Here is a 71,720-nt window from a genome sequence, read left to right on the forward strand (position 1 = left end):
GTATCAGTTTGCCAAAAAATAAAGTTGGTTACTGATATTGACAAGTTCTAAAATTTGTGCTGTAATTGCAAATTAGGGTAAAGTTCGTGATTTAATTTGCAATCAACCCTTTATTTTATTTGTTTTTCTTTTCATGCAGAGACGAAGACATGGACGTCGAACACGACCAGAGTAATTTAGAATGGAAAATGGTGCGACCAATCCGAGATTACCAGAGAATACGTCAAGACTCGAGCCGTGAAGCTTGGCGGCAACATTGCTAGGCACCTTGTCAAACTAGTATGGTCATGCACGCCGACTACCGAACAAACGTTGGCTATATTCGAAAAGATCGACGAAACACTCAAGCTCTATGAAAACACCTATGATGATCAACACTATGAAGTGATTCACCAAATGGCGTCGGCGGTTGAGAGGGCGAAGATTGGAATAAGGAATTCGAGAGTAATGATAAGTGAAGATATATTTAATGTACGTAATCGTGGGGTAGTAAAAAGCTCGTTGATCAGTCGGCTGATTGGGGGTTTCTTGTCTAGGGATGTTAATAGACTCGAAGCGACTTGAAGAAAAGCAGAATTTCAAAATGAAGGTGAGATCAAAAAAAATGAGGAAGGGTTGGTGAAGATGGAATTTGATGTGAATGATTTTAAGGAAAGACTTAAATGTAGAGAAGCTATGCAAAAAAACATAAGAGATAAATGGAATATTTGACTTGAGGAATGTTTAAACCTGCTGGATAGAACTAGTATTACTTTTTATATTAGTTATAGTAGTCGTTTTTCATATATTTTTTTGTTTTGGTCTAATGATATAGAAAATTTTATATTTTTTATAATGTTAAGGGGTTTTAATCAAAACAATAATCTGCAATTGGTTCAAATGGATCACAGCACATTTCATAAAATTTATTTGTATATTGTTTACTTTAAAATTCAATAACTCTATTTTTAATTTGTTAAGAATTAAGCATACATATTTTTTAAGAATTAAGAATACATATATCGAACCAATTATTTGCAAACTGAACCAAACAATGGTTCCAAAAAAGTGAAACTTTTATACTTTTTACAAATTTATCAGAAACTTTGATTCTAGTAGTTACATTAATCTACACCATTCAGGGGCGAAGCTACACCTTGCCCAAGGTGAGCTATTGACCACCTTTTCTTTTAATTTCCTAAGCAAAATTTATATAAATCAACAAAAAAGTTAAATAATTCAGCTTTTTCTTTAATATAGTGCCCACCTTAATCTCTAATTTAATCTAAAAACATGTTAAATTTATAAAAATTGACCCCCTTTAAAGCAATTTCTAGCTTCGCCCCTGACACCATTCATTTTATAATGAATGGTGTACATTAGTGAATATGACGCATCATGTTCATTTGAACATGAGGGAATCTCAATCCTTAAAATTTATCTTATTTTGATAGCTTTTGCAATTTTATGTAGTAATTTCTTTTCAATTAATTTATTTAACTTCAAACTTGGTTCTTTTAAACTTCAACCACTAATAAAATAGAAAATTTAAAATTGAATTTTAATTTTAATTTTAAGTTTTTCTTTTGAATTAAAAAGTAGACACTAAAAAAAATTGCTAACTAATAAACTAGTATAAAAAAATCAATCAAAAATTAAAACAATTAAATTGATTGAAAAAAATAGACTTACAATGTATTTATCTAATTAATATAGATTTGCAAATTTTAGAACTTTTAAAATAGACCTACAAAAATATCAAAAAGATTTACCTTGTTGACACTATTAAATCTTAATTATATCAATTTTTACTTTTTTTATTATAATTGGGGAGAGAAAATGCTTGTGGAAGGAATTGAACCCACAACGAGTGTCTTAGGACCAGACCAGCCGGTCAAACCGGAATCCGACCAGTGGTCCGATCTAAAACAGCAAAAACCGAATCTTTTTGTTCAACCGGTCATTGAACCGGTTGAACCGGGAACCGGTGGCCTCACCGGTTCGGCCACCGATTCGGTTTTTAAAACTTTCCACAACCTTAACAATTTATTACCCGGCACTTGTATCATTTGAGTTATAGCTTGTCAGTTATCAATGTTTACTTAATTCGAAAAATTGCTTATAGCTTAATTACAAAATTTAAGAAAGGTTCGTGGAAACGTCTATTGTATTGGATTTATTTTTTGCATCTATGAGTTAATTGAATTATTATCATATTTTCAAAAAATTAAAAGAATTAAAAAAATAATTATAAAAATAATACATCATTTTAGGCAAAGTGACAATTGCTACTCTTTCTTTCTTTCTTTTTTTAAGAGTTGCTCTTTTATAAATAAATATTATACCAACTAAATGAATGCTCCAAATAAAGATTCACATATCCACAAAAGCAGCATTACATTACCACACATACATACACCACCAAAACAAAAAAGATCAATTCCCTTAATTACAATAAGTTAGGGCAACAACTAATTTTGTTACTTACAATAAGTTAAAGCAAAATTTCCATATTCACAGTGCTGTTCATGTAGCCTCTTCATTCACTAATGCATGAAACTCCAAATCAATGTTTTTAAAACCGGACCGGAAAGCGAACCGGCTTCGTCGAGGGTTCATGGTTCGACCGGTTCAACCGGGTTGGATCGGATTTTTTAATTTTAATAAATATAAATATTAAAAATATGATATAATATAAATTAATATATTTTTTAAATTTTATTTATAAAATATAACTATTAATAAACACATTCCAATAGCATATGAAAAAAAAAATATTTTTTTTAATTTTAAAAGTAATTATTGAATTAAAATTATATAACAAAAGTTTATAAATAAAGAATATAATAATATATTTAAATAAAATTGATAATTAAATATGCAAAATATAATTATAATTGATAAATAAATAATCATCACTATATATTTAAAAAATTTATTTATTTAAAAAGAATAGTATTTGTTGGTGACAAAAAAAAAATGAAAAAGAGGTTGTACTTAAATTTTTGAATTTTATTAATTATTAAATTAAAAATTTATAAATATGATAGGAAATAAAATAATAAAATAAATTATATAAATTATTTAGACATCATGAATGAATAATAAGTAACCATCAATATAATTTAATAAAGAAAATATTAGATTAAAATATTATTATTTGTTGGTTATAGAAAACAAAGGGGAAACCTGTGAATTAGGACAAAGGCATCAATTTGTAAGTTTTAACAAATATAAGGGCAGCTGTTTACTTTTAATCTCAAGAAAGGGACAAAAAGGATTGGAAACAAAAAAAGTGGTCTCTCTGACGATTTTGCAGGTTTTTGCATAATATTTGAAAAACCGGATTTGCACGGTTTTCTCAATTAACCGGATTTGTCTGGTTTAACCCGATTCCGAACCGATTTTTTAACTTACGAATTTTTATGTCTAACCGGACCGGACAGGTAGCCGGTTCCCGGTTAATCCGGTCCGACCGGCCGGTCCGGTCCGGTTTTAAAAACATTGCTCCAAATGCAACTTGTGTCTTGTTTTACAAAACCAACCTGCATTTAGCAAAGGGAACAAATAACAAAATCAATCCACACAAAAAATGAGTCAGTTCGTTTAACAAGATCATGCCACTAACCAACATAAATTATTACATCATACCTTGACCTAAATTCAATTTTACTAAAATCTTAATTCATAACTAATTAATTTGATATCGTTAGCCTAAATGGATGAACTTCCGTAAACTGAAGAATAGTATATCGTAGTTAAACTTCTAAGTACTACATTAATTTGCATGCAGCTTTACTGATGTATCCATTCTTTTTAACACCGGCAAATCATTACAATGACTAATCGAAAATTCTAAAGCATTTAGACAAAATCCATCAGACTTGGACAAGCCATTGACACAGGTGAAACAGCAATAGTAGATTAATACTAAATCATAGATCTTACCTACTAGGAGACAGGTCAGCAGATTGTAAGATAAGCTTTTATGGTTCTCAAATTTCGGCCTTCGACAGTCTAGAAGTCAACTTTAACGTTATGTCGCTATAAGGTTCCTCTTGTTGTACATCAATAAGTCCATAGCTTTTAAGAACCTGCATTGCACCATTAAAATCAGATAAAAATAAGCATGACAAATAATAGCTAGTTAAGTGACCCCGTCAAGTAGCATTTTACAATTGTCATAACTGAAATGAATTTGCATATCCAAGAACCTATGGTAAATGGAACAAACGCAAATGATTGCAAACAGGGAGCTAGATAAGAGGACACTTATGTCTATCTGAATTCCATGTTAAAACACTATGCATTTTCTTACATGCAGAATTGTATGTATCAAATTAAATGTGAAATCAGAACTGTACAAAGCATAATAAGAAAGCACAGCAGGGTTCTGCCAAGAATCTATAACTAGGCAAGTGAGTCTGCAACCAAATTTAAAAAGGAAATTTAAAAAGGAAAATAAATTTACTTCAAGTCTATTGTAACAAAAAAAAAGGGAAGAAAACCATGTAGAAGCTTAGGAAATGATTGTTTTACTTCCTAACGTACTAAGAAGTATTATCTTACATTAAAAGCTTATATTAATATGTAGTTCATTCAGCAAGAAAATATGTCTTCGATGTCCCTATACATATGCCATATTAATGATCACGTATTTTCCTCAACCTGTTACCTTTTATGAAAACATTTATATGAATAGATTAATAGGCAAGCAGTGCCATGCATGAAAACACCATAACACTTACCAATGTTTCAGAAAACATCCGGGCACATACTTTTCTTGTTTTTCCTTCTAAAATCTTGTTGAGACTGAGATCTCCAGATACGTCTTCTGATTCTGGGGTCATAGGAGAATATTTTTTCAAATACTGAGCCACAGCCCTGCAATACCAACATAACAAAGAAGCAACAGGCAATTTAAATTAGAAAAAGGTAAACCTTTGAGAACTGGACTTCCTCTAGTTTGCAACAATAGACAGTAGTACCTTGTTCTTACAGATAGTGAATCAATGCCTTGAGAGCCTTGAGTGCCTTGAGATGCTGCCATAAGAAAAAATGACATTCACAAAATAGAAGAACTAAAAGTGAAATTTCATATAACTTTGACTAAACAAATAAATAGTTTACCAGGTGGGCTGTTGTCTAATTCCAGAAAATAAAGGTCCTACAAAAATAGCGATTGTTGGAGTAAGAAAAAAGAAGGGTGATTCATATAGTTAACTAGCTTGTAAAATAAGGTGAGTGGTGAAACAGTCTTAACCTCAGATATTCTAAAATAAACATCATAAGTAATATAACAAAATTAACATGTCTAAGATAAGCAAGCAATACAGCACAAAACTTTCAGATAGTAAGAGCCTCGGGACATGAAAGGCATCAAAAAGTTGAGACAAAAAGACATTACCATCGCTTCAATGCAAGACTACAAGAAAAGGCAAGCAAAGTAGTATAGCTAATGCCAAAGAAAAGGTTATAAATTACCCCAGTTTCACCAGTCTTAACAGATTCAGGAATATCGGGAAGTCCAGAATATCCTGCATCAAATTGCTCTTCCAAAAATGTCCTGGGTGTTTCCAGATCAGTAGTGTAAGTGGCAGTAGACGCTGCAATATCTGGTGTCGGCAGCGCTTCAGTTCCCATACTTGCTCCATTCTGTGTGTCTGATCCTAAAGTTTTTGCCGAGATAGGAGTGAAGTCATCACTTCTGAAAGGAGTAGGCAGGAATTCAGGTAACAGAGTGTTTTCAGTATGGCCTTCATGTTGTCGAAGATTTTCAATTGCTGGGTCAGCTTCAACTTCAGGTACACAAGGTTGTGTAAGAAAAGGATCTGGAAGGTTTTCAATTGCAGGAACAGGAGAAGTTGCCTCCCTGCGCTCAGAGAACATTTCAGTTACAGGAGCAGGAGAAGTTGCAGATATAGGCTCCAAAATGACTTCTGTTGAACGAGCAGGAGAAGTTGCATCCCTCGAATCTGAGACCACTTCAGTTGGAGGATATGTTGCAGTCATAGGCTCTGGTGTCACATCCCTTTCAAGAACCAGATGAGGTTTTGAAGAAATGTAGTCATTTCTATAGCAATTGGATAAATCAGCACAAGACCCTGATAATAAACAAAACATCAATACATTCTTAAAATTTCAACCATTAACTTTAAACTACCAGGAATTGCCCAATACAAACCCAAAAATAGAGTTCTGATTACACACCAGTTAATGCAGACTCAAAAAAGACTTGCTCCTTTCTTAAAATGTTGCTCGACTTCCAGATATCCAAAGCATTAGAGGGCTTGTTCAACCTTCGTCTTTTTATATCCTCATGATCTTCTAAAGCCTTCTTTATGACCCTATTATAATTCCATTCGTACATCAGATAACCAGAGCCAAATGGTAGAAGTCAAATTAAAAATCAAACAACAAGATGTACCTATTACTTAATACTGTGGTCTTATCAAAGCGCTTTCTCCTTCTTGGCCTTTGTCTTGGCTGCTGAACAGCTGGTGTTGGGTTTAAGGCAAGTTCGGGTAATACATGCCCTGAGACATACACAACGAAAAGCTGGTTTCAAGTAGAAACAACCAAGGCAAAATCATCTTTCCATCCTGCTCACATAAATGTATGAAGTCGTGCACGTACCAAATGAAACTCGTGTGTCAAAACTTTCAGGTGCATTTTGTGATGCAGAAGTAGGGGATTCTGGACACTGCTGAAATGGTAGAGACTGCCCTCCAGATGGTAAGACATCTTCCTCAATTGGAGAAGGAACTTGTTTCTCACTCAAACCTCGGTTTAAAGATCTGCTTGATTCAGATGCATCATGTTGATGATTGGTAAACAGCAGAGGGAAGTTTTCTGAACTAAAAGCGTCAACATTGTCACGCAAAGCTTCAAATTCTGGAGGGGAAGTTTCATCGTTAACAGCTGAATTAAGGACCTCAGTCTGATTGCTTAGACCAGGGCCTTGAATATCAAGAATCTCAGTATGTAATTCTGTTTGGTTGCTAGGACCAGATTCTTGAATAGCAACAATTTCCATAGGCACTCCTGTAGAAGAACTTGGGCCTGGATCTCGAAGATTTGCAGCTTCTACAGATCCTTCTCTAACATTACTAGGAATGGTGGTCAGAGAATCCATATCAAAATCAACTCCTGATGGAGGAATGACACTGTAAATGAAAACAAATGCTAAGTATTGACTCCCGGCAAAAAGAATTGCAAAATAGAAGAAAAAAATCGACAAAAAAATTCCAAATGCAATAGGGCATACTCTTCCTCCATTAGCCTAACACCTGTATTCAGTTCCTTTTCTGGAGGTAACATATCCATCATTATATCCTGCGCATAAAGTTTCTACAGTGAGCATTGCAATTTCGGAACATAAAGCACCAAAGGGGACTTTCCGGAAAAAAATGACAGACCTCGTCAAAAGTTATAACAACATAAGGATTTCGGTCGGTAGGAATTTGATCCGGAAGTGTTATTTCCTCTTGATCCCTCAAATGATTGTCAAGAGACCTAAGACAAGTAGCAATTGTGTCAAAAAAAAAATCCGGGGACAATCATGAAAATTAAGAAATCAAATGAAGAGAAAAGAAAATAAGAAAATTGATTAGATTTATACCCATCCGCATATACATCAAAGTCCACATCCAAAGCATCAAGATCAAACGTTTGAGGCAAAGTGACGGATTCAAATTTTGCTGTTGTGGCATTCTCGGGCAAGTTAACTTCAATGGAAGCAAATGCCTTTCTTAACCCCACAAGAACAATATTGCAATCATGGTAAAGATAATCGACTTTCTTTGAATAGATCCGAACAACACCTAACAGAAGGTGTCCTGACATTCTCAAAGCAATGGGAACTTCCGGACACATAATGCGATCTGAAATATACATCAATATCAAACAATTGTCACTAAATTACCGAAAATAATGTTCTATAAGCAAGCATATAATAACTAATAATACTACACTAAACCTCATAACACAATAATACTAAACTAAACATCACAATGCAATGTCAGAATGTAATGAAATATTAAAATGAAAAATATAAGTTCAAAAGTGAAAGTTTACATCTTTTGCTATATAAAACAAAGAAATAACACTAGAAATCAAAATCTGGTAACACTCATCCACTGACAAAAGATAACAATTTCAATTTTCTTTTTCAAAATTTGAACCCATGAGTGTTTATACCATTCGAGTTATAACTCGTTGTTAAATCGATTTCAATTGAAAAATAAAGATTTAAACTTTGTTCCACAGCAAGAATTAAAACCCAAAAAAGATATGATTTTGTTTACCGACGGTGGAGGGGATATCGGTGGAGGTGTAGTGGGATTTTTTGAGGCGGCTCTGTAAATGAGCGGCGCACCACACTGTTCCGAGCGGGCCTTTCCTCGCAAGAAACGTTTGCGAGTAGAACATCTTTCTTCTTCCACTAAATCTTTGATTACAGACACAGTGAGCGCTGGCATTAGACAACTAAAAGACAAATAAATAATTTAGGGTTTGCGGTTTTTTTTTAGGGTTTTAATTAAATTGATTGATATCAATGGCGCGGGAAACAAGAAAAGGCGCCACTTCGGTTTCTTTGTTTTATTTTGGAAAACAATGCATGAATGGTATTCCAAGTTTTCAAAAAATTCTTTTTCGGTGTGTCTACTTATTTTTGGATCATCTAAGTAGTTGAAACACCTTTTAAAATTGTTTCAAAAATAAATTATGTGTTTGAACTTTTAGACGCCTATTTTTCGGACAGGAAAAAAGTGACAAGAAACTGAAGCGTCCAATGATGATTTTCAGAGAAATCTATCCGGGTGACAAGTTATCGATTTGCTTGCTGGAATCTAAGCAGGCATAATCTATATATGCATAACTGCAAACTTGGAGGATTAATTCTAGTCTAAGTTAAGAAATTGGCTAATTGTAATATTTTAAAAGTTTATGGGCCAATTTACAAATTTTACGGACTAACATTGACCATATACCTAAAAAAATAGGGTCTTGGTAGCCTTTTTGACACTTTTAAGCACCAAAATAAACTTTTAACCCTGTTTTACTTAGCCATCAAAATAAGATACGGATTTAATTTAAAAAAATAGAGTTTTTAGCTAATCCTAATACCTAAAGGTCTATCATTTCACACACTTTCAACCCTAGAAGACTCTAGTAAACCCTAGGTCACACTTCCTCTAAGCCTAACTAAAGGTCGGACCAGAAATACAAAACACTAGAAGCTAGAAAATTCGATCCCCCTGGAGCAAGCCCTGGCCGAATATTACACCCACACACACAAATTTTGTTCAATTCCAGTCTTAAAACACTAAATATGTGTTAATTCTCCAAGAACACAACACTGCACAGACTCGAAGCTGGATTCTGCATCCACTTCTCCAGCAAACGAGCCAAGGACTCAAACCGGTAATTCTAAGGACCCGCTGTATATCTCATGTTAATTTGTATGCCATAATCATCATATTTGCTGAATTTATGTGAATTAGGGTGTATGTTCATCTACTTGTCACTTTTGCCATGAAAATGTCATATTAGCTAAAATTGACATTTTTATCAAATTGTTATGAAATTGATGAAAAAGCATGTTAATGGCTGAATTTATTTATTTTATATGCTTAAATCCATAAACTCGGTAGTTTAGAGCACATAGAATGCATGTTTATGATGTTTTTTAGCTTTTTCGCCATGAAGAGTAAACACCTGAAATTGTTGTAAATCGATGTTTTTAGTGTTTAATTCGCTTTTAAGCACTTTTCAAACCATTATAGTTGTTTTCCTTGTTATTTTTACGCATTTTTGACTATTTTGCATGAAAAACAGACTTAAATCGAGCTGAAACGAGTTGAAAACGACCTATTGTACATGTTGCCCGCAGCGCTACCTCCGCCATTGTAACTGGTGGCGCCGCCACCATGGACTGTCGGCGCCGTGTTCTTCCTCCTCTGCTTCCAAGAACTGATTTCCAAATTCGCCAGAGTTTGATCCAAACTTCCAGACGTTTTCGGGCTCGGAATTAGGCCCAGTTTGAACCCAGACGTAGACTAATTAATGTACTTTAATTTTATGCATTGTAATGGGTCAAACCCAATGTAAATCGGGCCCATGAGCCCATATATATAACATAAAGTATAAACCGAGCAACTTCTAGAGAAGATGTCGGATTCACCAAAACTCGAAATCGACCACAAGTTGAACCGATAAAACCGTATTGACGAGACAGACAACTTCCGTGTTCTGACGAAGAATGGACCATAACGAGGGTCAAACCCGCGCAAGTGCAGGGCACTCAAAAAGTCAACGAGGTTTAAAAGTATTCTTAACCTTGTATGCATACCTACTGCCTGTGAGCATGTTGACATTGTTTACCGCTTTCCAAGAGCATGCCAGATCTATTATTAATAAGCTAAAGGACTAACCACGTTAAAAGTAACAAATCAAATCTAGTCAGTCACTTAGACATCTTAGGACTACCACGAAAAGTAGTAAATGGTTCTATAGGTCATTCAAGATGACTTAATAAAATCAATCAAACTTAGACTTCCGGTTTAGGCTTTATGTATGTAATCAATCTAGACTAGAAAGACTTCCGGTATTTTCTTAGAAACCGTCAGGCTTAGATGTTTGCTTAGGATTACCTGCTACTTGCTTTGCATAACTAGTCCAGATCGAGTCATATGCGAGTCTATCTGTTTACACACTTTCAGACTTGTTTATTTCCAGTATTATTATCTTGTGGACTGCTAATTGTATGTTGAGATGAGAATAAAACAAATATGTTCGGTAAATAAAGCCAGTAACCGATAGGTCAAGCACACGAGTCTCGGGGAGGTCCACGAACCCGATCTTTTGGTCTGATGCAGGATAATCTTACCCATAAGCGAATAGCTAATGGGTTTTTTAATTAATACAAAAATGTAGGCCCAAGATGATGAGGTTTAAATTGAAAGGAAAAAGAGGCCCAAGATGGTGAGCTTCTGATCCAAATATATGTATGTAAAATATTAGAAATGAAGTAATCATTATTTCTTTAAATGGTTGAATCGCCGATTGAACCTTGAACCAGTGGCCATACCGGGTCTATCAACGGTCCGCATTTTAAAACATTGCTTGTACTTATAGAACATAAACCAAAACCTAACATGCTCATATCTATTTTTATCCATCTCACTCTTGTAACGTCGTTTTTCTATACTTAAATTACACATTTCATAACTTGATCAAAACGTTGTACCATTTAGGTAAACCAATAATATAATATACCATTATTCTTTTAGTAATCCGTAGAACCTTTGTTTAAGTTTTAAAGTCCGTTAATATCAAGTTTGAATTTCTTTTCATCAGTCGGGGTAGGGATGTTGTGCCAAGCCTTGGCACATCGTGCCCTAAGCACAAACAAGTGTGGCGCATCGCTCCGGGCCTTGGCGCGTCGTACCAGGCCTTGGCGCGTAGCTCTGGGCCTAGGCGCGTCGTGTGGCACTTCCCCTTTGTCTCGACTCCGATTTCTAACCACATCGATTAAGAAATCCAACACAAACCCATGTCAAAATATAAAGTATAACATCAAATCCACATTTGGAATGCTAAAAACGGTTTGAATTCGATAAACCGATTCGATTAGCTTAATTCAATCAAAAATACATCCATAAACACATAATCAAATTCATATCCTCGGATGCGGAGTATCACGCTAATCATTCGGCATTGGGCGAGTATATTTGTTGAGTTTGCAACCAATCACTACCCACCTGGACGAGTTTTCAAATTTTCCACTTTAAAATTTGGGCGATCTAATTTGTGGATCAACCAAAGTGAAGGTAAGGAAGATCATATGGGCGATTCATGTTGGCTGGATGTATTTTGAGGCGATTCATTGCGGCCAATTAAATGAAAGTGATTCTCGCATGTTTGTCATTATTTATGCTCTACTACTGCATATGAGAAAGTAGCATTAGAAAATGAGTCATGGACTAGTGCTCTTACTTGATTGCCTAATCAATTAGAAACAAGATTTGTGTATTGCATGTCTTCTCTGCAACCTAAGGATTGGCCTCAATTAAGAAGTATCGGCTAAATTGAATGACATGTGCTATAGTGCACATTTAATTTTGATTTTGGCAAAATGGCCGGTTAGTACATGTTGTGAGGGATAAGTTGATGAATCAGAAAATAACTTATAAAAATTTGTTTACACGTACAACATGGATTTGGGTGAGGGAACATCATGATGAAAAAATGGTCAAAATTAAGTTTTGTTGCTACTGAGTTATATCATGAAGCATAATGGACTAAGCAGTGAATTTTGGGCGAGATGAACAAATCAATATATGCACTTAGTTTGTTATGGACCAAATTGAGATGACGAGCATGAGCTTCTAAAGGAAAAAATTATATACGATTAATCGTCCACATGAGACCGATTAATTATATGTCTTGAATCAAGAGAATTGATCGGTGAAAACAAAAGTTACACTAAAATAAATTTCAGATGTTAGATTTAAATTTCCGGACAAAACGGCCGACTATTAATTAGGTGTAATTGTTGTTTTGAAGGAATTCAAGCTATGGAATAAAAAATATAAAGTAGGAGGATTAATTCATGGCCGATCAATTATTGTGTTGCTTTGATAATTAAATTGATCGGCCAAGTCACTATTAATTCATTTGTTGGGCGAATTCAATTGTGCCGATCCAGTGGATAAATGAGATTGTTCATGTATTGCATGATAAATACATGAACTTAATTGGCTTATTTGACACTTGCCACATGTCTTGATCATTTCCAAATCCAATAATGGAGTACATGGATCATCTGTCATGTTGAAGGCGGGACAAAAATGATGAGATAAGCCATGATTCACAAAATAACTTGGCCGAGTAATGTGAAAAATGGCGAGCATGTGCCATGACTGCCATCTTTTAATAGGACTAATCCAATTTTCAGTTGGCAATTAAAGAAGCATGATCGGCTAGAAAGTTTTTTTGTCAAAAAGATCGGCTAGAAAGTGAATGAATATTAAATCCAATTTTCAGTCTCAGTGACCGATTATCGAACAATTTATGACATTAAAAAAAACAACACGTCTCCTTACCTTTTTTAGCATCTAGCTAAAAAGACGTGTGGGGCATTGTTTATACCGGCCCGAAAAGAGCTCATATGAGCTAATTCAGGTTTTTTGAGCCCAAAAGCCATTTGATTATCTTTTGGTTATTATTTATTAGGTGGTCATTATCTTGTTTATTAGTTAGTCATTATCTTATTTATTAGCTTAGTATTTATCGAAATAAGAGATTGTATCTCATTAGGTTAGATTTTTTATTCTAGGGTTTGTCCCCTATAAATAGCTAGCTTTAGGTTTTTATTATGGACAACTCAAATCAATCAACAAAAACAAACTTCAAAACCCTGTGCTTTTCTATCCCCAACCTCCGCGGTTGGTTAACTTACGAGTAGAAGTAGTTTAAAGATTAATCTCGTCTGGATTCCATAACCTCTAAATTAATGTCATAGTTTAATTTAATCAAACTCTGTTCAACTTTTCGGACCGAACCGGTTAAAGCATCGAGCCGTACAATACTCGTCTATTAATTTAAGGATTCGAGTATGGAAATATTTCCACGCGAACAATTACAAATGTCTATAATATTATTTTTGCATTTTCATCATCTATTGTTGTCTATGATTACAAACAACAAGTATACAAACGCTATGCACCTTAGATGTTAAAAAGTATTCCTAATATAGTATGTTTAAATTGTTGTATTGAGTATGTTGATGTTTTCTATTGTTTTGAATGTATGAAAATCTAGAATCAACAAATTAATCAAGATAATCACCTTAATTTAGCTCCATATTAGTAAAACAAATAGAAATCTTAGGAATGCCATGAAAGTTGTAATCGATTCGATAAATATTAATTATCGAATAATAAACCAATAAATACCAAATATAACATCGAGTATGTGATTGATACCTTGTATACTTTCGAAATGTCGAAGAAATTTGAGTTAGAATTGAAAAATCAGACGAATGGTCAAAAGCCTTGAATCGTCGCACCTCTGAACGAAAGGAACGAAAGAAAATGGAAGAAATGAAGCTCCTACTTCATTCTTTCAAATGAAATGAATTTATAAAATTTGTCTAAATGTCAAACTAGTTCTTGTTGACTAACGAGTCACTTTAATCCAAACTCTTAATTATCGTCCGCACTTATTTACGGAAACTAATTCCGTAATTCATAAAACTTTACCAAAAAATCCTTGAAATATAAAACGAATTAAAATATAATTTTTATTCTCACGGAACTTATATTTTATTTTATATAAATTTTAAATATTATCTTGAGTCCCGTTCAGTCCCACTTAATTATTTAAACTATGTCCAAATTTCATGAAATTTGACGATAATTTCTTAAAAATATTTCTCAAATATTAACCTTTAAAATATTTGCTCTGGACTTATAAATTATTTTATATTTATTTTCTAAGCTTTCCTTAGTCCTGGTCACACCCACTTATTAAAATTTAAATTTCCAAATTTAAATTCGAAAACCCTATAATTACGATACACTTTTAGGAACACTTATAAATTAAATTTAAACTTTAAATTTAATTTGCGTACTCCCAACTATTAAAAACACGACATGTGACATAGTATAATCATTTACAGTTACAAAATAATAATGGCCTAAGATTTTAAACCATTGCTCTGATACCAACTTTGTCACGATCCAAAAACTCGGACTGAAACCGGCACCAGGGAATGAAATTGATAGCTCCGAAACTCATAACAAGCCTAAAACCGCTTGTTTCGCAATTTAAAACCATATAACATATATATATTTCAATTTCTGAAAATCCCGTTAAATTTTTTCTTTTATTTAACGTAAATATTTTTTGAAAACTGGTATTGTGACTCTGGAAATCAGGGCGTAACTCGCATCATATCATGAACTGCCTTACTTTAAACACAATACCAAAACCTTTACATAATCATAAACCAGTATACTAAGTGAATTACTGGTGAACAATTTGTCTTTTATAAAATATCGCAGCTTTTCAATCATATACAACAGTTCAAATTAGAGTTTATATAAAATAAAGTGAATTACTGAAACTCCCCGGTACCCACTATTGCAGCCCTAGAGATAAACTTGGCATTGACCAAAACGACTTTCAGAATTATGGATGAAAGCCCAACCACATCGTACCTCTATAAACCTGAAATGGAAAATGTCGACGAGGTTAGATAAAACTGAGTGAGTTCACATACTTACTAATGAACTTAGTAAAATAAAATATCACAATAAGAAACTATTTACTACATATATAGTTCGATACTAGATCCAGATGAAACCCTGATCCTCGATTTCCATATCAAGACATATCACTAATCCCCATAGTCAGACAATCCTCAAATCGTCCAATGGATTTGGATCGTACGTGTAAGACCGTTGTCTCAGTCTTTTCTTATTACAGTTCTGGGTCGTGAACTATGTTACATTTATCTCAGATCTGTATCAGGTCATGGGCCGTGAACTATGTTACCGTTGCCTCTAACCTATTTCACAATTATGCCTTATTCTATAAGTATCATACATTATAATGACAATACTGGTGATCACACAGTCCTATTGACGCCCAATAGGAAGCACATTCCATCTGATCTATATTTGCTTAAACAACATACATATGTGTGATACTATTTCAATTACGATTGTACTTATAAAACATTTTTAAACAAATATTCAAAAGTAAATTGAACACTCATAGAAACCGTTATACTCCTCAAAACATATGCTCCGGGTAGCCCGTTAGTTAAACACGCTGGTGCTCTGACTCAGCGGATCGACAACTCGTCGAATTTAATTGAGATTCAAATATTAAAACATAATCAGACATGGAATCTCTAACTTTACTCGTATCGTATAAACGATAGACTTAAACACATTCCGTCGATAAATGACTCTTTAAAAACCTCAATCTTATTCCCCTTATAACTTATAATCCTCTTTTCTTTACTTGACTTAATCAAGTTCTAACTTAATTAAAACGTTGTAACGTTTCAATAAACCGATTATTTTTCATTTCATTTCTCTTTTATTTATTGAACGTCTTCGATTGCGTTTTAAAGTCTGTAAAAATCAATTTTGGATGGATCGTTAAAATATGGGCAAAAATGCCCCTCCCCTTGAAAACATCGTTGTGCGGTCGCACAGCAGGGTTTGTGTGATCACACAGACTGACTGTGCGTTCCCACATCATTTTCATGTTGTTCGTCCGCACAGCTTCGGGGTTCGCTCCCCGAGCCATTCTGACCTATTCCAAACCTCCGAAAACATTCCTAAATCCTTATTCAACATAATCCGCATTTAAAATGTTAAAATCATTACGAGTTCGACGATTCCATATGAGTAACGTTAGATAATCACATAAAATGCAATTTATATAAAATCGAACTCGAAATTTGTAATTATTACCTCGAGTACGTGCAGATTATCGAAGAAATCAAAGTCGAAAACGAAAAATCGATCGAACCGCGACGAAGCCCTAAGCTTCGCCTATGTGGCACACAAAAAGAAAGAAAAACCCATTTCTTAAGTTTAGGCCAACTATTTATGTAATTGGCTAATTGGCCAATTGGCGTCTAACTCAATTGAGTACTTTAACCCAAATTCTTAATTATCGTCCGTACTTAATTACGGAAACCAATTTCGTAATTCATAAAACTTTACCCATAAATTTTTAAAAATATAAAATAAATAAAAATATAAAGTTTACTTACTCGGGACTTATATTCTTTTTGATATTATTTTTTAGTGATCATCCCTAGTCCCGCTCAGCCCCACTTAATTATAAAACTATCTCATAATTTCATGGAACTGGACGGTAAATTCTTAAATAATATTTCGCGGATAATAATATAAAAGTTATTATCCCGGGACTTATAGATTATTTTATATTATTTTTTAAGTTTTTCTTAGTCCCGCTCACACACACTTATTAAAATTTAAATCTCCAAATTTAAATTTTTCTAATCATATAATTATGATATATTTTTTGGGACACTTATAGATTAAATTTACACTTAAATTTAATTTACGTATTCCCGATTCTAAATATTAATACACGTGGCCTATATTAACACTTAAAAAATGCGGGGTGTTACAAAAATGATAATAAAAGATAAAACTTATTACTACATTAAATAAATTAAAACTATTTTATAAATTAATTGATTTATTTTAGATAGACTATTTTTATCATATTTGTGTGACTTATACATTATTTTATATTAATTTTTTAAGTTTTCCTTAGTCCCGCTCACACACACTTATTAAAATTTAAATCTCCAAATTTAATTTTTTCTAATCATATAATTAAGATATATTTTTGGGACACTTATAGATTAAATTTACACTTAAATTTAATTTACGTATTCCCGATTCTAAATATTAATACACGTGGCCTATATTAACATTTAAAAAGTGCGGGGTGTTACAAAAATGATAATAAAAGATAAAACTTATTACTACATTAAATAAATTAAAACTATTTTATAAATTAATTGATTTATTTAAGATAGACTATTTTTATCATATTTGTGTGACTTATAGATTATTTTATATTAATTTTTTAAGTTTTCCTTAGTCCCGCTCACACACACTTATTAAAATTTAAATCTCCAAATTTAGATTTTTCTAATCATATAATTATGATATAATTTTTGGGACACTTATAGATTAAATTTACACTTAAATTTAATTTACATATTCCCGATTCTAAATATTAATACACGTGGCCTATATTAACACTTAAAAAGTGCGGGGTGTTACAAAAATGATAATAAAAGATAAAACTTATTACTATATTAAATAAATTAAAACTATTTTATAAATTAATTGACTTATTTAAGATAGACTATTTTTATCATATTTGTGTTTGTCTTGTCTCTCTGTTCGAAATGAATGAAGTAATAGCAAAATTCAAATATTTAGTTACCATGGTTATGGTATGATCTATCGAGTGTTTATCCCATGCAACTAGGGGTGTAACTAGGAAGGGTCGACCAATCCTCCTCGCCTGATTTGTTTTTTTTTTTTAAAAGATAGATTTTTGGGGTGTTTTTTACTATAACCGTCCATACAATCGCAAATTTACACATTTGCACCATATTTACAGCTGTTTAATTTTTTTAATAGCAAAGGTAAAAATTCGACCTTTTTAGTAGGAGTTTTGGTTCCGCCACTGCATGCAACGTTTATGCCACATCATTTTTACAACAAATCAATGGGCATTTACGATAGAGAATTTTTAATTATTATTTATTTTGTTATCTTTAAATATTAGCACATGACCAACACTGTTTATTGAATAAATGACGTGGTACAACCGTTATTTTGTATAATTATCTTGATTTAAAAACCAAAATATCCCTAATTTACTACCATAAACGAAACAAAGTAAATATTGTGTATCAATATTATCAAAATACAAATTTAGTTTAGAAATTATATATTTATTTTGTCTCGATAGAGTTTGTCCATTTTTTTTAGATAATATAGTATTGGAAAAATTGATTTGACATTTATAAGATTTTAATTTTTAATATAGAATTGATAAAAATTATTTCCTTTGGAGTTCTAAAATGAAGTGATGGAGTACATAAAATGGACAAAACAAAACGATAAAAATCATATAAAAGGAAAAAAAAAAAATCCATTGAAGCCTTATCATATGCAAAATTTTGACAGGCACAGAATCAGCCACACAAGTACCCAATTTGAGCACCAAATTCAATATCTCATATTTTTTTCTCTATCCACAAAAACCTTTGAGAACACAGGTAAGACCCTTTACGCAAGTTTCATTCTTTTCCTCTCAATGTTTCAATTGTTCTGAGTTTCTGTAACTCAGATTGAACTGGGTTGTTTTTAATTCTCTTGTTTGCACATGAAACTGTAGTGGGTTCTTTTAGTTTTTCTTGTTTACTAATGAAATTGTAGAGGTGGGTTTTGTTTTGTGCAAGTGGAAGAGCTTGTCTTTCTTATAAATGGGTTCAATGGTAGTTCTTGTAGGAAATATGCCTTCTTTAGCTTCTTTGATTAGCTTAGGGAGTCTAAGTATGGCAGTAGGCACCTCTACTTCTTCAGAAACATCATCTTATTCGTCTTCGTATTCGCTTGTTCGACGAGTTTCTTTATCGAAAAGGGGCCATAGAAGCTCCAATACATGGCATTGTCTTTGTAAATATTCTGTCACTACCACCACTGATTTAACTACTGATCAAGGCAATGCTGTATCCCCTGATAATAATACTTCATTTAGGGCAAGTAGTAGTAATGGTGGTGATGTTGATGCCGGAATCTTGCTTAAGCCTGCTCCTAGGCCTGTGTTGAAATCTTCGGTGGGGTCTAAGGGCGATTCTGTTTTAGGAATGGGCTCCGGTGAGTTGGATACTAGAGATTCTGATGATGATGAGAAAGAGAGGAATAAGGTAATTGAGTCTCTTGGCGAGGTTTTGGAGAAGGCTGAAAAGCTTGGAACTTCTAAACCAAGTGGAGTAGATAGTCTTAGTAATAGTAGGAAAAGTAATGGAAATGTAGATAGAATCACACCATCTAATACGGGCATTAATTCAAGAATCTCTCAATCGGAGAATTCAGCTGCTGCACGCAAGACTAAAACTTTGAAGAGTGTATGGCGGAAAGGGGATTCTGTTGCCTCTGTGCAAAAAGTTGTGAAGGAAGCTCCTAAGACTAATAGAAAGTTTGAGAAAGAAGAACCTATAATAGGGGAAGGGACAAAAGTAGAATCTCAATCTAGTGCTCCTTTAAGACCTCCACAGCCACCACTAAGGCCTCAACCCAAGTTACAGGCAAGGCCATCTGTAGCTCCCCCTCCCCCTCCCTCGCCTATGGTGAAAAAACCAGTCATTTTGAAGGATATTGGAGCTGCTCCAAAATCACCATCTAGCGATGAACTTGATTCAAAAACTAGTGGAAGGCAGCCAATTTTAGTTGATAAATTTGCCCGCAAAAAATCAGCTGTAGATCCTTTAATTGCCCAGACAGTTTTAGCCCCTACAAAACCTGGAAAAGGCCCAGCCCTTGAAAAGTTCAAGGATCGAAAGAAAGGTGTTTCACCTGGAGCACCACGGAGACGTTTTGTTGATGATGGTGAGATTCCTGATGAGGAAACATCAGAACTGAATGTTTCCATTCCAGGTGCATCTATGGCAAGAAAAGGGAGGAAATGGAGTAAAGCTAGTCGAAAGGCTGCTAGACTCCAGGCTGCCAAAGAAGCAGCCCCTGTCAAGGTTGAAATTCTAGAGGTTGGAGAGGAAGGTATGTCACTAGAGGAGTTAGCCTACAACTTGACCATTGGTGAAGGTGAAATTCTTGGATACCTATACTCAAAGGGAATTAAACCTGATGGGGTGCAAACTCTGGATAAGGACATGGTAAAGATGGTATGTCAGGTATATGATGTGGAGGTCATAGATGCTGATCCTGTTAGATTAGATCAAATGGCAAAGAAAAAAGAAATTTTTGATGAAGATGATCTTGACAAGCTAGAAGACAGGCCTCCAGTTCTTACAATAATGGGTCATGTGGACCATGGAAAGGTAAAGCATTGATATCCTCTAGTTTTTCTAGGTCCCTTCCTTGAATAATTTGATCATTGAGAGAACAGTGATATTTTTGCAAAAAATTGACTAATACCTGTTTGCTGTTATTTGCATGGCAGACAACCCTACTCGATTACATTCGTAAAAGCAAGGTATGTGGAATCTTTATCATCTTAGACTTAATGCTATCTTTTGAACTGTTCTTCGCATAATGCCCATGGATTTGAGGTGTCACATAAGTTACACACTCAATTACTAACTTTTTCTACCCTATGGTGTGTGTAATTTATATTATCAAATACTAATATTTCTACTGTCATATGTGTGTATGTATAATTCCTGGAAAAATGTCTATCATCTAATATTGAGGAGATTGCTACTTGTTAATTGATTTTTGAAGTTATAAGTGGTAAGTTCTAGCATGAAGTACACATAATTTAACTGCAGCCTGACAGGTAGACATTTACAGGTGACTGCTTCAGAAGCTGGTGGAATTACTCAAGGAATCGGAGCATATAAAGTTCTCGTCCCTGTTGATGGGAAGTTGCAACCTTGTGTTTTCCTTGATACTCCTGGACATGAGGTAGGTTTGCCTATATTAGGTGTTCTTTGCAAAATGGATGATGTCCGGTGTGCAATTATGTCTTCCTACTTCTGAAATGTTTTTAGAAAGTCAACTATGACATTTATTTTTTGTCGTTCCTTGTGTCTAGATAGTAACTGTACTATTAATTTGTATAGGCATTTGGGGCTATGAGAGCTCGTGGGGCAAGGGTGACAGATATTGCTATTATTGTGGTGGCTGCTGATGACGGAATTCGTCCCCAGACAAATGAGGCTATAGCTCATGCCAAAGCAGCTGGAGTTCCGATTATTGTTGCTATAAATAAGGTAAGCCAACTGTAATGGCTTTTATATTTCTTTTCTGATCAAGCTTCCTGCATTTGAAAATGTGCATGGATTACTTTGTACTATCATCAGGTTGCTGATTCTGTTAAGACATGACTGCTTTTTTCATTCTACCAGATAGATAAAGACGGGGCTAATCCTGAAAGAGTCATGCAAGATCTTTCTGCAGTCGGTCTTATGCCTGAAGAATGGGGCGGTGACATCCCAATGGTTCAGGTGGGTTTTTTAACCAACTTTGTTCTTATTGCACATTTCTTTTATGCTTTATACTTGATCTGGTTAATACTGTTAATCTTATTTCATTGTAACAGATCAGTGCTCTCAAGGGAAATAACATAGATGATTTGCTAGAAACTGCTATGCTTGTTGCTGAGGTCAGTTAAATTGCATCGCATGTCAGTTAGTTCTTTTTTCTTCCAATATGCAGCAATGCATTTCTAGTCTGCTAGATGGTTGTTGTGAGATTTGTATTGATAGGAATTTTAAGTGGAACATAGTTTTACTTTCTCTCCTGGTTCATAGAAATGCAAAAGGTACATTTAATGTGATCTTTTCATGGTACAACTTCTGACCAGATGCGTGATTGTTTCAGTTACAAGAGTTGAAGGCTAATCCCCATAGAAATGCAAAGGGTATAGTTATTGAGGCAGGTCTTGATAAATCCAAAGGTCCAGTAGCTACATTTATTGTGCAGAAGGGCACAATAAGAAGAGGGGATGTTGTGCTTTGTGGAGAAGCCTTTGGAAAGGTTGGTAACTTGGAGTCTTAAAACTCTTTTTACTTTCTATAACATAAGATCTACTGCTTAATATGATTGTAAATGCTTCATTTTTGGAAGTAAAGTTACTCAGTGAAGGTATGCTTATTTTCAGGTTCGTGCTTTATTTGACGATGGTGGGAAACGAGTTGATGAAGCTGGACCATCTATTCCTGTGCAGGTTTAATTTCCTTCTTTCTTTTTCGTAAATAAGTTTAATATGTCCTGCTGACTTATTTTTGCATCGTTGTTAAATGATAGCTTTCTTTGTAGAGAACCTCATCATTGCGATACATTATGTATAGTAAATTAAAACATTCCAGTGCTTATCACTCTAAACTGAGAGAATAAAAAATCCAGTGATGTCAATTCTTTCAAAGACAGTCCCTCTAATTGTGAAGAGCCTAATACCATCAAGATTGTAGAAGGATTGCATACTTGCATTAATGTACTGTATGTTCTGTTGATATTGTGATATTAACAAGACCAGTGATCTTTTACTACTTCTGATATTTTGTCCTTTATACTTGGCAATCAATAGTATCAGTAAAACCTTTCAGTAAATTTGCCATCTTTTTATTGAGATTCCATCCACCCGTTCCTTGTATAGTTAAATTCTTATGAAAATTCATTTGTAATTTTCAATTAAATCTCACTGTGAAAGTGGTTGTGTATTTAGTACCACACAAAAGTAAATTATGGGAGACGTCCAAGATATAGGGCCATTAGTTAAAGTTGTTTCCAAGCTGCTCAATTAATTAGCACATTATTAGAGGCTCCTGTTATCATCCCTTGCTAATATCTTTTTTTTTGTCTATAGGTTATTGGTTTGAATAATGTACCAGTTGCTGGCGATGAATTTGAGGTTGTTGATTCTCTTGATATTGCACGAGAAAAGGCAGAAGCACACGCTGTGTTATTGCGAGATGAACGTATAACAGCGAAAGCCGGAGATGGAAAGGTTACTCTTTCTTCCTTAGCATCGGCTGTTTCATCAGGAAGGCTCTCTGGATTAGCCTTGCACCAGCTGAATATTATATTGAAAGTTGATGTTCAGGTATGATATTTATACGCATTACTATTACAAATCCAAACAAAACGTCCGTGCGACGCTTTCTTAATCGTCTGGTTGTGAGTTAGATTTAATCAAGACACATAGATGCCTTAGCTATTATGCATATGCTATCTTTAGCACATGCTATGAACACAAACAATCACAGACAATCAAAATGATAAATATTCAGGCTCACTTTTATATTCTTTGTTTTTTCTTCTTTTTGGGTTTTTTTTAGGCACATGGGTAATGATTAAAAAGATGGTTAAAAATATAAATGGAGCATTTGGGGCAAAATTTTCATGCTTGAAAATGACCACAAAAGTCTTAAATTTGACAGCTCTCTTTAATACAGAATGATATCTTTCAACAACATTGAGGCATTTATTGCTTCATAGAGAAGAGTTTTGCTGCACCGACTTCTTAGAAAAAAAGCATTAGATTGATCACTGGTAACTGTATGTTCATTATCTGCTGGGAATTAAATCTCCTTTCATTGTGACTAGGGATCTATTGAAGCTCTCAGACAAGCCTTACAGGTGCTCCCTCAAGAAAATGTCACCTTGAAGTTTCTGTTACAAGCAACAGGGGATGTAAACTCCAGTGATGTTGATCTTGCCATTGCCAGTGGAGCTATTATTTTAGGGTTTAATGTCAAAGCACTCGGTTCTGTCAAGAGCTATGCAGAAAATAAAGGTGTTGAGATTCGGCTCTACAGAGTTATCTATGATCTAATTGATGATGTACGGAAAGCAATGGAAGGACTTCTCGAGCCTGTTGAGGTTAATTCAAAAAACATTCTCCTTACTTCCTTTTTTTTTAATGGGCAGCTACTGCCGATGTTAGGGGTAGACTATAGAAAAAATTTGTCCTATCAGATGGAATTCAATGCACAGGGATAATTACTATCAGCCCCTGACATTTAATTAAAATTACTGTTTCTTCTGCAATTTAAAGCATTATTGTTTCCTTATGACATAGGTAGTAGAAAACTGAAACTCTGTATGCAATTGAAATGTCAAGTAAAATGTAAGAATAGGAAACCGTGATTTTTTAAAATGCAGGATCAAAATAGTAATTTTGACCTAAAATCTAGAGTGATGTAACTCCATGACACAGCTAATTCTGCAAACTGGGGATTTTAATGTCATTTTACTGGTTATTTGTGGAGAAAAAATGAAGTGATATATCAGAACCAAGTTCCCGACCAGTCTAGTTAGGTGATGACTCGAAGATTTTTGACTGTGTTTAATATAGTGAGCAGTATAGTTTAAGAGATAAAGCATAAACAAGACCAGGAAACAGCAGGTATTAGAATAGGATATCAATCTTAATTGATATATTACTACATTAAAACAAAAATCCAATATTAAGAACTAAATCAAGTGTAGATAAAAACTCTAAACTTCTCAATAGAGGTTTGCTAATCTAAGTTGGGGAAATTTATGATCGATTAGCTTGGAAGTAAAACTATTTACTGAAAAAGAAAATTCTTAATGATAATAACAAATTCTAAACATCTGTGCTACTCTACAACGATGGTTAAGATTGAAAACGAGTCGAGTCAACTTGTGAGTTACTAAGGAATGACTAAAAAATATTCGAAATCGACTCGATGTCGATCTCGAGTTTGAGTTATTCAAGGCAATTGTCGAGTTGACTTCGAGTATCAAAACACTGTGTTCGACAGGCTCACGAGTTTGTTTTAGTTTTAATTAATGTACCATTTTTATCTTCATAATTTTACATATTACAATAATATCCTTATCTTTATACTAATTTATTTTATATAGATAATCTAGCTGAGACAGGTCTGAGGTCGATTTTCTATTGTTTTACTGAGTTCGAGCTTGAGCATTTGAATAAAATTCAGCGAATTCAAGTCAACTTTTTGAATTTTAGATTCACATTGAGTTCGAGTTTGATAGTGTCTCGACTTGACTTGATTTGATTAAACCTCTATCGACAGTGATTATAATATTTTTTCTAATTTGAGACAACATTAAAAAGAAATTAAAAGTTAAATGGCAGCACCTGTGGATACTTACATTTGAATTTTGCATGTCTCTTTGTAGGAACAAGAAACAATTGGCTCAGCAGACGTTCGGGCTGTATTTAGCAGTGGAAGTGGTCGTATTGCTGGATGCATGGTAACAGATGGGAAAGTAGTGAAAGGTTGTGGCATTAAGGTTGTTCGAAATCGAAAGGTAGTCCATGTTGGTGTTCTTGATTCCTTGAGACGAGTGAAGGAGATTGTGAAAGAGGTATTTCTTTCCCAATAGCAAGATTTCATTATTTGCAAGCTATGCAGTTTATTTTGGGTCTGTGTCATGTCCATATGGAACTCCGATATGCATTCAAATTAATTGGTTCAGTTTTTGCGCACCCCTACATTTGGTTTTAGGCCTCAGGTCATATTGTAGGGCTAGATTGCGATCAATTATGCAGGCATATGTGAAAGGACTTGCCTGTTTAGTTGCTTACAACGAAGACTTTACATAGAAGTTATAGAGCTAACATCAAAGAATATACTGTTTTCTTGTGTGTGTGCCTAATGAAGGGCTATGAATACCATATGCACGAACCTTCTATTTATTCAATTAAATTCAAGAGATAAAATGCACATTTTTTTAACTGATGTCCTGGATTATTCAGCAATTCCACAGTATGCAATGGAATTCTGAACACAATTGCTTTCTCATATAGGGGTAATTGTGATAATATAACTTGAATCATGATAAGAAAATGTAAAAATAGTTCGCCCGTGGTTGGGCATTCACCTACTCCGGTAATTGTTTGGTACTTAGGATAGGTACTTGCTATTACTTGGTCACATTGCTGGAAAAAAAGTAGGAGATATCCAACATGCACTCTGCTGCATATAATTGGTAATGAAGAATTTTGCATTTTGCTTTGTACTGCTGATTGGTGTCCTCTTATGTAATTTAAAATGCTACCGCTAGATGCTGTAAGATCCTCTTCAATTAGGGGTATGCAAAAAACTGGATCAAACTGAGTAATCAAACCCAACTGATAAATTCAGTTTGGCCTGACATTATAAAAAATTTCGATTTTTCAGTTCCATTTGGTTCTAAAAGTAAAAAAATTTCAATTTAGTTTCCGAAAAATTCAAAACCAAACTGCAGTTTGGTTTAACATTTGTTAAATCCTTATAAATTTAGTTCAGTCCGGTTTTGAAAAACGTAGTTCTGTTTGGTTCTGTCCAAACCAATACACACCATCTTCAACAGCAGCATGATGGTAAATATATGTTTTTCGAGTGTCGGTTGCTTTTGATCATATGTCTATTGCAGAACACAAGATAGTGATGCTTATTGTACATTTCTCTGGCTTATCGTGTTCTCATGTCTGTTTATCTCATATTCTTGGAGAAGTATATCGAAATAAACAGAAAGAGATGTATCATATGTGCTTTATGTATTCTAATATATGGTAGTGAACTTTCTTAGAGTATAGCCATTGCTTTGTATTCACCATTGATAAACATTGAATTGGAATGCAGGTAAATGCCGGGCTAGAGTGTGGTATCGGGGCGGAAGATTACGACGATTGGCAGGAAGGAGATGTTATCGAGGCCTTCAACTCAGTTGAGAAGAAGCGAACTCTTGAAGAGGCGTCAGCTTCAATGACAGCTGCCATAGAAGAAGCAGGATTACATAGATCTTGAGGTTTCAGAATTGGGAAATTCACATTTCCGGATTGAATCAAAGCATTATATTTCAAATGGTCAATAGCAGAATTGTTTAGGTGCTCGGACATTGTTCAGCGTGAAGAATCCATAAATGGGCCGCCGTTGCCGTGCAAGTTACTTCAAGTTGCCTAGCACCCGGGAAATCCGAGCTTGTAATAATTTTGCCCGATTTGTTGTATGGCTATTCACTTTTGTAAATAATGCTTATATTTATATCAATTACATCTTAGCTTTTATGTAAAGAAGGAATCAAGAGAGTTCCTTGCTGTGGAAATACATTGTAATGTCATTCATACAAGACAAGAAAATTTATGTGATGATGCTCTTAACTCGGTGCATCTTCTCTTAGGTACTTAGGCAGCAGATGTTAGCAATCATTTTCTAGCGTCTGAATCAAAGAAAGTTGTAATCCGAAATTAACTTTAGGGACAAATTGCTTATAAAACATCAGCATAAATTTATTGAAAAATTGCGATCCTAAATTTTAATTTGAGTCAACGTGTGTTTTGATGTATATATATTTGTGTCAATTCAAAGTTTTCCCTAATTATTTTCGATATAAATAGTTTATCTGTTTTACAAATTTACCACTCATGCTCGCATAGCTTTTTTTTTTCATTAACTTTTTTAAGTTTTTTAATTTTCGTAACGCAAAAATTTTATTACTCAACAATGGCTGACAAATCCTCAATAATACATGGCCGAATGTAATAACCACTGAAACTTATTGTGTTAACAAACAAGGAATATAATTTATAATTCTGAGATCTAACAAACAAAAGCTACTATCATCAAAACACTTGCTATAGATAGCTTAACAGTTATCGCCATGCTTGAATCTCTTTCGATTCGATCTTACTAGACGAGCAATCTTTGAACAGTGTTAGTCTGTCAATTGCTAGAGCTTCGCCTTGCGCACGGTCTTGCAGCTGCCTTGAAGGGGAGGTTTCCGGAACATCTTTTGTAGAAGGTGTTGCTCTTGCATCTCTGTTATTTAGTGTTCATCTATTCTCATGCATAGCCATGCAACCATAAACAATGTGACTAACTTGCTAAGCTTTCCCTTCAAAGAGCAAAGTCATTAGTGAACACAAGAAGAGTATGTATGAATTTTTATCCGCTCCAATTTAAACAAATAGTTACAACTAAAATTAAGAATTGAGAAATAGACTAGAATTCACGATTGTAAAAAATTTAAATCATAAAAAAATCGAAAAGGTATAATATTTTCAATGACTAAGCCTAAATCAAATAGACAGAGTCGATAAAAATGAATCCTATTACAAAATTTATTAAAACAATTTGCCATTGAATAAATGAAAGTAACAATAATCTATTCAAGACTTAAGTGCCAATTTATCCAATCAACTTGCAAGCTATGTCCAGGTAGCATATATTTTAATTATGTTGTCAATTTAATACGTGAATTTATATTTTATTAATCAGTATGCCCTGCTTTTACACATGGATCATCACATGCTTTCATTCCCATACTTAATAGGAAATATGCCCTCTCAATTTGTAAGTGATAGTGAATTAGAACATATTTTAATTTTATGGTAAATTAACATATATTTTATTTTTTTACTTTAAGAAATAAAGAATTGTTAAAATTAGCATAATATTTTCAAAAATAATTTAATTCAATTATTTATCAAATAATTTTGAATGATAATAAATTATTTTAAGATTAGCTGTATAATTAAAAAATAATTTATGTATAAATAATATCTTAAAATTTTCAATTTTATGTATAATTAATCCATCATCAAAGAAAAAACGTACACTACCTTATCATACATTTCTAAATTATTTAGTAAATAAAAATATACTGAATTAGTTATTATAATTAAATTAAAATAAATACTTTTAAAATTATTTTGCAGAGATTTTAAAATTGATGTGTGGTGGCTACATGTTGCCACTCTTGACACTGATGACTAGACACCACCACTAATTAAAATTTTTTGATTTGTAAATTATTAATTATTTTTAATTATCAATATGTTATTTTTCATATTATATAAATTTTTTTATAAATAAATAAGAATTAGTCATTCATTTTTCTTACATTCTAAAAATTATTATAATTAATTATTATACTTTTTTATTTTTATTTAATTTAGGCTAGTTTATGCTAAAAATAAATTTATGGACTAAAATTGAACTTTAATGAAGCCTCTAAAAATAATAACATGATCTAATAATAAAAATTGACAAGTTAAAAAGGTGAATTGATAAAAAAAAAGTTAATTTTGGTGCTAATTGACCAGAACGTATAAGTGTAAGGGATAAATTGGTACTTAACGGAGTCTACCTATCCATAATTAGGGATGAACGTCACCCGCTGGGTGATACAAAAATTGGATAAATTGATAAAAATTAAAATAAGTTGGCATGTTAAATTGATGAGAGAGTTAAAAATCGGTTTAAGTAGTAAATTGTCCCTCAACTTGTAAACAATGAGTTATTAACATATAAATTAATTTTAGTGAATAAATTAGTCATGAATTTGGTTGATTATAGGCAATTAGTCCTATTTTAAAAAATTAGTTTAACATTTGATGGGACAAATTGCTTATTTAGAGACAAATAACTTACAAATTCAGGAGACAAATTATTAAAATGGGACTAATTATCCATAATTTCATAATTAATTTATCCATAAATTTAATTTATGTGTTAATTGTTTATTGTTTACAAGTTGAGGGGGCAAATTGCTATTTAAGTCGTTAAAATTCGATGATTTGCAATATAATTTGATGAAAGAATCTATTCGGGTGCACCCTGCCCCAACAAGATAATCCACGGGCTATTCCCACTATACAAAATTCAAATTTCGAAACAGATTAAAACGGTCACCCCCTTCTTTGGAATCAATCATAACGCACACAAACATTTAAATCTTCAGCTTCCACTTTCCATTTTTGCTTTAACCATAATCACTTCCCTTTCATCTCTTCTCTTTCCCCACACTTCAACTTCCATCACTATTTTCATACTCATCACCAATGGCAGATCCAGATTCTTACGCTAACTCTGATGATCACGGTAACTTCGCTTAACTAATTCCTTTTTAATTTAATTCCCCATCTCTTAGTTTTTTTAATTCTTGATTGTGTGTATTTGTAGATGTTTCTTGGCAAATTAGCAGTACCCAAATGCTAACTGACCCAGTTGCAAACAATGCTATTGATGGTATAACATTTTCAGTTTTTTTATTTTGTTTTACAAGAATCTGATATTTTTATGTATTTATTCAGGTCGATCAATGTTAGGGTTTTCTCTAACATCTCCTGATCTTGTTATTTGTGCTGGTTCACCTGAGATGATGCCTATGAATGACTGTGGCGATTCGCCCGAATTCCTCACTAAAACCAAATCCAACAACTATTTTGAGCTCTCTTTAGAGAATGGTGTAGTGGGTACTGATGATAATGCCAAATCGGTGAAGTTTTCGCCAATTTGTCAAACGTTTAGCAAAGAATTATCTCCTGAATCTTCCTTGGAGCTTGTTCCACAGAAGGAAGATGATAATTTTATGAAACATCTTTTACCGGGCTTAAGTATCAATGTAGGATCGACTTGCGAAGGTGTTCGTGCAAATGGTGTTGAGTTTTTGGAGGATACTTATTTGGCTGGAGGTGAAACTGTGAAGACTAATGCTACAATTGGAGATGGAGATCAAAATGGCGTTTCGCTGTATCAAACAGCTCGTATTGGTAACTTATCCTACTGCATTCGGGCTTTGGAGCCAGGGAATTATGTTGTTACCTTGTATTTTGCTGAAATTGTGTTCGTTGATGGCCCTTCCGGAATGAGAGTCTTTGATGTCTTTTTACAAGAGAAGAAGGTGACATTTGTGAAACTAAGAACTTAAATTACGACTGTGTAGAACTGAATTGATTTGCTTAACCTTGTTTGTTATGTTGATTGATACCTTTTGTAGGTTGTTTCTTGCCTAGACATATTTGCTCAGGTGGGTGCAAATATGCCTCTAGTTATTTCTGAACTTAAGACTTGTATTGATGGAGAGGATCAGGGCTTAACCATCAGGTTTGAAGGAGTAACTGGAAGCCCAATTTTATGTGGCATTTCTATTACCAAAGATTTTTCTGTTGGTAAGTTCAAATGTTTATTTTTCTTTCAATTTCATGTCCCATTTTGTGGTTTATTTTACAAAGAAATAATTGTTAATCCTCCTCCTGAAGTTTTGGTCTAAATTAATATTTTCTCCTGCATTTTAGAAATTTAATGCTCCCCACTGAAATCCTGCTTGTAAGGGGATTTCAGTTGAATGGAATTAAAATATTAGAGGAAAATAGTAGTTTTTTTAAAGCTTTTTCAAAATTTAACCGTCAGATGCTGAAGAAAAGGAAAAAATGGCGAAACCAATGGGAAAATCTGAAGTGGCTGAATGCAGCCCACCAAAAGTACTACCTCTTGATCCTTGTCTTCTTTTTAACTTAAGTTTTTGATACCAAAAGAAAAAAATCTGATCCACTATATATCTTTTTCCTCATCAAACAACATGGTGTAATAGCAACTTAATGGAGATCAAGAGATAGATGGAGATTATCAGAAGCTAGTAAGACAAGTTGAGATTCAGGAACGGGAGCTTTTGGAGATGAGGAGAGCATTGGAGGAGCTTAAGGGGGAAAACCAACTTAAAAGTAAGGAATGCCAGGATGCTTGTAATTCCTTACAACAACTCCAGAATGAGCTTATGCGCAAATCTATGCATGTTGGGTCCTTGGGTAAGGAAAGTTCAATCTATTGCTGCAGTAACTAGTTCAGATACTTATCTAAATAATAGTACCTTACTTTTCGTTGTAGCATTTGCCGTTGAAGGACAAGTTAAAGAGAAGAGCAAGTGGTTCTCATCTTTGAGGGACATCATCAGAAAATTGAAGGTATTCCATTGCACGAAAACTTACGAGTCCTGCATTTCGTTTCCACTTATAACCTATTCTTGTAAAAAATGTTGTTTCGTGTTTCTTTTTCGGCATTTTTTGTTTCAGTCATTTCCATTTCCATGCTACATAGCAAATAGCTGGAGATGAAATTCATGTGCAAATTTAATAGTGCTCTAAACATTTTGTTTTGCAGATTATGAAGATGGAGCACATGAAGCTATCAGAGGAGGCACAAGCATATAAGAAATGCCTCACAGACATGGAGGAAATGAGGTTCACTATTCAGTCTACAAGTAGGGCAACATGACCAATTTACTTTAATTCTTTGCGCAAACAGTTAAGAGCTTGTCCTTATTTGCTCATGGTTTGATAGTGAAGCAGCAAGTAGATTTGCACGAGGATCTGAAGATGAAATTCATTGAAGGGGCCAAGGAAAGAAAGGAGCTGTACAATAAGGTTTTAGAGTTGAAAGGTAGCTATTTGTTTTCTGTGATGTCTAGGATAAGGAAGATTAGGTAACTATAGAAGATTCACTGACAATGATTACTTGCAGGAAACATAAAGGTGTTTTGCAGATGTAGGCCTTTAAATGCTGAAGAAGTTGCTTCTGGAGATTCTATGGCTATTGAATTTGAATCTGCAAAAGATGGTGAGCTCACCGTAATATCAAATGGAATTCCCAGAAAAACTTATAAGTTTGATGCTGCTTTTAGTCCTCAAGCAGACCAAGGTAATCAGAACTTTGTAAAAGAGAAGGTTTTTTTTTTCATTACTACTCTCTATTCTGTCAATACTCTCATTATTATTAGTATTTGGAAAATTACTACCAACTCTCTGAATTTAGATCAAAAGTACTGTTTTTCCTGTATTTAAAAAATACACTGGTTTTCCCTTTGTAAGGTTTCAGTTTCATTAAATTAAAATATCAGGAGAAACAATATCTTTTAAAATGTTAGGGGAATCAGTAACTTTTAGAATGTTAGGGGAATCAGTAACTTTTTGACCTAACATCAAGGGTTTGATAGTAATTATCGCTTAATATTTTAATTAACCTGCTTATTTTTGTTTGTTTATTTAGCTGATGTTTTTGAAGACACTGCACCATTTGCAACCTCAGTTTTGGATGGGTACAATGTATGCATATTTGCTTATGGACAAACCGGAACTGGGAAAACTTTTACCATGGAGGGCACAGAGGAAACTCGTGGAGTAAACTTTAGGACTCTTGAGGAGATATTTCGGATAATCAATGACCGTAGTAAGCTTTTTCGGTATGATATCTCTGTGAGTGTTCTAGAAGTTTATAATGAGCAAATTCGAGATTTGCTGGGCTCTGGCTCTCAGTCAGGAGTAGCTGCAAAGAGGTAAGCTTAATTCTCATTTTGTTTTTTCTTATGCTTTTCAGAATATTTTTCCTTGTTCATGTAAAACATATGATTAATTCATAATATTGTCTCTAATCAAGAAAAGGAAGTAAATATTTCGTACTGTTTCTTGCTTGGACTATTAACTTCAAATTCAACGCCTTTGAGAAGTGGCATCTGTATGAGTTTTATATGGAAGCTATAGCTTATTCAGATAAACATGCACTACAAATTTTGAAGACTTCGCTGAGTATGAGTGTTCAGTTTCTTCTTTTATTTCTCTTTTTGATATTTTTAAAGCATTTGCATACATAAGGGAACATAAGCGGAGGCTTCTTTGCAATTACTTAGTTTTAGAATTGATATTTCGCGTTCCTAAAGTTTGAACTAGTTGCTAGTAGGGGTGTGCAAAAATCGTACCAAACCGAATAATTAAACCAAACCGAGAAGTTTGTTTCCAATCGGTTTAACATTATTAAAAACTTTAGTTTCCAATTAAGTTTTATTTGGAAAGTAAAAATTTTCTCTACTCCTTACCCTGAAAATGCAGGGATGCCATGCATCTTTCGGTTAACTTTTGGTTCAAATTGAACCAAAAATAACAAACAAACCATTCGGTTCAATTCTGTTCAAAATATATTAAATTCTTATAAATTTAGTTCAGTCGATTGTGAAAAAAATTTAAATTTCAGTTCAGTTGCACACCCCCAGTTGCTAGAGTGTGTTTATTTTGTGATAGTATCTATTGTTATGAAAAGCTGTTCAACTCTCTGAAAGTTGACAAGCTCAAACATCATTTTGCTATACTGTAGGCTTGAAATAAGGCAGGTGGGTGAAGGGTTCCATCACGTCCTAGGGTTGGTTGAAGCACAAGTAAACAGCCTACGCGAGGCCTGGGAAGTTCTACAAACTGGAAGTAATGCAAGGGCGGTTGGCTCAACCAATGCCAATGAGCACAGCAGCCGATCCCATTGGTATGCAAATTCCAGTTTGAGCTGCAAAGTATATCAAAATTACTGCTTTTAATTTCATATAACAGAAACTCAGGGTTTCAGTCTTCCAATATATAAAAATGAGGAGGGAAATAATAATTTTTCAAAATGCAGGGAGAGAACTTTAACTTTAACCTAACCTAACCTCGGGGTCATAGTAAGCTAAATGTGCTTCTTTGTTGATACAGCATACACTGTGTGATGGTGAAAGGAGAAAATCTATTGAGTGGAGAATGTACAAAGAGCAAGTTATGGCTGGTTGATCTAGCAGGAAGTGAGCGAGTGGCAAAGACGGAAGTGCAAGGAGATAGACTTAAGGAAACGCAAAATATAAACCGATCTTTATCTGCACTTGGTGATGTCATATCTGCTCTTGCAACGAAAAGCTCCCACGTCCCATTCAGGTTCTAACATTGCTGATTGCTCAATGTTTTATTTTAATTAATGTGTTAGTATGTCAACAACTCATCACTCATCAGTATCTGTGGTTTGAAATTTTCTAATCTGTAGGAATTCCAAGCTCACCCACCTGCTTCAGGATTCCCTTGGTACATTTCTGTTCTCATTTACAATTAAAAGTATATGTTAGGAGGAGATTCGAAGTCTGAATGAATAAAATTGTATTTGTTAGGAGGAGATTCGAAGACGCTCATGTTTGTCCAGATAAGTCCGAATGAGAATGATCTGGGAGAGACTTTATGCTCACTGAACTTTGCAAGCAGGGTTAGAGGAATTGAGTTGGGTCCTGCAAAAAGGCAATTGGATAACACTGAACTCTTGAGATACAAACAGATGGTAAGTACTAGATGCTTTATTGTTGTTAGCTTCTAGATATTGTATGAGATAAAAAAACCAATGTTGATTTTTTCATTTGTAAGGCTGAAAAATCAAAGACAGACTTGAAGAGCAAAGACATGCAGATCAAGAAGATGGAAGATACAATTCAAAGCTTGGACTTGAAGATAAAAGAAAAAGACTTTAGGAATAGGAATATGCAAGAAAAGGTACCAATTGCTTCTTCAGCTTAAAAGTGATAAATAATTCTTGGGATAATTCATTAGATTTACTCTAAAATCAAGTCAAGATTATTATATTTCCTCTAAATTTTAAAATTTTGTTCTTCTCACTTATTTGTTTAGTTCCATTTAGCTGAAGCCCCTGATTAATAATTTTTAGTCTAAAGGGTTGATAATAATGATCCCATAATTCTACATACTTGCAAATGCACATATCGGAAGTGTTAATCTTTTTTGGGTTGTTTTTGCAGTTGAAGGAGCTGGAGTCGCAACTACTCATTGAAAGGAAGCTAGCACGTCAGCATGTGGACTCAAAGATAGCTGAGCAACAACAAATGAAACAACAGCAAGATGAGCAAAGTAGGGCTCCACTAAGACCACCCCTTTCAAACCGACTATTAGGAACTGAAAATACAACCACCAAAGAGCAACCACTTGCAGAGAACAACAGCTATAAACCTACATTTGGCCTTCTTCCCGCGTATGCCCCGGTTAAATATATTGATCCCACCGAGAAAGAGAACAACCCCGGGATGCCTGAACAAGCACGACTTCTTCCGAAGAGGACTGGCAGAGCCTCAATCTGCACAATGGCACAACGGGTACCAGTAGCTCCAGCACCAAGGCGCACATCGATGATTCCACTTCGGACTGCACCTCTCCAAATTCCATTAGTACCATTTCGGTTACATCATGTTGATTTAAAGGACGATAGAGAAGAGTCAGAGATTAATTCTTTGCCGGAGCAAAACCATTGCAGCAGTCCTAAAGGTGTAAACTACGGCACGAAAAAGTTAAGCAGCATACTGAGACGAAGCATTCATAAGAAAATGCAGCTGAAATCACCAATGCAGCAACACCTGCGAAAAGGAGGTATAAATGTCGGGATGGAGAAGGTAAGAGTCTCGATCGGAAGTCGAGGGAGGATGGCGAGTAGGGTATTGCTTGGAAATGGCAGAAGAACAGGAACAAAAGCTACACCGCAGACAAAGATACAAAGGGAAAAAGAGAGAGGATGGAATATTGGAAGAACTGCAAATGTGAAAAGTGTTTAGCAACTTGCAATCCTACAGGTCTTCGGATGATGAATTTGTTTGTGTACAGTCTTGAAACAATTGAATCTCCACTGCTAACTACTCCTATTTGACCTGTGTTTATTGTCTAAAACATAGATTTGAGTTGCTATAGATTTTTTTTTTCCATTAACTTTGTAACTATGACTATAGTTTTGATTTTATCATGTATCAAAAATTCTAAAATCTATGATGTCATACCATTGCTCACACCTCTTGTATGATGTAGTTTATATCCAGAGTTTATGCATAGTGCTATATAAGATGACATCAAGTTAATTAAGATGGTAGAGAGAAATGTCCTCCGATGTCTTCAGACCATGAATCCTAAAACATTTAGTGACCTATAGTCCTGTACAAAGATATCATAACGAGATCAAATAATATAAGCACTCAGCAGCGTTAGAATGTGGATTTAAATTTTTTCACAAACGCTTTCTTTTTCTTCCAAATGATTGAAAAATAAAATAAAAGATGTTGTCTGTTTGTTTAAGCAACCAACAAACCAGCACAACTAGTTTAATATACTGTATAGAGAATTAATTATTTGTATTATATTTTTGTTTTTGGTTTTCCAAAATAATGTTGAATAGTTTGTAAGAACTATTCATGCTAAATTATTCTACTTCTTTATTAGTATCCAAAATAAAGAATGTTTGTTTTTTTCTTTCAAAAGTTCTACTTGAAGCCTCATTTCGGCGATGTCTCCGATAAAAGATCTCAACGGCCTAAAGTGTATACCCAAATTGTGATGCCGATGAATGACAATAACAATGTCAGGTACACATCCCATGTTGTCAAATAGAGGCAAACCAAAAACCCCATCCAAAGCAAAAAAATTGCTGACCTGAATGAACAGAAGATTTCGGTTAAGAGTAAGAAAACGATTTGATCCAACACTTATTATTTTCCTATGGATTAAATAAGACCGTCTATAGTTTCTGATTCAGAATTATAAACTTTTTTTGTATTATTACAGTATCCAACACATAGATAAGTAACAATATCTAAAAAAATTGGATTTAGCGATATGATATTTGATTTAAAAAATACTTAAAATAATAGTCTTTTAACCTCAAAAATTTGAAAATAAATCATTAGTTAACCTATATATATAATCGAACGACGGGCCAAAAAAAAAATTCCACCCCCTGAATGAAATTTCTAACTCCGCCACAACCCTGTCTCAAATGTACCCACGTTAGAACGCTTATCATTTTCATCTTCCCCATTAATAATCCATATGGTGGACTTCAAATGATTGTGAAATTGTTATCATTTTTTTAGAAATGTTGATAGATTTCCATTCCCAAAACTCCTTTTCGACATGATAATTTCTGTAAAACAAATCAAACTACATTAAAGAAAATATAATCGTTTACAAATTAAATGATGAAAAAAATATATAAAATACAAAAGTCATACATGTAAAAAGATATCAAAAGTTCGTTGGAAATTCAAGAAAAAGAGAATAAATTATTTTGTAACATGAATGATATCTACAAATTAAAAAATTGTGAGTGACTACAACCTAACAAATTGCTATATGAATGAGCAATTAAAAATAGATTAACATTGCATTTGACACTAGTAAATCAGAACCAAAAAAAGCTGTGAACAGCATCAATAATTCAAAGTTTTAAAAAGATATATGGTGTATGAATCTTAAATCCACTGATCATCTTAATTTACATTTTTATGATTTATGGATGTTGGATAGAGTTTTACTAAATGATTGTAAATTTCTAATAAATAAACTTAAATATATATCCTATCATCAGCGGTGGCGAGCTGCGGCAGCCGCCCCACTCGTTCGATCGAAAATTTAGCGTTTGATGATATCTTAAATCAAAATGTTTTACTTTAAGTGAGGGTCTATGACACTTTAATTATTTTTCTCCTCTTAATGAGTTTGTTTCTCTCTTTCAAAAGTTCTATTTGAAGTCTCACTTCGGCGATATCTCCAATAAAAGATTTCAACGGCCTGAAGTGTATATCCAAATTGTGGTGCCGATGAATGGCAATAATCATGCCAACTGCACATCTCATGTTGTGAAATAAAGGCGAATCAAAAGCCCCATCCAAAGCTAAAAAGTTGTTGACTGAATGAATAGAAGATTTCGGTTAAAAGTAGGAAAAAGATTTGATCCAACACTTCTTATTGTCCTATAGATTAAAACAGGACCGTCTGTAGTTTTCGATTCAGAATTATTATCTCTTTCCGTATTAGTATAATATCCAACACATAAATAAGAAACAACATCTAAAAAACTGGATTTAGCGACATGATACTTGATTTAAAAATACTCAAAATAATAGACTTTTAACCTCAAAAATTTGAAAATAAATCATTATTTGACCTATATATAATCGAAAAATGGGTCAAAACAATTCCGCCCCATTAATAAAATTTCTAGTTCTGCATTGCCCTGTCCCAAATGTACTCTCGTTAGAACGCTTATCATTTTCATCTTTGCCATCAATAATCCAAATGGTGGACTTTAAATGATTATGAAATTGTTATTCTTCTTTTAAAAATGTTGATAGATTTCCATTTTCAGAACTCATTTCCGACATGGCAATTGTTATAAAAAAATTAAATTGCATTTCAGAAAATAGTCGTATACAAATTAAATGATGAAAATAAAAGAAATAACATTAAATGTAAAAGTCATACTTGTGAAAAAGTACCAAAATTTGTTAGAAATTTAAGAAAAATAAATAAATTATTGTTATGACATAAATGACTATAACCTAATAAATGGCTGAATACATAGTTTGACCCCTGAACTTGTACCCTTTTACCCATCTAACCCCTGAACTTAACGTCTCACCTATCGAACCCCTGAACTTGTTAAATAACCCGATTTGACCCCCGAACTTGATAAATACGTAAACATTGAACCCCTCCGTACACAATTTCTTCTAGAATGTTTCAAGTGACAGGTGGACACGAAGGGTTCAATATTTACAAATTTATCAAGTTCAGGGGTCAAATCGGATTATTTAACAAGTTCAGAGGTTCGATAGGTGAGACGTTAAGTTTAGAGGTTAGATGGGTAAAAGGGTACAAGTTCAGGGGTCAAACTATGTATTAAGCCCCTAATAAATTGATGTATGTTTGAGCAATTAAAAATAGTATTACATAGCATGTAACACCGGTTAACAAGAACACAAAAAAACTGTGAGCAGCATTAATAGTACGAAGTTTTGGAAAAATATATGGTGTATGAATCTTAAATCTACTAGTAATCTTATATTTTATTTTTATGATTTATAGATGTTGGATAGAGTCTATTAACTGACTGTAAATTTCTAACAACTAAATTTAGATATATATCATATTATCAGTGGTTAGAGAAGGTGGGGCGAGTTGCGGCGGCACCCCACTCGTTCAACTGAAAAATTTAGTCATACCTGCCTCGGAGTTTTGCTCAGTCCTTGCCTACCATGTGAAAAAATCTAATAAAATTGATTATTCGTTAAGTCATATATAAAAATATACATTTAAAGTTCTAATATTTGGTCTTTTTGACTAATTATGTAGCATTAGCTATGTCTGATAAAATAAATTTGATTGGTCAAAATAAACATCACGTGTCATTTCATTTTATTTAAAAAGCTGCATATCTATCTCTTCAAATTTTAGAACGAATTATATTTGTTACTAAATTACTTAGAGGCATCTTCTAACAACTAGAATTCGAAAATCTCAAAACTAATCAATTTCAAATATAAAAAATAAAATCTAAATACTTCAAATACAAATTATATAAGGCTTAATACATAATTTGACCCCTGAACTTGTATCCTTTTACCTATCTAACCCCTAAATTTAACGTCTCACCTATCGAACCTCTGAAGTTGTTAAATAATCCGATTTAACCCCTGAACTTGATAAATATGTAAGTATTGAACCCTTCGTGTTCACCTGTCACTTGAAACGTTCTAGAAGAAATTGTGTACGGAGGGGTTAAATGTTTACGTATTTATCAAGTTCGGGGGTTAAATCGGGTTATTTAACAAGTTCAGGGGTTCGATAGGTGAGACGTTAAGTTTGGAGGTTAGATGGGTAAAAGGGTACAAGTTCAGGGGTCAAACTATGTATTCAACCAATTATATAATCACTTATCCTTAAGATATACACATGTGTGTTATTGATTTATGCTACTTTTAATTCAGTGCATAATCTTTTTCATTCTAGGTCCGATCTTTAAAAGAATTTTTTCTATTTTTTCTATTCAAATCTGAAATCTCATGTCTTATTAAAGATTACCTAATATAAATTATAATTTAATTTACAAGATCCAACATTTTAACAATGAATAAAAATGAATATTCAAATTAGCAACAAACAATTACCTTCATAGACACTTGCCGCGACCGTTCTACTTTCTGGATCTGCCGGTGATGGAGGGAGACACATTCATAGACACTTGACGAATGGTAGCAAGCGGTGTGTGTAGCTATTTGCAGCGATGTTTTGGGAAACGGAAGATTAAAATGAAAAAGGGCAAAAATAGTCCCTTATGTTTTATTAAAAATTAATAATAATATTTAGACTTTCAAAATTATTCAAAAATAGTTATATGTTAGTTTATGAATGAGATAAATATTAAATATTATTTTGGACTCTTTATTATTTTTAAATTTACACACGCTGATATGTCACTCTCTCATGGTAGCGTACAAATGTAAATTTTTTAAATTATTTTGGTGCCGATGTAATAAAAAGGTCTAAAGCATATATTTATAAATTTTATGAGGTTGTTTTGGACACTTTTATGGTTTACCCCTTAAAACTTATGCATTAATAATAACATTTAATTTTAAATTTTATCAGAAGCCATATTTTTATATTAAAATAATGCCTTTTTAAATAAATACCAAAAAAAGATAAAATATTCTGAAGAATACTAGCTCAATTTTAAAATTCAAAATTATTGATTAACCATTTGTTAACCAACTGTGTACTAAAAACAAGGTCATCGGTGTACCAGTAGTACACCATTGGTTAACTAGCAATAAAAATAAAATTCAACAACTGTTTACTAACGATTTTATTAATGATATATTCAAAATAAATTTTATTACAAGTTATCTAACGGTTTACCCAATGTTAACCATTGGTTATCCAATACCCTAAAAAATATAACAATTCTCACAAGTATTTCTCCAAACACCTAGAGTACAGTAGGATGTGCAACACAAAAAAACGAACCACCAGTACATCACCACCATCGTTCACAAAAGAAAAACAAAAAATGGATTAAACAACACCCAAAATATTGATTCAATTTTAGATCTGAAAAAGACTTGATTGAAACGATGGTGTGTGAGGGCTTGTGTGCGACGACAACGGGCTTAGGACGGCGGCATCTAGCGTAAATGGCATCGGCAGCGGTTTACCCAATGTTAATCATTAGGTACCCAACACCCATCTCATTTGCTCTCATTCATACTCATCATTCCTTCTCTTAATTGCCTCTTCGCTGCCAACGCTGCCACTAAATTGAAAAGCTGACCGTGAAAAATAATCTCAGTTATCACTTCCTCTCTTTTTTGCGGTGGCAGTGAAAATTATGGAGGTGGCCGAGGAGGATATGGCGGTGGTCGTGGAGGACATGGAGGGGGTTGTGGAGGATATGTCGGTGGCCGCTGAGCAAGTTGGAGTAGAAAAGATAGATTTGGACGGCTGGAGATGAAAAGGAAAAAAATTAGAATGAGATGGTGAAAAAATTAGGTTTGGCTGAGAACAAAAGAAGGTGATGAGATAAAAATATTTGTCTAAAATAAAAAGTTTAAAAATGAAATAAAAAAGGACAAATTGTAATTATCAAAAATGAAAGATAGCACCATAATATACTAATTAAGTTCACATATTGTAGTATTTTGTCTAACTAGTTTCGCATTACGTGCTACGCACGTGACTCGTAATGTGACTCTTCAATTTAAATATTAAATAATTTCATCATAATTATACCAATATATTTTATTTAAAATTAATATTAAATCAGTTAGAAATTTTATTATAAATAATTATAATACTTCAATTTGTTGATAATTAATTTTAATTTAATTATTATATTTTTTATATTATTAATATTAAATTAGTTAGAGTTTTTATTCAATTGTAAAATATCTTTATGAGTTTGATTAAAACTGTTAATTATACTAATATTTTAAATAGTAGTAATTGTATGTTATATAATTGAATTCATTATAATTAAACTGAAATATATAAAAATTATTATCAATGTTAAATTAAATTAGTTAGAGTTTTTATTGCAATAAAAAATATCTTATGAAAGCATATACTATTTTAACCATATACCAATAAATAATAAAAAACACTAAAATAATTATTTATTTATTATTATAGATATCTATACTATATATAAAAGCACGGATGGAGGGGGGGACAGGCAAATTTACTGAATAATCCTTTTCAAGTTACTACTAAATAAAGGTTTTATAGTCATTAACTAATTAGTTATTTAATTAATCACTATTGTAATTAAAGTCCTAATTGGAATAGGTTGTTAAATTATCTCCAATTTAATTTTTAGTAGCTATTTTTTACATACTAAAAATTAAATTGGAGATAATTTAGCTACCTATTCTATTTAGGACTTTAATTACAATAGTGATTAAATAAATAACTAATTAGTTAGTGACTATAAAACCTTTATTTAGTAGTAAACTGAAAAGGATTATTCAGTAAATTTGCCTGTCCCCCCCCCCCCCCCCTCCGTGCTTTTATATATAGTATAGATTAACTCTTAAAATAACCATAGTCTTCCTTTTAAAGATGGCTTAATGGCGCAAAAAATCATAAAATTTAGCGTGTTTTGCAAATTTAACATAAACTTTCAATTTTGGCAAATTAATACACAAACTTTTAATTTTTTACAATTTTAGCACCGATCAATTTTCCTTCAAAAAAATAGAGAAAAATGTCGACATGGACGCTGGAATAGTGGTTATTCCGGTGTACACATCAGCATTTTTTTCACGAAAAATTGATCGGTGCTAAAATTGCCAAAAATCAAAAGTTTGTGTATTAATTTGCCAAAATTGAAAGTTTATGTTAAATTTGCAAAACACGCTAAAGTTTGTGATTTTTTTACGCAATTAAGCCTTTAAAGATCTAAGGAAAAAAACTTGGCATCCGAAAATCTTTTATTTGATCTTATTTTCTTAGCTACCATTAATGTGAAAGAAACCAATATTTATGTTTTTATAATTGATGATTGTCGATTTCTATTTAATTATATAACTTTTTACAATATGTAATAAAAATATAAATTATTTTACATTTTTGAAAGTTCATCCTGATCAAAAGGATTGCAAGAATAGATCTAGAAATTTTGATAATAAAAATGAAAATTTATAGTTAGATGTATAGTCTAATTTGTATATATTATAAGTATTTTAAATAAATATTGTTGTTTTATTTTATTTTATTATTCTTGATGGAAATTTGTGTTTTTTTCTTTAGAAAGTTTGTTTGTTTTCCTTTAAAGTGAATTTATACTTCTCACCAGAATTGTATTTACGACTTTGTATAGTCAATGAATGAAATATTCTTTGCTGATTTGCTAATGTCAATTAGCAAATTCAAAACTTACTCCATTTTTCTCAAATCCATTTTTTTTTTGACAATCGAATAATCTTCCATTAATAATAAAGAGCAGTTACAGGTGTAAGAATTCAGAAAGGGTACAACCGTTTCTAATGACCTGACATGGAACAAGATATAAACCTTGATTCGCAGATCGCCTTACAAAACAAAATCAAAATTACATAACCGCTCTAACACAATAAGATCCAATCCTTTTCTGTTTAACAGAAGACTCACAAACTCTTCATAAAAAACAACAAATCTTTCATATAGAAAGAACAACAAAACTTTCAAAAAAGAAAGACAATCACTGTAAAATAGCAATAAAAAAAACTAATATAACCTATAACGATTTCATCTTCAATCTTGAAAGGGCTTGATCCATCTCTGATTTTTTATTTGTATATCTATTGAAATTGATGCGCCTCGTCGATAGATTTACCAACCAAAATAAAAAAGATGAAAAGGAGTCAGTCATTTATTTAATTCTAAAGCAATAAAAAAGAAATGGCTACCGCCAACGGCAAAAATAAACCATTGACGGCAGCCGAAACGAAAAAAAAAAGAGAAACGCTTGACGGCTAGGGTTTTCTATTTGAGAGAGAGGGGAGAGGAAAAAAAAGAGTAAGTTTTTTCTCAAGTCCATTTATATGAACTAGTTTTGAATTACGTGCTACGCACATGACTAATAATGTGACTTGTAATAAATATTAAATTAGTTAGAGTTTTTATTAGAAATAAATTTTAGACTTCAATTTATCAATTTTTAAGATTGTTATTATAATTATATCGATGTATTTTAATTATAATCAATATTAAATTGTTAAGAGATAGTCGGATTATAAGATGTCGGCTAAATTTGTCTATCATGCTAACTTTTTTCCTTCTAGTTGTTAATTTGAAAAGAAAAATAAATAAATCAGTTAGATGTAACACAAATAATTTTATAAACTACAAATATTTTCTAATCATAAATATTTATAAATTAATTTATTAAAAGCATTTGCATAAACAATAACATAAAGTGATCAAATATAAAATAAAACATGATTCATTGTAATTGACCTATTAATTGACTCCTTTTTATAATAAGAAAATAATAATTACTATGGCAGTGGTAGATATGGTAGACAATTCTATAAAATAGGTGAGTATTGTGATTCTATTAAAAATAGTTTAAATTTGCTAATATTTAGATACAATAATTGTTGTTAATATAATAATTAAAATAATATTAAGGACATTAGCGTAAATGTGCATGTCCCCCCTCCTCCCCCCCTCCCCGATCCGTACTTTTATATATGGTATAGATGATATGTAAACAAGAGGGAAAAGGGTCATCCATGCCCCTAAGATTTGGAGTCTGGATCAAGTAAGCCCTCAACGTTTGGAAAAGTTCACCCATGCCCCCAACGTTTGTAAAAATGAACAATCAGGCCCCTTGATTTAACGCCGTTTCATTGTTCCTAAAACTCTGTTAGTGTGATCCTACCTGACAGATATAAAAGGATCATTTATGACCTTAAGGTTTGGGTCCGGGATCAAATAAGTCCTCAACGGTTGAAAAAAGTTCACTTATGCCCCTAATGTTTGAATTGAAAAATGACAGTTAGACCCTAGTTTAATACTGTATCATTGCTTCCCAAACTCCATTAGTGTGATCCTACGTGACTAATTTTTAGTATTTCCTATTAATCGAATCATAGGCGACTGACGTCAAACAATTAATCGGTAATAATTGTTCGCTATCATTGAAGACGATTAAACGTAATTAATAATGAAACGTAAATTATAAAAAAAACAGTTTATTCATTTTCTTCATGTGTTTCGATTCAACGAGTACATTCCTCTAAAAATTTGAAACCCAACAATTACATGGTGGAGCATCTGTAGTAATGGTGGAGCAGATAGTGGTGATGGTGGAGCAACGACATTAATGGTGGAGCAGACAGTGGTGATGGAGCAGCGCGGTGGTGGCGGAAAAGAGACGGTGTTGGCGGAGAAGTGACGGTGGTGGTGGAGTAGTGACGGTGATGTACGAGCGGTAGAGTTGTAGAAGAGATCGTGTTTTTTTGTTGGAATAAAATTAAGTCAGGAAAAGGAATGATTCACCTGGGGGTTGATAGGGAATGGGGCCATTTCCATTCCGTGGGCTTTAAAATTCTCATTCCTGATTTTTTTAAGACTTAATTAGACAAAACACGGGCTTAACCCAAAATAATTAGACAAATACGCTGCTTAGTTTCATTTTAGAGAATTACATTTCCTTCCTTTTTTTTTGATTTTTATGCTTTCTAAATTAGACAAATACGATCTTAGCAGTATTCTCCATTTCTTCTTCTTCCTCGGATCAGCTGAAGAGAAAGACCAGTGCCGTGCCGCCATACATCGCTGACAGAGCAGAAATCGTTGTAAGTCCGCCTTCTACGGCAGCCCTCCGCCATCATTGGAGCAGTCCAGCGGCAACCACAGAAGCAACCACCTTGAATGTCGCGTTCTCCCTCTTAAACAATCGTCACCAAACCATCGGCGCCGTCGTAAGTCTGCTGCCATCGCCGTTCGTGAAGAGATTTCCTACGTTTCCAGAAAATTACAAATATTTTTCCCACAGCAAAATCATTAAAAATGGTGAAGGAAATTAGGGTTCATGGGCGGATCCGAAGTTTGATTTCAGTCTAATCCTTTGTTAATGTGAATATTTTGGGTTAATCACATTTTGTGTGTTGTTTAATCCATTTTTTTATTTTTCTTTTGTGAACGATGTTGTTGATGAATGGTGGTTCGATTTTTTTGTGTTGCACAACATATGTTGCACTCTAAGTGTTTGAAGAAATGCTTATGAGAATTGTAATATATTTTTGGGTGTTGGGTAACCAATGATTAACATTGGGTAAACCGTTAGATAACCTGTAATTTTTGTTTTGAATATATCATTAATAAAATCGTTAGTAAACAGTTGTTGAATTTTATGTTTGTGTTCGATTTTTTTGTGTTGCACAATATGTTGCACTCTAGGTGTTTAAAGAAATGCTTGTGAGAATTATAATATTTTTGGATGTTGGATAACCAATGGTTAATATTGGGTAAACTGTTAGATAACCTGTAATTTTTATTTTGAATATATCGTTAATAAAATCGTTAGTAAATAATTGCTGAATTTTATGTTTGTTGCTAGTTAACCAATGGTGTACTAATAGTACACCAATGACCTTGTTTTTAGTACCTTGTTGGTTAACAAATGGTTAATCAATAATTTTAATTTTAAAAAGACGATTTAGGTTTTATTTGACGATTATTCTTGCGGTGATGAAGGCGGAGGGATTTGTAATAGAATTTTCAACTAGTTTAATAAAGATGGAGGTTTGAATTTGTAATAGTTTTATATGTTGGTTAACCAACGGTGTTAGTATACCGTTGGATAACCAAAATCGTATTCCTGAGATTAAAAAATATATTTTTGAGAATAACAAAAGTTATTTTTCAAAAAAAAAAGTACAGATTGTATTTTTCAAAAAAAAACATTGAGGTAGTATTCTTAAGAATATTTTATCTTTTTTTTGGTATTTATCTAAAAAACCCTTTTTTTAATTTTTGAAACATACAGATTTTATGGGAATGGGCCATTTCCTTTTCAGGGCTTTTTGTAGACAAACTAAAGGAATTTTTAGACAAATACCTATAAAACACCTAAATATTCTCAAGAGTACCCTTTGACTAAGATTAATTGAAATTTACGATTTGACTGTTTTAAATTATAAAAATAAACTTCTAATTTATAAAAAAAAACAGTTTATGCATTTTACCCAGGCAAATGCTAATCTCACTTGCCTCTGCTTTACCTGCCATTGTTTATATGGCCACTGCTCAAAATCAATTCCTTACATCGTCATTTTCTTATTCCCTTTCACTTTTTGTTTCAATTTCTACATCATGATATCTGATTCACTTTCACTTTATATTTCAATTTCTAGGGTTTTCTTAAACATAATTTTGATTCTGCGATTTTACAAGGTGGATGATGGCGGCAAATTTTGTGGATATCTAATTGTAACGATGACGATTAGTTTTGCTTTGATTTTCTATTTTTTATTTTCTACTGTTCTGCTCTCTATTTTTCTCTGATATTGTGTATTCCGATTTTTTCCTATAATTCTAGATTTCGTCAATTCTGTTTTAGTGCTGGTGGTGTCTGAAATTTTGCATGGTTTTCGTCAATTCTATTTTAGTAAACTATATTTTTGCTTGTTCTTTTATAATTATGTTCAGATTCTTTATAATTTTGTTTTGTCCTTTTCACAATTCTTCTTGATTTTCTCATTTCTGCTCTTTTTAATGGTTCTGCTCACTTTGATTGCCCTAAATTAAACCTAAGGTTTGCTATTCATTCAAAAAAAGTTTGTATAAATAATTGTTTCTTTGAGAATCTGATGAAAGATAAAAATTCAGAAACAATATGACTCATGTATAATGCGATTTTCTAACATTTATGTGGTCAGGTTACAAATGTAGTGTGCAAGGCCACTGGGAGCAAGTGGATTGTACCTTAGAAGACAGAATATTAAAGTATATTGTAAAGACTTCATTAGAATAAGCTTTTCCTTTGTTTAATTACTATTGTTGGTGAAGTCAAAGTAGGTGAATTTCTTGTTATACAATGTTTCTACTGTACATGTAACACAATTATTGATTTATTAGAAAAAACAAATTTTCTATTAGTTTACTATCAGTTTTCTGAAAAACAAATTTACTTTAATTTATTACTGGTTTACATAAAAAACAAATAAACCAAAATAAATAAATTACAGAAGGTAATAATCCAAAACAGTAAAAGTATTTGGTAACCATTTAGTAAACTTTTAGTAACCTATTAACAAACGTAAAACAATAGTATCTTGATTTAAATTGTTTTATTATCGGTAAGCATTAGGAAACCTATTAGTAAATATTTTGGAAAATTTTATTAGCTTAATAGTAAATGTGCAATAATAGTATAAAACAGAAATAAAAGAATAACTATTAGGAAGCTACCCATTTTTAAGCATTTAAAAATAAAAAATTATGGGATCCTATAGAAGAGCTCTATATCATAAAGCTCTAGCAAGCCATAAACATGTAATTCTCAATTAAAATTTAGACTAGCAAAATCTAAAATTATAATTTATCGGGTTGAATAACATCATGGATAGTCATTTCAGTTGATTAACAGTTTACTAACGGTTTACTAAACATCTGTTTACTATAATTTCACTAACAGTTTACTAATGGTCTACTATCGGTTCACTTAAAAATCGAATTAATATTTTTTATTTTAAATTGTAAAATGTTAAATTGAATTATTAATTAATTTAATAAAAAAATTGGCGCACCATTAGTAAAACATTAGTTAACCAATAACAAAACTATTACAGATACACAAGTGAAAAAAATACATAAAATGCTCTTTAAAATAGATGTTAACTCGTTTAAAAAAATGGCATACCTTTGGTAATTGTTTGTTAGTAGGTTACAAATACTAACACTGTAAAGTTTGTTAAAAGATGGAAATTTAACTATAAATTTATCGACGATTTACTCACGGTTAATTAACGGTATATTCAAAATAAATTTATGAATTTTTTTAAAAGAACGTTATGTTTAAAATACACAATTCAAGTTTATCAATAACTCATTAACCATATAATCATAATAAAAATTATTACAAGTTTCCAATGGTTAACTTAACGTTTACTAACCGTGTATTACAAACATAACTATTGGTGTACCATTAGTAAACCATTGGTTAACCAACAAAAAAATTACAAAATTTTATTATAAACTCCTTCGCCTTCACCACCACAACAACAAATGTCAAACAAAACCTAAACCGTCTTTATTAAAATCTAAAATTATTGGTTAACTATTAGTTAACCATTGGTTAACCATTAGTTAACCATTGGTTAACCAACGGAAAACCTGGTCATAAAAATTACAAATAAAAAAACTTCCTTCATCACCAAAATACTTGGCTCAACCGTCAAACAATAACATCCAATCTGTGGCTCACTAACGACAGCTGCAGCAATAAATAAAGTCTGCAAAACCCGTCTCCGCTACAATATCTTGCAAAACATGACTAGCAGCGCCTTTCTTTCGAAACATACTTCATCTTTATGTCATCCTATATATTTCTTGACCATTATGCATTAGGAGTACTTTTATGTACATAAAAGTGACTTTACATCTATTTATTGTAATTTCACTAACAGTTTACTAATGGTCTACTATCGATTTACTTAAAAATCGATTTAATATTTTTTATTTTAAATTATAAAATGTTAAATTGAATTATTAATTAATTTACTAAAAAAAATTGGCGCACCATTAGTAAAACATTAGTTAACCAACAACAAAATCATTACAGATACACAAGTGAAAAAAATACATAAAATGCTCTTTAAAATAGATGGTAACTCGTTTAAAAAAATGGTGTACCTTTACCGTAATTGTTTGTTAGTAGGTTACAAATACTAACACTGTAAAGTTTGTTAAAAGATGAAAATTTAACTATAAATTTATCGACGATTTACTCACGGTTAACTAACGGTGTACTAAAAATAAATTTATTAATTTTTTTAAAAGAACATTATGTTTAAATACACAATTCAAGTTTATCAATAATTCATTAACCATATAATTATAATAAAAATTATTACAAGTTTCCAATGGTTAACTTAACGTTTACTAACAGTGCATTACAAACAAAACTATTGGTGTACCATTAGTAAATCATTGGTTAACCAACAAAAACAATTATAAAATTTTACTATAAACCCCTTCGCCTTCACCACCACAACAACAACTGTCAAACAAAACCTAAACCGTCTTTATTAAAATCTAAAATTATTGGTTAACTATTAGTTAACCATTGGTTAACCAACGGGAAACCTGGTCATAAAAATTACAAATCAAAAAACTCCCTTCATCACCAAATTACTTGGCTCAACCGTCAAATAATAACATCCAATCTGTGGCTCATTAACGACAGCTGCAGCAATAAATAAAGTCTGCAAAACCCGTCCCCGCTACAATATCTTGCAAAACGTGACTAGCAACGCGTTTCTTTCGAAACATACTTCATCTTTATGCCATCCTATATATTTCTTGACCATTATGCATTAGGAGTACTTTTATGTACAGAAAAGTGATTTTGGTATTGTCCCTGTCAAATATATATTATCTAACTTACTCCTCTGCATCAAAATAGTGAAAGCACCATGTTGTTGTCATTTCTTATACTTATATCCTGCATCTTTTACTTGAATTTTAAGATAAACATGCATTAGTAATTGAATTTCAGAACATTAATTCTATCTGTGACATTTCATCAAACACCTTCCTAACAACATCACCACAACATCCATTAAAATAAATTAATGAGTTCTGTACTGAAAAAACTCTCATCCCATTCTTCAAGCTGTCGTGATCTAAAAAGAGAACATTTGGTGGAATCACTGTAGCTTTTCCCGACATGGTTTCAGCGGCGGCGGTAGTGAAAAATCGTCAGCCTTCTTTTTTTTTTGCCATTTCTTCTTCCTGTTGTTGTTTTGAGATTATGACTTGTAAGAAAATGGAAGATGACAAACAGTCCCAAGTAATTTGATTTCCGTCTCTCGACGGCGTGACTCTTCGCCGAAAGCTGCAATCTCTGCTCATAAAACCACAAGATCCGAAAAATTGTAATCTCAGTTGATTTCAATGATGACGAAGCAGTAATCTCGTTGTTGTTGTGTGATCAATTTGTTTTAGGTGAAACTTTAGATCTTGAATTGGAGAAACAAGAATAGAGATATGAGAAGATGTCGTAAAATTCAAAAAGAAAAGTGTAAATATAAAACACGCTATTTTTTTACAATAATTTTGCAATAGGATAAGCCGCATCGTGTTTGTGAGAATAAATAGGTTTTTGGTGGTGGTGGGTCTAATTTCCTCCAAACTAAACACCCCCTTAATACATACTCCAGTTAATTAGTGATGTCTACACAAATGTCTTAATTTTTTATTCTATTTTTCAGTGTATTTTTTTGTGTAATTGTTTTTCAAAATAAATAAAAAATTATATATTTACCTCACCATCAAAGTTTTTTATGAATACGTCAAATTTCATTAAATAGAATCTGCAACAGTTATATTTGAAAAAAAATCGAAAATTAAACTCGATGACCTTATGCTAACACGCTTTATCTGATCCGTAAATCTACTTATGCAAATAAAAACTAAATTACTAACTGCTTTGTCGATTAAGTGCAATTCTCGATCAAACTTCTTCAATGTCGTAAACCACTTATCAACCACACGTAAACCAACGTCTACTCAAAATATAAACTTTTAATAAATTGATTTTTTTTTTTGCATTAAACAATATTTATAGCTCACTAATATAAACTTTAGAAAATATATTTGTTGGTCATTAATAGATACAAAGATTCAAATTTTGTCATTGTAAATCTAATCTATTTGTTGGTCATTAATAGATACAAAGATTCAAATTTTTGTCATCCATTTGTAAATCTAATCAATTTTTTTAATTGAATAGTTTTAACTAAATATTAAAGATCGACAAGTTTGTTCACTTTTAAATATTATTATTGACGTTGTGACATGATACATTAAAAAAATTAATGTTTCAAAGTTTTATCTGTTGACTGTAAAAATAAAGTGAAATTTCAAAAATATTAACACTTATTTCTTTATTTATGATTAGAAATAAATATAAAATTGAATAATTAGTGAAATTCGGTTGTTAAATTTAAAATTATTAGTCAATTCATACTTTCTTTTTTGATGGTAGTCAATTCATACTTTGTCTCTTATTTAGTTACACATTTCCTTATTATTGGAAACTATTAGTCTGTCAAACACAACATCATATGACCACTTCACAACCTTCTTAAATGATTCTTTCCAAATAGCAAATTAGAAGAATTACATAAAAAAAATTCAACAAGTAAACTGCTTTTAGTTTCAAACAATTCCCAAATTAAAGAAAAATAAAATGCTTAATTTAGACTCAGCTCTTTTACCAAACTGACAGTTTAACTTGTTATTACAATAAAATGTATATAAATACTACGAAGAAAAAATTATATGTAAAAAAAAAAATTAAGAATGGGGTTTATTAGAATCATAGGCTATTTTTTCTTTTTTTGTACATTTCTTCTTGAATCATCAAATGGTCAAAATCTAGCTCCTTCAAATTTTCCTCCTTCAAATTTAGCTCCTTCAAGTTTTGCTCCTTCAAATATTGCTCCTTCAAGTTTTGCTCCTTCAAATTCATTATTTTCTGCAGTTCTTGTGTTTGGAGGTTCATCGGTAGATACAGGGAACAATAATTACATACCCTACGCATCATTTAAATCAGATTATCTACCATACGGTCTCGATTACGACTACGAAACCCCGACAGGAAGATTCAGCAATGGAAAGGTGATTCCTGATTTTGTTTCCTCAAGACTTGGATTAAAAGATAGGATCCCACCATTTTTAGATCCTAAGCTACCAGACGAAGAGCTGAGCTCGGGCGTTAATTTTGCATCAGCTGGTGCAGGATTCGACGACTTGACGTTGTCTACGAGAAACGCCATTTGTATAACAAGCCAAGTCGCTTTATTCAAGAGATACATTGAAAGACTTAAGATTGTTGTCGGAGGAGACAATGCAAATCTGATTCTGAACAACTCTTTGGTAATGGCAACTACTGGTAGTTTCGACAATGTTAATGTTTATCTCGTTGGTCCGAAGAAATCATTGGACGCCATGTTTAACTACAAAGATCATTCGTTGATCACCAATATTAAGCAGTTTATCAAGCAAATGTACGGCCTAGGGTGTCCGACCATACTCGTAACGGGGCTTCCGCCTTTCGGGTGCCTACCGCTTCCGAATAAAGAAATCAGTGCAGAATGTACGGATGAACAAAATAAAGATTCGTTGTATTACAATGATCAGCTTATTGAGATGTTGCCTAAATTACAAGATCAGCTTCCTGGCAGCAAACTCATCTATGTTGATGTTTATAAGCCTATTGTTGACATGATCAACTTTCCAGCTAAATATGGTTAGTCATGCATTTTAAATTCAATTTCACTCAATTTTTTATTTATTAAACAGATTTTGTCACGTAACGATCGGGTTTTGCTAGATTTTCTCTTAAAAATTTTATCAAGTATGCATAATTTTATTATGGAAGAGGATTTTTAAGCCTAGCAAATTTTGACGAATATAACAAATAAAATTCCACTAATATAATATACTCCCTCCGTCCTAAGACAATAGTCCATTTTCCTTATTTTTTTTGTCCCAAAACAATAGTCTACTTTTCTTATAAATCACAATTTAAAGTGTTTATTTTCCATATTGTCCTTATTTAAAGTGTATTATTTATTACTATTAGCCTATAGCATAACATTTAATAAGGGTATAATAGGAAAAATGAAAATAAATTTGTGAAAAGTTAGAGCATTAATTGTGTGAAAAGGAGAAAGTGGACTATTGTTTTGGGACGGAGGGAGTATGTGTTTTTATCTGAAAAACATTCAATTTAAGTAAAATTAAAATGTAGTAATTAAATGGGATAATGTCATAAAAAAATTCACCAATTTTATACGTTTTCTCATTTTAATTATGCCGTTTAAAAATCGTCATTTTCATACACCAACCACCAATTTTTCTCAAATTCATACACCGTTCAGAAATCTTGGGAAAATTGCTAACGTGTCACTATCGTTCTGGTTGCCAACTCAGCAATTTTCGCCGCATTTTTTGAATGGTGAATGAATTTAAAAAAATTGATAGTTACTGTATAATAATGACGATTTTTAAACGGTATGATTAAAATGAGAAAACGTGTAAAGTTGGTGAATCTTAATGAAATTAACCCTAATTAAATTTTAAAAAATAAAGTTTGATAATTAAAAATTTAAAATAAAACAAATTAATAGTCGGTCACCAAATTGTATAAAACGATAATTTAGATATCTTGAGGATTAATTACGTAAAAGAATATTGAGCTATAATTAAATTATACTAGGATGAAGAAAATCTGATGTAATAATGTAATTTATTTTTGTAAAATCAGGTTTTGTGGAGACAAGGAGTCCATGTTGCACAACAACATTACTGATGTGCCAAAAAGATGCACCAATATGTCAAAATACATCAGAATATTTGTATTGGGATAGGACACATCTCACCGAAGCAGGAAATCGACACCTTATGCAAATTATAGAAAAGGACATTCTTCCTAAAATATTAACCAAGAACTAAAAAAACTACTTGTTAGCAATACTTTAAGAATCTCTATTCATTGTTGTTTTATCATTTCAATTTGATTTCCTTTTAAAAGAGCATTATAGGGATTTTAGTGAAAAAATTAAAGCTTTGCTTTTTTTTAATGTTCAATTACATTTCTATAAATATGGAAAGAATTTTTTGTATGTAATTGAAAATTAGTATACATTTTATATTTTAGTTGATTTTTTTTATATTATTGTAAACAAATTACAATTATATTCATTTTTGAATGAATGTCATACAGTTTTATGAAAGTTGTTTGAATCAAAAACACAATTAAAGTCTCTTAAAGAGCTAAGAAAGGAGAAAATAACAATGCATTCAACAAACACACGAATTTTGAAGTTAAAAAAATACATGTACAAAGGAAATAGATTATTTCAATTAAATTGCTCCCCAAAAGGGTTTGGTTCGGTTTTTCGGTTCAATTTTGTTTTTGCACAATCCTACCTACGCTTTGGGGTTCAAAAATTAAATTGCTCCCTAATAACGAGCAATCCGAACCAACTTTACCCTTTAATTCAGTTTAATTTCTACCCACCATAATCACCATCATCTAATACTAAGATTATACCTGGAAATATTTTGTTAGTTTAGCTTCCACAAAATTTTACATAGGTGAGAAAAAAGAGTGAACAATCATTTGAATAGCATTAAACAAAGAGAGCAAAAGTTTACTTATTTCTGACCTTTCTTTTTCCACAAGTCACCAAACTTTCTAATACTAGACCCTTTCCTTTTCCCAATTCCAAAAGCATCATCCAAATCATCAATATTATAACCACAAGCTGGTGTCTCAAACACACTGCTACCAAAATGCCTATCGACACCATTGATTTCCGCAGCCCCCGCAAGCACTGCTGCCGCGGCGTCTGCTGCTTTTCTCCACTGCTCTGTCTGCACTCTCATTTTCTTTATCTCTGCTTCTGCAGCTTCAAGCTGTTCTTTCAGTTCAGCTGCATTTTCTTGGTCTTCTACTACTTTTTTCAGTTTCAATGACATTTCTTCTTCTTTGGTTTTCGCTGACGAAAGGCTTAAAGTCGCTTCGTTCAGTAGATTCTTTAAGTTTTGATTTTCGGTACAGAAAACTTGGAGTTCGTTTTCTTTCTGGTTTAACTTGGCTTTAAGCATGTCTATCTCATCATCCTTCAAAGCCAATTCAGTGACTAACGGCTTCTCTGGATCAGAATTTGCTACGGGTTCAGCTGCTACTTGAATCACGCATTCTTCGATTATGACATCGGAATCATCAGTCTCTTTCTCTATGTTCACTTCGAAACCATCAGTTTCCTCATGTTTGTCCTCTGAAACTTCATTTGCAACATTTCCATCTGTTATCTGTATTGTTGAAATTAAACAACAACATCAATACAATTATAGTAATTTTATGTAGAAACAACAACCAACACCAACATTTACGCTTACGAAAATGAAAATCATAGAATATATCGACACAATTTTTACTCATACGCGATGTTCACGGGTTATTAGCAAAAAGTAGATTTATTTCCAACACCATTTACCTCTTTGACATTGTGTGTTACCATCGGAGGATGCGTATCTTGAACTTCCTCAGGATTCGGAAGAGTTGGTATGTTTGATTTCTTTTCGAGTTCTAGTTGAGCTTCATTTTTCGCAGCTTCAGCAGAAACTAACTGGTCTTTCAGAATCTTGAGCTCTTCTTGTGCCTGACCAAGTTGAGATTCCAGATTTTCTATACGAGTTCCGAGTTTTTTTTGACTTAGCAAGTCAGGACCGGAACCACGTGAAGCGCGCCGATCGCTGAGCTTGGAACTTCGGTCAGTAATTGATCGATGATGCAGTGTATCTGAATCAGAGCTAGATGTTCTTAGCGGATGTGGACCTCGGCGAGCTGGCCTTTGAGGCATTTCAGAACCTCTACTCATTAAGCTGTGAAATAAAAATTATTACATTGCACAAACAGAAATTTCCATAATAAACAAGTGGACTAGATAAAGCACACCAAAATAAAACCAAATCGAACAAAGTTATTCAATTTACTGAACTCAACCGAACCAAAGAAAATGATTATTTTTATAATATCACATTGAACCGAACTAAATTTATCGGTTTGATTGGTTTAATTATGATGTGATCCCTTGCATATAACTTACCTTGATCTTGGCATACTCGATCAGTTGATGAACAGTAGAATCTTTAGGAATATATCTACAAAAAATTATCATAGCATATTAGATGAAATTCATATCTTAGACGATCAATATTACCACTCTATATAAAATGTCATAGCATCTAAAAATCTGATGGGACAAAATAAAATGTAAAACTAATTACAAGTTTGTATCAGGTCAAATGTAGTATGCATATTTAATCACCATATCACTAAGCACACAAGTGCAGCAACTAGGGGCCAAAGCAGTCAAGACAATTCGCGAGTTATTCGGAATTAACTCAAAAAACAATCATAATCGATTCAATTAACATCGAGTTGAGCTCGATTCAACAGACTCGCTCAGAATTAACTCAAAAAATAATCAACATTGATTCAAATAACATCGAGTCAAGCTTGATTCAACATTTTTCGAGCCAACTGTCAAGTCAAGTTCGAGCATTGATTCAAAGTGTTGTATTTTTTTAAAATAGTTTAAATAGTATAAGCGTTATAGTTTAAATAGTATAAACGTTCCCCTTTTGAATTATAAAAAAAAAGTATACATATTTATAATAATACTTTTGCATTTGTATTAAAATTTAATTAGTAAAATTATGTACATGTAATTTACTCGAAGTAGAACTTTTAATTATTCTATTAAATTCAAACTTTTAAATTAAAATTTGATTGAATTTAACTATTGTGGCTCCATTATTGCCAGAAAATAACTGTACAAACTGACTGGCTACACAAACCACTAAACTTTACTACTTTATAGTACAATATCTAATACTTCTACCCCTATTTATTTGCTTTGCTATTCAAAACAGTCAATGACAGATCATTGTAGGACCACACCAAATTTTTGAATTCGAAGGGTAGTAACGTCTTTTCAAGTAAGACTTATTTTGACTGACAAGTGAGGAGCAGAAGCGTGAAAGATAAGTGACAAGAATGTCTTTTAAAATTAAACAGAACAGAGACATATCTTCGACAAAAAAAACACTCGCGTGGCCTATTTATTTTAAAATAACTAAAATAAAATCTTAATAAATTTTAAAATTACAATTAAAAGAAAGACAAAAAAATAACAGGTAGATCTAAAAGATGTTAAAGCAACATAGAAAAGACAAAAGATAATTAAAAAAACAGAGAAAAATGGTGTAGTGTAGTAAGTAGTGAGTGTTTGGTTAGAGGGAAAATGAAGAGAAAGTTGGAAAGAAAAATAATTTGTAAAATGGGATTTGTTCTTGGAAACAAACAGATAATGGAAAGAAGATGAGATGTAAAAGAAAAAAATAAATGAGCTGACCTGGGTTGCTTTGAAATAGCCTAACATTTGAGATTGTAAGAGAGAGTTTTTGAAGAAATATATATATATAGGGAAAGTTTGAATTAAAGGGTATTATGAGAAAGTGTGTTTTGTAAAATAACGATACACTTTTTCAAAAAACAACTCGTCTCCCCATGTAGCGTTAAAGCCTAATAAAATACTCTTATAAAGTTTTGGATTATAAACAATGTTTGGGATGCCATGATTATGAATTTTCGAGTTATTTAATCAAATTAAATATGTTGATTTTATTAAATTGTAGTATCTAAATTGTACAAAATTAGTTCGAAGGTTAAAAAGTTTAAAGAAGATTAATATGAAACTATAGAGAAAAATTCAATATGAGACTACTCTTAAATCACATAGATTGGAGATAGAAACCCAAAGTATTAATTGATTTTTTATTAATCAAGGTCTTTTTGATATATACTCTTTTGAACAAAGGGTCAACGCGCCCCCTGAACTTGTGACACGGGATCATCTAACGCAATTTATACTTTTTTGAGCAACTAACCCCAATACTTTTTATTTTTGGGTTAAATAAACCCATAATTTATATTTTTATTTTAAAATAGATTTATAATAATTATATCGCAACAATTAGGGAAACATATATTTTACACATTTTAAAAATATAATTATGGGTTATTTGATCCGAAATTGAAGAGTTTTGGGGTTAGTTGCTCAAAAAAGTATAAATTGGATTAGATGACCCCGTGTCACAAGTTTAGGGTGCGCGTTAACCCTTTGCTCAAAAGAGTAATTACTTGATCGTTTAGCTTATTAATTACTTGCTTGTTTGCTTAATAGTTTAATTGTTCATTTAATTAGTGTTTAATTCTGTAGTTATTAATCCAAATCAAATTGCTTGTTTGCTTTCTGAATTAAATATCAAAATCAAGTTCGTTCACTTTAAACCTCTTGTCTTCGTGTGATCGATATGCGACTTCCGGATTATTAGGAGTTAATATTTTTGCTAACAGATGTCAGCAAGATTAAAGTGCTTGGCCACATTGTGGTCTAGAAGCAGTCTGTGACGCCGATATGATCTTGATGCTTACAGGATTGCCCTGCGTTAAAAATTTAATTAAAATCCTTCTTTCAAAAGGATTCCTATTTAGGCCTAAACTCAAATTGTAATAAGCTACTATGATTTCTCCTATATATAAATCCAACTCAATACTATGTAAAATAGTTAGTTTTTCATTAGTTTTGAGCCTGGTTTAATCGTTTTTAGTTAATTTTCTTTTAATCCTTGTTTTATTTTATTTCGTGGAATTGAAAAATTAAAGTGTGGAACTGAAGTAAGTTTTATTTAAGGATTATTTCATATCTGAATTAAATGTAGTTTATCATAAAGCTTGTTTAAGGATTATTTAGTTAATAAAGTGTAGTTTATCATAAAGCTCACTCTCAAGGTTTGTCCTTTCATTTCTTCAGAATATTCATCTCTACAATGATTTGTGAAATTGATTAGATTTATGTTTATAGACGAATTGTTTTGTCACATGAAAAGTTGAGTTGGGTGATGCTTGGTTCTTGAGGACTTACAGTTGAACTTCTGCTACGGAATCAAATTGCTCGACTTATCTGAAAAACCTAAGATGAAAAACTTGGTCATAAACTTTAAAGAACATTATTTTGGGGATAGTTTTGAGCTTAAAATTGTGGGTCCTTATGTTGAGACATTGAAAATTTCCTGGAGTTGGGATAATATCAAGTTTAAGTTGATGAATATGTCATCTTTAGTTAAAGCTACCCTGGATTTTGAAGTTATAGATGATGAGGATGATGAGGATGATGAAGATGATTACCAAGAGAGGTGTCCTAATAAGGTTAAGGAGCTCGTTGAGAATGTTCTTCCTGCTGAGCAACTACAGCTAACGAATTTATGTACTGAGGTAACATATATTCTCTTTTCTTTGCTGCTGGTAAATTTATGGAACTTTGTTTATTGTTATTGATATTATATCATTGTAGACAATGTGCTTCTCTTTGTTTCTAATTTTTATTAATTTTGTATTTTCCTGTAGTCAGCGGTTGTCATTTTCTATCCTAATGGTTATATATCATCCAATGATTAATGTCTATGTTGCACGGAAACTTGTCAAGTTTTATATTTTGGTGTTTCGTTTTCATTTCGAAAAACTCTTTAGAAATTCCAAAATTATATATTTATAACCCATTCTTATAAAACCGCTGACTTCGCAAATTAACTAAAAGATTGCGATAACATTCTGTAAAGAGTTGAGACATTGTTGCTTTTCAGTTTGCCTGTAATGAGAAATATAAACTAATAGTGATTTTTGGATTGCATGTATTTGCCAAGGCTCTCTCAATATTGAGGATGGATGTTATGGCGTCTCTATCATCGAATTTGAAATCTTTAAATGTCGACTGTCGCGGTGAAGAGTACCTCTGTGGGATTGAACGCGTTCTTCAGTGCTCACCTAAGAGAAGTTAGTTATATTTTTCGACTACGGTAGGTCCTATAAGGTATGTAGTTACTTTCTAATCTTATTTGCTTCAGCTTAAAATCCACTTCTAGTCATTAACTGGTAGGCTAAGAAAAATCGTTATCTGCAGTCAAAATCCGATGGCTATAGAAAGGGTTATTGGACAAATGCAGAGATACCAAGTTGTTTGGATTCCCATCTCAAGACCATCGAGATATCTGGTCTGATAAGAAGTCGAGTGGTAATTGAATTTCTCCAGTTCTTGCTCATGAATTCAAATATGTTGGAGAAGATGATGTTCCGTCGTTGTGACTATAAATCTGGTTTGAAATTGGCCGAGAAGTGGTCGAGCTTTCCAAGGTCTTCGCAGCAAGCAGTGTTTCTAGTAGATACTACATGGTAGTACAATATGTAACAATGCCTCAAGGATATTTGAGATTACTTTTTTACTCATTATCTATTTTTGATAAAATATCAACTCATATAGAGGCTCATGTACTATTTGATTTTTATTTAATTGGCCCTTCATAAATTTTACTTTTCATCTCGTCCTTGTAAAATTTATTTTCAAATCAAATGACCTTTTTGTTTGAAATTTGTCTAAAATATTCATTTTTTACTCGTTCATTTTTTGTTGAGTTTCGTAATGTTTTATTGTTTATACCAGTTTTTTGTTTTCGCCGGTGGAAAACAAGATTTAGCTATGAATTCGGGTTGCGTTTTCTTCATATTTCACGTGAGAGTCATAGTATGCATATCTATTTTTCTAGACAATATGAGAAACAAATGCTTATTTCTCACAAATCGGTTGCTGATTGCAGACATGGAATAACAGAATGCTGAGCTGAAATGCATGTGCTGAAATTGTGGAAGTAACTGCTAATGTGTGTACATAGTGTGTGTTTGTATTCTGTTTCTCAGCCTTCTAGTATAAAAGGCTTGCTTGTATCATTTTTAAAGTTAATGAGAAAATTGATATTTCCCTTAAAATTTCAATACTAATAGTAAATATAAATTCAGATATTCACGAGTTGTAATTTTATTTAGAACTAGATCAATGCCCGCGCGTTGCGCGGATAAAAATCATTTATATTACAATTTTTGTTAATATAATTTTTACCCTATGAATCTTTGTCTTATTATGTTAGAGTGATTTAACATAGTTTAAGAAATAATTAATTTTAATATAAAAGTTTTTTGTGGTTCTATTAAAAACATAAAGCAATTAACTGATATAAAATATAATTTATGGACAATAATATTATAAAATCCAACATTTTCTCAAAAAAATACCAAATAAAATAATTTAATTATTTCATTTATCTATTAAGTGAGTCATAATTTGATTTCTATTTAGACTTTAATTATATTTTAGATTATTTTATAAAAAATGAGTTAAGTATTTATAATTATACTAAAATTTATATAAAATAATTGATATGTAAATCTATAATTAAATAAATTTAAAATAAAAAAAATAAATATTTTCATCTAAAAGAGAAATCAATATAAATATTGCGTATAACAACGGAATACTTTCCTAAATAACAAATTTGTTCAACAACATCGATAACAAAGAAAATATCAAAAAATTAAAACTCACATTTAGATTTTTGGGCTTATAAACAGCGACACATCTCCTATAATGATAATAAACAAATCCATAGAAGCTATATTAGAAATGCCATTTTGATTTATTTATTCATTTCATCACATAGTTTTGAATTTCTACGACCATATACAATTCAAATATCTTAGAGTTAGTATATTGTCAAAATATCTGCAAAATGAAAGTGAATCAAACATAATAAAGAAAATAATAGAATTTTTATAGAAAAAATTGATAAAAATTTATTAGCTAATACACACACGATTTTTAACAAAATTTAGGAGTGATATTAGATTGATTCAAAACTGAGAGAAATATTTGAAGCATGATCTTTCCTAACTTGGTAAATTCAGCAAATAATGCGAAAATGTGATTGTAAGTAAAAAAAAGTTGAAAAAGAGCTATTTATAGTTATAACTCATGGAAATAAAAAAACTGAAAAGACAATGTAATTTAATTGGTTATTAAACTCAAGTGACAAGTAGTATCAGATGTTGGTGAAAATGAGAAATAAATGAAGAATAAGAAGAGTTGGGAATAATCATAACTCATGAAGATGTAATCTGATGATGGAAAGTTGAAAGATACTACTTGATTAGTTAATTAATTAACAGTTACTCTAAAGAATAGTTAGTTAGAGAAGTTAGTTAGAGATATTTATTCTCTACTTCAGCTTGTATTATAGATATAGTGAGCTCTTCTTTATGCATATAAACAGCTCATTGCTTAATGAATAATCATGTGATTCATTTGGCAAATTACTCTCTTTTCACTTTCTCATTTAACATGGTATCAAAGCAGGTTTTTCTCTGATTTTCACTGGTAACTGCCATTTTTCTCGGCAACCAAACACTATTGACCCATTCTTTCTTTCTTTGATTTTCTCATCACAAATCACATATTCTGAATCTACAGATCATTCTCTTTCTGAATATCCAAGTATTGTTGCTGGATTTCCACTTGAATCACATCAATTTCACAGCTGAAATTTCCAATTCTTGATCTTAAAATGGCGTTTTCTCAACAATCTGAAGATTCTTCTTCATCTTCTCCATTTTACTTGCATCCTACTGAAAATCACAGTTCTGTCATAGTTCAACCAGAACTTACTTCGTCAAATTACGCTACATGGAGAAGATCTTTTCTTCTTGCTGTTTCCATTCGAAACAAATAGGGATTCTTGGATGGAACCATTGCTAAACCATCAGATACAGATGCTCACTTCAATGCCTGGACTCGTTGCAACAACCTGATGATAGCATGGTTATTAAGGTCTATTTCTCCATCCATAGCATCTACTGTGTTCTTTATGGATAATGCTAGTAAAATTTGGGAAAAGTTAAGTCAAAGGTTTTTGCAACCAGATGATGCAAAAATCTGTTAATTGCAACATAAACTGTGCACTATAACTCAAGGTATTAAGTCTGTGGATACTTATTACACTGAATTGAATGCTATATGGGGGGAGCTTCAATGTTATAGACCTTTGCCACATTGTAGCTGTGGGCGTTGCAATCAAGAATGTTTTCAAAAATTCTCTGATTTGCAGCAGAAGGATTATGTGTTCCAGTTTCTCAATGGTTTGAATGACACTTTTCAGAATCAAAGATCACAAGTTCTTAACACTAAACCTTTTCCCAATATTGATCAAGCTTATAATATGATTTTGAGAGATGAGAGTCAGAGAGCTCTATCTCTTCAACAACTCAGTATGGTGGATTCTATAGCAGCAATGGCAGTAAGAAAACCCAAGCTTGACATAATTTGTTCACATTGTGGCAAGCAAGGGCATGATAAGGATAGTTGTTTCAAATTACATGGATTTCCACCTGGTTTCAAGTTCAGAACACCAACCAGGAATCCTAATTTGGTTAGTAACAACCAGTATAATCAGTACAGGCCACCATCACATCCTCCAGCCTTTCATAAGCCTGGAGGCACTTCAAACAATCAGTATCCATCTTCACAAGGTCCTCGAGCTGCCTACAGTGTTCAGACTCAATGGACTGACTCTACACCCATTACACCAGAAATGTCAAACAGCTGCAATTCTTTCAATCTGAGTGATGAGCAGATGCAGAAGTTGTATATGCTGCTGAATAATTCTCCTTCCTCTGGTGTTCCATCTTCCTCAGAACCAATGCCAGTTTCATCTTCCTCTGGTATGACTATTTCATCATCTATTTTTACAGCTATGAATGCATGTTCTGGAAAAGTGAACTTGAATACTTGGATTGTTGATACAGGAGCCAGTGACCATATCATTTGTTCCAAAGATTTGTTTTCTGAATACAAATCTGTATCTAATTGGTTTGTTCACTTACCTAATGGAATGAAAGCCCCTATAACACACATAGGATCTGTTCAATTATTTTCAAAATTGATCATTCACAATGTCCTATTAGTCCCTTCTTTTAGCTTCAATTTACTCTCAGTTAGTAAATTGACTCACTGCAGAAACCTTGGTCTGATGTTTCTTGCTGATTATTGTGTGATACAGGATCACCTAACAATGATGAAGATTGGTCATGCTAAAGTCATTCAAGGACTGTATTATCTTCAAATAGAAGATAATAAGAATAAGATAGTTAGTAGTTTTAATACTGAGAAAGTTGTCACAGTTAATGCTGCTGTAAACTTAGATTTGTGGCATTGTAGACTAGGTCATCCTTCTAAACCTAGAATGCAATATCTACAATCTGAGTTACATATATCTGATATTTGCTTGAATCATGTTTGTGATATTTGTCCTTTGGCAAAACAGAAAAGGTTGCCTTTTCCAGTTCACAATAATAATACACAGTCAGTTTTTGAAATTGTTCATATGGATGTCTGGGGTCCATATTCTACTCCTGATTTGAATGGAAATCACTACTTTCTCACCATAGTAGATGATTATTCCAAAGTTACATGGATATATTTGATGGCATACAAGTCCCAAGTCTCAAGCATAATTCCTCAGTTTTATCAACTGATTTACAATCAGTTTCATAAGTCCATTCAAACTATCAGAACAGATAATGGTAAAGAGTTCTTTCTCTCTGATTTTTACTCTTCCAAGGGAATCATTCATCAGACCACTTGTGTTTACACACCTCAGCAGAATGGTGTTCCAGAGAGGAAGCATCAGCATCTTCTTAATGTGGCTAGATCTTTACTGTTTCAAGCACATTTACCTCTGAAATTTTGGGGTTCTGCTGTTCTTACTGCTGCATATCTCATCAACAGAATTCCTACTCCAATTCTGGGAAACAAGAGTCCTTATGAAAAGTTATTTCATCACAAGCCAGATTATACTACCCTTAAAGTTTTTGGATCTCTGTGTTTTGCTACAAATGTAGATCCTCATAAAAAGAAGTTTGATCCAAGAGCCAAAAGATGTGTTTTTATTGGCTATCCTATGCATACTAAAGGTTATAAACTATATGACCTCATCACTGAAATGACATTTATCTCTAGAGATGTTCATTTCCATGAAACCATTTTCCCTTTTCATTCAATATCTTCTGCTGCTCCTTCATCCCCTGTGCTACCAATCATTCCTCCTTACAACTTTTCTGTCCCCAATCCTACTCATGAAACACAACCATCTTCTGAAATTCAGCCTACTTCTTCTATCCCTCTTAGAAGAAGCACCAGACCACATACTATACCTTCTTATCTTTCTGATTACCATCATCAAGTTTCCACCTGTTCTACTTCTCACCCCATTCAAAAATACCTTTCCTATTCCAAATTATCACCATCCTATTTTTCTTTTGTCTCTCAAGTTTCCTCTCATCATGAACCTCAAACATATAAAGAAGCAGCTTTACATAGTAATTGGCAACAAGCCATGACAGAGGAGTTAACAGCTCTGGAACAAAACAATACCTGGTCTGTTGTTCCATTACCACCAGGTCAGCATGTTATTGGATCAAAATGGATTTACAAGATAAAGTCAAATTCTGATGGCAGTATAGCTCGTTATAAAGCTAGACTAGTGGCTAAGGGTTACACTCAGAGATTTGGTCTTGATTACCAGGACACATTTAGTCCTGTAGCTAAACACACTACTGTAAGAGTCTTTCTGGCTTTGGCAGCTATTCATGGTTGGCACATGTCTCAACTTGACATTAACAACGCATTTCTCAATGGAGAGTTGAATGAGAATGTTTATATGTCAATACCTCAAGGTTATACTGTTAAGGGGGAGTTCAAATCTGCTGGCAAACTGGTTTGCAAACTCCAAAAGTCATTATATGGCCTTAAGCAAGCATCTAGACAATGGAATGTGAAGTTTACTGCTTGTCTTTTGTCTCAAGGATTCACTCAATCAAAGTCTGATTATTCTTTGTTTACAAAATCAGACTCTGGTGGATTCATAGCTCTTTTGCTATACGTAGATGATATCATTATTGCTAGCTCAAATCTTCAGGCTATATCTACTCTCAAAGAATATCTGGCCAGTCAATTCAGACTGAAGGACTTAGGTTCTCTCAAATACTTCATAGGCCTGGAGATTGCTCGTAATAAATCAGGTATTTCACTATCTCAGTGTAAATATGTGCTAGATTTTTTGGAGGAGTATGGTTTAGCTGGGGTCAAGCCAGTCTCTATTCCAATTGAAGTTAATCACAAGTTGATGCATAGTTCTGATAATTTGCTTGAAAATCCTACTGGCTACAGACAGTTGGTTGGGAAATTATTGTATTTGACTCTTACACGCCCAGATATCACTTATGCTGTTCATGTGTTGACACAATTCATGGATAAACCTTCTGAGCTGCATTTTCAATCAGCAATGAGAGTCTTACGTTATCTGAAGGGTTCTCCTGGCCAAGGATTGCATTTTTCCTCTTCTGCAAAGCTTCATCTGCGTGCATACTGTGACAGTGATTGGGCAGGATGTCCTGAAACTCGTAGGTCCTTATCTGGGTATTGTATCTTTCTTGGATCTTCTCTCATTAGCTGGAAGTCCAAGAAACAGCAAGTTGTTTCTCGCAGTTCTACAGAGGCTGAGTACAGGTCCATGGCTACTACTGCCTCTGAAGTAACTTAGTTACTTTATTTGCTAGCAGATTTTCAAATACTTCATTTGCCACCAGTGGATTTCTACTGTGATAATGTATCTGCTTTGCATATCTCCAATAATCCGGTTTTTCACGAACGAACAAAGCACATAGAGTTGGATTGTCATTTCATTCGTGAAAAGATTCAAGCTGGAATTATCAAGCCTCAGTACATTTCTACTACACAACAACTTGCTGACATTTTCACCAAGGCTCTTGGTTCTTCTCTGTTCTATGATTTGTTGAGCAAGATGAGCATCAACAATATTTATGCTCCTCTTGAGGGGGAGTGTAAAGAATAGTTAGTTAGAGAAGATAGTTAGAGATATTTATTCTCTACTTCAGCTTGTATTATAGATATAGTGAGCTCTTCTTTATGTATATAACCAGCTCATTGCTTAATGAATAATCATGTGATTCATTTGGCAAATTACTCTCTTTTCACTTTCTCATTTAACAGTTACTAATACTATTAAAGGTTAGGATAAGAAAAGTAATAACATTATTTAAGACTAGGAATAAAAAAAATTATTTATGCTTATATTGTATACAAATAAAAAAATTAAAGGCCATATAATTTAGTTTTGGAAATGAAAAGTTAAAAGATAATATGAAATTGACATGTGTAAGAAATGTAAAAGTCCACTTGTGAAGATATTAAAGTATTCTTTTTTGGAGCTGGCTTTATATTATAGTATATATATATAGATTTGTAGTCATTTTTGTACCAATTCGATCTTTTTGCCAGCATGTCGGCCACGTCTACTCAACGAGTAGCTGACATAACAACACCCCTAACTCAATAAAACTACATGATAAATCACATAATAATCCAACCAAAATCTAATTAATTATATCATTTATAAAAAAAATTAAAAATAATCAGTATTTTTAATTAATACTAATTAAATTAATTTAAAATCTTAACTGAAGAAAGTCACGACATGTCAACTCCAAGGACCAATGAAATGGTCGGAAAGTTGTTCATTCATAAGATAAGGGGTAATTGATCCTGATAATCACTGAACTTTCGAATTTTTTCATTTCGGCCACTAAACTATTTTTTTATCACTAATCTTTAATTGTTTTTTCATTTTGATATTTTCCGGCCAAAAATGCTTACTGGCAGCCGAAATTAATTTGTTTTTAAACTAAAAACTTGTCATATATGCATAATTTGACCTAAAATCTCATTTTTAAAGTGAAATTATATATATGATAAATTTTCAAAGTAAAACTAGTAAAATCTGGTTACCACATGTTAATTTACGGCTGCCAGCTAAGCATATTTGGCCTGAAATATCAAAATAAAAAAAATCAAATTCTTCTTTGATATGATGATCGATGAACGACAGACATGTCCGATAGAGCTCGAGGGAGAATCGAAGGAGAATGGCTGGAACTCGCGAAAAAAAGAAGAAGGGTTTAATGATCGAAAAGAAAAGATATAGTTTAGTGACTGAAATGAAAAAAATCAAAAATTAGAATAAATTACTCTATGATAAGTTACATGAAGATGCCACGAGAAGAAAAACAAAAATAAAAAAAAAATTATTTTGAAAGCTTTCAAGATTGTTGAAATCGATGTGAAAAATGAAAAGGTGGCTTGAGCAAAGATTATAATGATGCGATTGTCATTGTCAGAGAACTAATAAGGAGAGAAAAGAGCTTAGAAATTAGGCTTAATACATAGTTTGACCCCTGAACTTGTTACCTTTTACCCATCTAACCCCCAAACTTAACGTCTCACCTATCGAACCCTTGAACTTGTTAAATAATCCGATTTGACCCCCGAATTTAATAAATACGTAAATATTGAACCCCTCCGTACACAATTTCTTCTAGAATGTTTCAAGTGACAGGTGGACACGAAGGGTTCAATATTTACATATTTATCAAGTTCAGGGGTCAAATCGGATTATTTAACAAGTTCATAGGTTCGATAGGTGAGACGTTAAGTTTAGAGGTTAGATGGGTAAAAGGGTACAAGTTCAGGGGTCAAACTATGTATTAAGCCTAGAAATTACAACAAGGTTAAGAACACTATGTTCAAAAAAAGCCTTCTACCTATGTGGCAAATCAAGTTATACTCGTTTGACATGTGGCAAGAACACCAAGAGGTCTCTATATAACGCTTAATTACTTAAAAACCATTCAACTTGTAATTTTTTTTCATTTATACCATGACCTAGGAAAATTTTTAATTGTACCCTATTTTTATTTTTTATATTTCATCTCTACCCTAATGAGTTGAATTGACCTATTTTCTTTTAAAAAAATTGTAAATTAGTCCTTCATTTTTAACCTATATTCTAATAAAACGTTAATGTTAATCATTTATGTATCTTGTTTTTTATATTTTCATCTTTAAATTAATTAAATTATCAAAAAAATTATTTTTGTGGTACAAACGAAACATAAAAATCGAAAATATGATACAATTGAAAATTTTCCTAAGTCGTGGTATAAATAAAAAAAAGTTACAAGATGAGTGCTTTTTAAGTAATTAAGCCTCTATATAAAGACAATAAGAAAGACTACATGCATACATGAGATGATGAGAAAGATTTTTTATCTGGGGATAAAAGTCAATGTGATGATAGAGCAACATTTGCTTCATGCTATTGAGGACTATACATATTCCTACTTGGAATGGTATCTATGATAATGTTTCTGAGAATGCTTTTGATGATATTTGTGATGTTTCTTGTGATGACGGTATTGAGTATTCGAATGTAGTTGAAAATTTGATATATGTCTTGGTTTGTGCAAGATTTGATTTGACACATGCTATTAGTGTGGTTAGCATATTTATGAGTAATCCAGAAAAGAATTACTGGGAAGCGGTCAAGTGGATTATACGGTATTTGAAAGACACGAGTGGCATGTGTCTGGTTTGTAATTCTACTGGTGATTCTAATAGAATTATGGTTACACAAATTCCGACTATGGAGGATATCTTATTCGAAAGAGGTAATGATATATCTTCACCCTGTATGAATGTGCTATTAGTTGGAAGGCAACTTTACAATCTACAGCGAAATACATGTCGCTAATAGAAGAGGTTAAGGAGGATATGTGGTTATAAGGTCTGATTGATAGCTTGAGTTTAGAAGTTTAGAAGCTTGTAATTTATTGTAATAGTCAAAGTGCTTTGTGCTTGGCGGAAAATCTGGTGTATCATGGAAGATCAAAGTACATTGGTGGCCTTTGTGATTTGTTGAAGAAGGTTCATGACTAATTTTGACGTGTGTATTCCCAAGGTGGATATTGTTGTGTGATGACTCATATTGTCCACTTGATTTTCTATTAGAATTAAAATTCTTTTTTGCACTTGATTTTCTATTAAAATTAAAAGTCTAATTCCTTAATAGAGTAGGACTTAAATTGTATCTGAATGGTTCACTATAAATACTAGTGATAATCCTATTATAAATTCACTACAAAAATATAAAATAAAATTCTCCTGTTCATAAAATGTAGATTATATTGATTAAATCACGTAAAATCTTGTGTGATTGTTTTTTTTAATTTATTTTTTGATGCGCTAATTAACAACACAAAATCATTTGATTTTAGAATTGAATAATATTTTTGTGGGGGAATAAATTATTTGACCTTAAAATTACATTAAGAATAGAAACATCTATGGAACAAGAAAAAGTAAGTGTTTAAATGGTATAAGCGCCAGACAGCAAATTGTTAGATCGTGAGTTCAATTCCTCCCACAAACGCTCCTCCCTTCCCAATTATCAAAAAAAAAAGT

General features: G+C 32.5%; 6 protein-coding genes across 13 annotated transcripts; 4 read left to right on the forward strand and 2 right to left on the reverse strand.

The window, feature by feature from the left end:
- Positions 1-3,264: 3,264 nt before the first annotated feature.
- Positions 3,265-8,543, reverse strand: LOC126670573 (sister chromatid cohesion 1 protein 3). The gene is made up of 13 exons (XM_050364333.2): positions 8,286-8,543; positions 7,601-7,862; positions 7,398-7,494; positions 7,247-7,314; positions 6,616-7,145; positions 6,407-6,515; positions 6,190-6,326; positions 5,464-6,083; positions 5,110-5,146; positions 4,968-5,022; positions 4,728-4,863; positions 3,928-4,073; positions 3,265-3,524 (listed from the first exon to the last, which is right to left on the reverse strand). The coding sequence occupies exons 1-12, from the start codon at positions 8,407-8,409 to the stop codon at positions 3,975-3,977; spliced, it is 2,274 nt and encodes a 757-aa protein (XP_050220290.1). The 5' UTR covers positions 8,410-8,543; the 3' UTR covers positions 3,265-3,524; positions 3,928-3,974.
- Positions 8,544-18,733: 10,190 nt separating this feature from the next.
- On the forward strand, positions 18,734-27,387 carry LOC126666753 (translation initiation factor IF-2, chloroplastic). Its single transcript, XM_050359613.2, has 12 exons — positions 18,734-20,623; positions 20,746-20,778; positions 21,096-21,209; positions 21,368-21,517; positions 21,653-21,751; positions 21,847-21,909; positions 22,128-22,283; positions 22,408-22,473; positions 23,113-23,349; positions 23,853-24,128; positions 25,422-25,610; positions 26,870-27,387. The coding sequence occupies exons 1-12, from the start codon at positions 19,049-19,051 to the stop codon at positions 27,032-27,034; spliced, it is 3,123 nt and encodes a 1,040-aa protein (XP_050215570.1). The 5' UTR covers positions 18,734-19,048; the 3' UTR covers positions 27,035-27,387.
- A 2,459-nt stretch (positions 27,388-29,846) lies between these two features.
- LOC126669491 (kinesin-like protein KIN-14Q) lies at positions 29,847-36,629 on the forward strand. Its single transcript, XM_050362972.2, has 17 exons — positions 29,847-30,109; positions 30,191-30,256; positions 30,322-30,911; positions 31,008-31,179; positions 31,421-31,491; positions 31,602-31,815; positions 31,895-31,971; positions 32,168-32,267; positions 32,348-32,446; positions 32,528-32,704; positions 33,053-33,338; positions 34,151-34,312; positions 34,519-34,734; positions 34,841-34,878; positions 34,962-35,125; positions 35,209-35,334; positions 35,598-36,629. Exons 1-17 carry the CDS (start codon positions 30,070-30,072, stop codon positions 36,399-36,401), a joined length of 3,402 nt encoding a protein of 1,133 aa, XP_050218929.1. The 5' UTR covers positions 29,847-30,069; the 3' UTR covers positions 36,402-36,629.
- Positions 36,630-53,187: 16,558 nt separating this feature from the next.
- On the forward strand, positions 53,188-55,344 carry LOC126668526 (GDSL esterase/lipase At2g30220-like). Its single transcript, XM_050361717.1, has 2 exons — positions 53,188-54,136; positions 55,157-55,344. Exons 1-2 carry the CDS (start codon positions 53,188-53,190, stop codon positions 55,342-55,344), a joined length of 1,137 nt encoding a protein of 378 aa, XP_050217674.1.
- Positions 55,345-55,939: 595 nt separating this feature from the next.
- LOC126667781 (interactor of constitutive active ROPs 4-like) lies at positions 55,940-58,954 on the reverse strand. 4 transcript variants are annotated; one of them, XM_050360858.2, is made up of 4 exons: positions 58,818-58,954; positions 57,507-57,561; positions 56,916-57,282; positions 55,940-56,709 (listed from the first exon to the last, which is right to left on the reverse strand). In XM_050360858.2, the coding sequence occupies exons 2-4, from the start codon at positions 57,518-57,520 to the stop codon at positions 56,050-56,052; spliced, it is 1,041 nt and encodes a 346-aa protein (XP_050216815.1). In that variant the 5' UTR covers positions 57,521-57,561; positions 58,818-58,954; the 3' UTR covers positions 55,940-56,049. The 4 variants fall into 4 exon arrangements, with proteins under 4 accessions (XP_050216815.1, XP_050216812.1, XP_050216814.1 ...); XM_050360855.2 differs by having other exon boundaries at positions 56,895-57,282; positions 58,818-58,952; XM_050360857.2 differs by lacking the exon at positions 58,818-58,954 and adding an exon at positions 57,729-58,078 and having other exon boundaries at positions 56,895-57,282.
- A 1,097-nt stretch (positions 58,955-60,051) lies between these two features.
- Positions 60,052-62,295, forward strand: LOC126667782 (uncharacterized). 5 transcript variants are annotated; one of them, XR_007638273.2, is made up of 4 exons: positions 60,263-60,739; positions 61,168-61,334; positions 61,425-61,693; positions 62,116-62,295. XR_007638273.2 is itself a non-coding variant. In XM_050360859.1 (3 exons), the coding sequence occupies exons 1-2, from the start codon at positions 60,443-60,445 to the stop codon at positions 61,300-61,302; spliced, it is 432 nt and encodes a 143-aa protein (XP_050216816.1). In that variant the 5' UTR covers positions 60,263-60,442; the 3' UTR covers positions 61,303-61,334; positions 61,425-61,838. The 5 variants fall into 5 exon arrangements, 2 of the variants coding, with proteins under 2 accessions (XP_050216816.1, XP_050216817.1); XR_007638274.1 differs by lacking the exons at positions 60,263-60,739; positions 62,116-62,295 and adding an exon at positions 60,052-60,142 and having other exon boundaries at positions 61,425-61,838; XR_007638275.2 differs by lacking the exons at positions 60,263-60,739; positions 62,116-62,295 and adding an exon at positions 60,153-60,256 and having other exon boundaries at positions 61,425-61,838.
- The last annotated feature ends 9,425 nt before the right edge of the window (positions 62,296-71,720 follow it).

Source organism: Mercurialis annua, linkage group LG2 (assembly GCF_937616625.2).
Source record: "Mercurialis annua linkage group LG2, ddMerAnnu1.2, whole genome shotgun sequence".
NCBI lineage: Eukaryota > Viridiplantae > Streptophyta > Magnoliopsida > Malpighiales > Euphorbiaceae > Mercurialis > Mercurialis annua.

Excerpts from the sequence above, each read along its gene's own strand:
- LOC126666753 (XM_050359613.2), top strand. The coding sequence starts at position 19,049 with ATGGGTTCAATGGTAGTTCTTGTAGGAAATATGCCTTCTTTAGCTTCT. Across the intron at positions 20,779-21,095 it reads ATTACATTCGTAAAAGCAAG|GTGACTGCTTCAGAAGCTGG; the intron begins GTATGTGGAATC and ends AGACATTTACAG. Across the intron at positions 25,611-26,869 it reads TGAAGGAGATTGTGAAAGAG|GTAAATGCCGGGCTAGAGTG; the intron begins GTATTTCTTTCC and ends ATTGGAATGCAG.
- LOC126670573 (XM_050364333.2), bottom strand. The coding sequence starts at position 8,409 with ATGTTCTACTCGCAAACGTTTCTTGCGAGGAAAGGCCCGCTCGGAACA. Across the intron at positions 7,495-7,600 it reads TTTGATGTATATGCGGATGG|GTCTCTTGACAATCATTTGA; the intron begins GTATAAATCTAA and ends TACTTGTCTTAG. Across the intron at positions 6,516-6,615 it reads TGACACACGAGTTTCATTTG|GGCATGTATTACCCGAACTT; the intron begins GTACGTGCACGA and ends TGTATGTCTCAG.
- LOC126667782 (XM_050360859.1), top strand. The coding sequence starts at position 60,443 with ATGAAAAACTTGGTCATAAACTTTAAAGAACATTATTTTGGGGATAGT. Across the intron at positions 60,740-61,167 it reads TAACGAATTTATGTACTGAG|GCTCTCTCAATATTGAGGAT; the intron begins GTAACATATATT and ends GTATTTGCCAAG.
- LOC126667781 (XM_050360855.2), bottom strand. Across the intron at positions 56,710-56,894 it reads TAACACACAATGTCAAAGAG|ATAACAGATGGAAATGTTGC; the intron begins GTAAATGGTGTT and ends TCAACAATACAG.
- LOC126668526 (XM_050361717.1), top strand. The coding sequence starts at position 53,188 with ATGGGGTTTATTAGAATCATAGGCTATTTTTTCTTTTTTTGTACATTT. Across the intron at positions 54,137-55,156 it reads CAACTTTCCAGCTAAATATG|GTTTTGTGGAGACAAGGAGT; the intron begins GTTAGTCATGCA and ends TTGTAAAATCAG.
- LOC126669491 (XM_050362972.2), top strand. The coding sequence starts at position 30,070 with ATGGCAGATCCAGATTCTTACGCTAACTCTGATGATCACG. Across the intron at positions 31,816-31,894 it reads TATGCATGTTGGGTCCTTGG|CATTTGCCGTTGAAGGACAA; the intron begins GTAAGGAAAGTT and ends TTTTCGTTGTAG. Across the intron at positions 32,705-33,052 it reads TAGTCCTCAAGCAGACCAAG|CTGATGTTTTTGAAGACACT; the intron begins GTAATCAGAACT and ends TTGTTTATTTAG.